Source organism: Gastrolobium bilobum, unplaced genomic scaffold (genome assembly GCF_033153095.1).
Source record: "Gastrolobium bilobum isolate Gb01-03AN ecotype WA unplaced genomic scaffold, APGP_CSIRO_Gbil_v1 utg10809, whole genome shotgun sequence".
In the NCBI taxonomy this organism is placed as follows: Eukaryota; Viridiplantae; Streptophyta; class Magnoliopsida; order Fabales; family Fabaceae; genus Gastrolobium; species Gastrolobium bilobum.
The window spans coordinates 5065-69163 of NW_026897030.1; the positions used below are offsets into that span (position 1 = coordinate 5065).

Below are 64099 nucleotides of genomic sequence, written 5' to 3' on the forward strand. Positions count from 1 at the left end.
GGTGTTTCCTGAAGAGATTCCTGAGTTTCCGCCACAGCGGGAGATAGAGTTCTCCATTGATTTGTTTCCTGGTGTGGGGCCGATCTCTTTAGCTCCATATCGGATTTCGCCACCGGAGTTAGCTGAGCTTAAGAAGCATATTGAGGATCTTTCAGCGAAAGATTTCATCCGGCCGAGTGTGTCTCCTTGGGGAGCACCGGTCATCTTTGTGAAGAAGAAGGACGGGACAATGCGGTTGTGCACCGACTACAGGCAGTTGAACAAGGTGACGATCAAGAACAAGTATCCCCTTCCTCGGATTGATGATCTGTTGGATCAGCTCAGGGGTGCTTGTGTGTATTCCAAGATTGATCTCCGGTCCGGATACCATCAGATTCGGGTGAAGCCGGAGGATGTCCCTAAGACCGCGTTTCGTTCGAGATACGGTCACTTTGAGTATTTGGTGATTCCTTTTGGACTCACAAATGCGCCGGCAGTGTTCATGGATTACATGAACAGGATTTTCCAGCCGTATCTGGATCAGTTTGTGATCGTCTTTATTGATGACATTCTGATTTACTCCAAGACTGAGGAGGAGCATGCGGAGCATCTGAGGATTATTCTGCAAGTGCTGAAAGAGAAAAAGCTTTATGCTAAGCCTTCTAAGTGTGAGTTTTGGCTCAGATCAGTCAAGTTCCTTGGTCATGTGATTTCAGCGGATGGAGTTGCAGTGGATCCCAACAAGATTGAGGTCGTGCTGGATTGGGAAAGGCCCAAGACAGTTATGGAAGTGAGGAGCTTCTTAGGGTTCATCAAGGGTTTTTCCAAGATGGTTCTCCCTTGACTCGCCTTACCCGAAAGGAGACTCCATTTGTGTGGACTCACGAGTGTGAGGATTGCTTTCAGGAGTTGAAGGAGAGATTGACTATTTCACCTGTGTTGGTCCTTCCCGATCCTGAGGAGCAGTTTGAGCTTTACTGTGATGCCTCCGGAAAGGGGCTGGGCTGTGTGTTGATGCAGTCTGGTAGAGCTGTTGCTTTTGCTTCGAGGCAGTTGAAGCCTCATGAGGAGAACTACCTGACTCATGATTTGGAGTTGGCTGCGATTGTGCTTGCTTTCAAGATTGGGAGGCATTACCTGTTCGGTATGCAGTTTGCGGTGTTCAGTGACCACAAGAGCTTGAAGTATCTGTTTGATCAGAAGGAACTGAACATGAGGCAGAGGAGATGGATGGAGTTTCTGAAGGACTACGACTTTGAGTTGAAGTACCATCCTGGCAAGGCCAATGTGGTAGCTGATGCTTTGAGTCGGAAATCCGTGAGTCTATCCAGTTTGGCAATGGGTGACTTCGACCTCATAGAGAAGTTTCGAGATCTGAAGGTGACAACTTTGTTTGGGGGTGCACTTCTCGAGATGGAGACTGTGAGAGTCAGGAATGAGCTTATGAGAAGATCCAAGAGGCGCAAGTGCACAAAGAGTGTCTCGACTACGTGAAGAACCAAGACAGTGTGTCTTGGAATGAGGATGGACTTCTGTTGTTTCAGAAGCGTGTGGTGATTCCTGGAGGTCCTATGATCGAAGAGGTTATGGCGGAGGCCCATAAGGGACAGTTTACTGTTCACCCTGGTGCTACAAAGATGTACCAAGACTTGAAGAGGAATTTCTAGTGGCCAGGAATGAAGAAGGACATAGCTGTGTATGTGTCCAAGTGTTTGATTTGTCAGAAAGTGAAGATTGAACACCAGAAGCCGTCTGGTAAACTTCAACCTCTTGAGATTCCAGAATGGAAATGGGAGAGCATTTCCATGGACTTCGTTGTGGGTTTGCCGAAGACTCAGGTTGGCTGTGACTCTATATGGGTCATTGTGGACAGACTGACGAAGTTTGCCCATTTTCTTCCAGTGAAGGTGAGCTTCACTACAGAGCAGTTGGCCAAGATTTAAGTTCGCGAGATCGTGAGGCTTCACGGGGTGCCCGAGAGTATCATCAGTGATAGGGACCCGAAGTTCACATCTCGGTTCTGGGAGACACTGCATGGAGCTTTTGGTACTCAGTTGAGATTGAGTACAACCTATCACCCTCAGACTGATGGACAGACTGAGCGGACTATCCAGACCTTGGAGAACATGTTGCGAGATTTCTCGTTGGAGCAGGGCTCGGCATGGGATAGGTACCTTCCGTTGGTGGAGTTTTCGTATAACAACAGTTTCCATGCTAGCCTGGGCATGGCACCCTACGAGGCGCTCTACGGTAGGAGGTGTCGTACACCTACCTGCTGGTCTGAGGTTGGAGATCGTGAGTTGTTTGGTTTGGACTTTGTCCAAGATACCACCCTGCAGATCCAAATGATCAGGGAAAAGCTGAAGCAGGCGCAGAATCGCCAGAAGAGCTACTACGATGTCAAGCATCGTCCACTGGAGTTCAGTGAGGGTGAGCACGTGTTTGTGAGACTTTCACCAGTCACCGGTGTTGGACAGGAACTCGGAGCGAGGAAGCTGAGCCCGCGATTTATTGGGCCCTATCAGATTCTTGGTAGAGTAGGACCTGTTGCCTACCGGCTTGCCTTGCCTCCGAACCTAGCCAACATCCACGACGTGTTTCACGTGTCTCAACTTTGCATGTATGTAGCGGATCCTTCGCACGTGGTGCAACCAGATGATGTGGAGGTTCGGGAGAACTTAAAGACTCACATCGGACCACTCAAGATTCTCGATCGTGGCGAGAAGCAGCTGATGAGCAAGATCATTTCGATGGTCAAAGTGCAATGGTCAGGAAGAACTCCTGAAGAGTGTACCTGGGAGTGAGAGGACGAGCTTCTCCGGCAGTATCCCGACTTCCGAGACAGGTATATTCTGATTTTGAGGTCAAAATCCTAAAAAGGTGAGGTGGATGTAAGAGCCTGCACCGTTAATTAAGGAAGTTAATTAATTAATTATGTGAAATTAAGAAATAATTCCATAATTGACCCTAATAATTATTATGAGGCTTTAATAATTATAATAAGTGATTAAGAATGCTGAAAGTCGCTTTTCGGAAGAAAAATGCAGATACCGATTCTGCTAGTCGGTATAAATGTGTACCGAAAAAGTATCCCGGAGAATTATAATAAGTGCACGATAATTACTAGAATAATATGTAGGACTTTTAAAACGAGTTTCAAGTCAAAATAATAAGAACTGGTGCCAGAAACTGGTAATGGCTATGAAAAGCGCGTACCAGAAAGGTGCTCCGAAAATTATAAGAAAAATATGATAATTCTTGTAAAATTGAGTAGGTTAAGAATCCAAAGTTTGGGATTAAAATGTTAAGCGTAGCAATTAAAGTTAATACTGGGTGTTAATTGGTTAAGTGACTATATAAGCTTAGTGCACATGATCCTAGGTCTTTAATTGCTGCCTCTACGTAAGTCTCCCTCTGAATATTGAGCCACCTTGCTGACTTGGTGCTTCCTTGCCTTCTCTTCACCATTTGGAGGCCAAGTTGTCACATTTTCACTTGATTCTTCTCCTCTTTCACCTTGTAAACACTTGAGTGAGTGTCTTGTGGGGGTGAGGTTCAGTTTTGCTGAGTTAAGGTACTGTTTGGGGAGGATTTTTTGGGCTGAGTTCCTTGTTTGAGGTTGTTGGAGCTTTGTCTTGCTGGTGGGAGCTCCAAGTGGTCACCTTTGTGAAGAAAAGACCCACCTTGTTGTGCATTTTCGTGCACCCTTGAAGTCAGTACCTTGGAGCTGTTGTGTGAGCTCCAAGAGAAGCCCTTTGCCTCTGTTTTGAACCTTGGTGAGTTGTACCAACCTTGGTCTTGAGTTTTGTTGCTTAAAGATGAAGTCTTGGCATGTTTAATGAATTAAACAAGTAACCAACTGTCATATGAACCTCAATGAACCTTAATATGCATGTTTAAGCTTCTGAAAGTGTTAAAAATGAAACCTTGGAAGGATATATTTGCGAAATACAAAAACTGCATTCTGTCGCGAAATATCCCGATATTTGCCGTGGAATATCCGGATATTGGTATCCGGATATGGGGATCTGGATATCCGGATATTGATATCCGGATATTTCCAGAGTGATATCCAGATATTGGATATTCGAATATTGCCTGTTAGATATCCGGATATTGCATATCCGGATATTCTGGGTTTACGAGGAACAGTAGCGTATTGTTCATCCAGAACTGATCTATGGGTTTGTGGACCCTAGTTTGAGGAAGTTGAACTTCTGTAATTAATTAATGTAAGTCAGAATCCTGTGATTAAGGGCTTATGACTTGTGTGAAGCCTTGAGACGTAAAACGTAATGGAAAGTCGTTGTCTTAATATTGTATGCTTGCGGTGCATGTTTGTTGATGTATTATTGGTCCATAACAGATTGTGAATCTGCTGTGTTTGGACTTTGAGCTGTGGACTCTTGGCTTTGGGTGTTAGCTTGCAAGGTAAGCTTTCATGTCCTCGGTTTAGCCATGTTGTGGTTCCACCATGTCCCATGGGGGTATGGTTATATGCATGCTGTGTTACATGCTTTGAATATTTGAAATGCTGTTGAGCTTTATGTGTAATGGCTTTTAATATGCATGTGTTGTTCCATCTTGACGGTAAGCCTGAGTGTGTGGCGTCATACAAGACGGTGATCCGGGGTGGATGCAAGTAGCATCTTGCACTATGTGAGGGTAATAGACGTATTCCTGCACTTCTCTGGCCAGTAGAATAATATTGACACACATGACATGATTATCTGCTGCATTGCACTATTTTTGGAAATGATATTGTTAAACTGCTTTTGAACTTATATTGCACATGTAAGTGAGCTTGGGGTGGAAGATCCTTGAGGACTCACTGTTTTACTGAGGTTTCTTGTTTAGAGATCTCACCCCACGTTTGGGGAATGCCTATTTCAGGTTCAGGTAGTATGGGGACTGATGCCTCAGGCGGTAGGAGGCCGGAGCTTAGCTGATTATGTTATTACTGCTTTATGCTAGCATGACTGTGTTAGATGCTGTTTATGTTTTCCGCATTGAGATTCTGCTTTTTATGTTGAGACTGATGTTGGGCTTTGTTGCCTTATTTGGGAGAGCATGAGATGTTGTCCATGTCACTGTATTGTTAGTACTTTATTTGGAGTTGTATAAACTGTTAGATGGTCCGGTCTACGTTGTTGTAGTTCCGTGACTAGAGACCCATATTTATATTAATTATGTTATGAGGTATTTCAGTTAGCTGTTTTATTGCAATTACATACAAGCAATGTTTTATTAATTGATTAATAAGCAAGTTGGTAATGATAATGACTTCATAATTGAAAAGAAAAAAGATATTCCGCACTTTTAATTAAGCGCAGCTTAATACGATAGTATGATAACATTACCGGATATATACCGGATAAAATAAAGAAGTAAGTATATAATAATTGACATTGATTGAATATAATTTACGGGAGAGGTTATATTTATTACCTTTTTATTATTATTAGTTACTACTAAAGCTTAACTGTTGATTTACGTCAATCTAATGGTTATAATTTATTGGGTCACACTTATTAATTAATTATTAATTATAATAAATTATAACCGTTAAATTGACAAAAATTAACGGTTAAAATCTGGTAGTAATAAATAGTAAGAAAAAAAGGTAATAAGTATAACCTCTCCCTTATTATAATTGATAGCATATTTATCTAACGGATCTAAAAGATCTAATTTTTTATCTATATGATTATGAATCATTAGATACAAGTGAATCAAGTCAATCTTACCCTTATTTTGAAATCACTATAAATTTAAAAATATTAATATGATTTTTTTAATTTCCTTTTTTATTTCTTATTTGGCAAAAAAAATCGAGTCAATTAAAAAAAAAGAAAAATCACTAGTAAAATTATTAGTACTAATAATAAATTAGTATTTTTAAATTTTTGAGAATTCAAAAGACTACGCCAAACAATTGAGAATCATTTAAGATTCATATTTTATTTGATTTAATAAATATAATAGGGCCTGTGTTGCCCAGATATGGTCGCTTATTTACTCTTTATTTACAAACATACAAACAAAAACAAAAACAAAAATAACATAAACTACTTTCTAGAAACAAGATCCTGAATGAAGCATTCCATGTTTTTCTCAGAAGATCCATTAGGGCTCAATGCGTTTTCCAATTTCATCTTGATCCCCCTTATCGCAGCCTTCAATTGTTCCCCTAATTTTCCATCCATCATCAAACGGCTGATATTTTCCAAGACCTCTTCTTTAGTGATCACTGTCTGATCACTCAAATTAATCCCAACCCTCCAATCATCCACAAGTAATTTCCGATTAGTGAACTGGTCCGTCAACAGAGGAAAACACACAAACGGAACCTCATACCAAATCCCTTCTAAAATAGAGTTCCATCCACAATGAGTCAAGAACCCTTTAATCGCAGGGTGAGTCAACACCTGAGTCTGACAACACCAAGGTATCACAATCCCACGGTCAGAAATTTCCTCCCTAAATCCACTGGGCAATGGATCAACATCATCAGAACTCACAACATCGGGCCGAAGCACCCAAACAAAACTCACTTTACTAAGCAAAAGCCCATTTGCAATTTCCACAAGGTCCCTTTTAGTGATGTGGGCATAGCTACCGAAAGATGCGTACAAGACCGAGCCATGAGGCTTGGAATCCAGCCAATGGGTGCAATCTGACTCGGACCACAAGCTCGTGGCCACGGTCCCCTTATTGAACCCATATGGGAAAAGGGGTCCAATAGCATAGAATGGTTTTTGGACTTGGAGTGCAGCTATGACTTGGGGCTCAAGCTCTTGCACTGTGTTGCATAGCACAAAATTTGCACCTCTAACGTCGTTGAAGGCTTTGGATATTATTTGGTGACACACTGTGGTTGTATCCGTTTGTTGAAGATATGAAGTTGTGTCCTTTGGATCAATTGCTTTCACTCCAGGTATGTAATCAATGGGGTCTTTCCTGTTATCTGGATAGAAAAAAAAGAAAAATGTTATTAGGATGACATCATATTATGACTCTTAATTTTATCTATCTGTCTATGTATATATGTAATGGGTAAAACAAGATTTATGTTACTGAAAAACTTAAACATTTTCTGTTGACACATAAAATTGATGGACTCACATGTTTTTTTTCTTAAAAAGAAAAAGAAAAAGAAAGCACAAAGTTCAATCTATCAGCAGGACATGTTTTTGGTTTTCCTGTAACAGGTGCATATTTTCTTATGTCGTAGGATAGTAGGAGAAAAAAAAGTAGAGATAAGTTAAATGTGGGTCCCATATTTTAAATTAAAAAAGAAAAGAAAAATTAATTGGCACGAAAAACGAATTTGTGTAAGAAAAAGTTCTTATCTCATGTAGAAGATGATAATGATTTCTCATAAAGAAATTTATTCACTTTAATTATGTTAAACTTAGAATTATGTTAACTCTAACGATTAGCTGTCTTTTGTCGATAAGAAACGCATATCAAACGCAAGTGTAAATTATATAATGTGAATACTACACTGATGTGACTTTTGACATAAAAAAAAGATTGAAAAGACTGATCAATTCTACAGGGTTTTTGGAAAATTGGAATCATTCAACATGTCAATTTTTTATGATACTTCGAAATTTTGTACATAACCATTGCGTATACGAAGTTATCAACAAAGTTGTGCCGCAAGAAGAGAATCAAATTGTAGGAAATAAGCTGATAAAGAGGATGGTGGTGGAATCATTTTCACTTTAATTTTTTTTCTTCTTTGTAATTTCGATATACATTTTTTAAATATTATTTTAAGACTATATTTTTTATTAAATATTATCCACTGAATGATATAAAAAATTATTATTTAATCTCTAACTTTTATTATTTAATTTATTATTTTTTCAAAAATAACAACTTTTATTTATATATAAATATATATATATATATATATATATATATATTTATATATATATATATATAGGGATAAGTTATAGTTACAACTTTTTTTTTACAACTTCTTACAACCATATATCATAACCGTTGATTTCTGTCAATCAACGGTTATAATTTTCGTAAATTAAATTCATTAATTAATTATTAATTCATAATAAATGACAACTGTTAATTGACAGAAATCAACGGTTATGATATATGGTTATAAGAGATTGTAAAAATAAAAAGTTGTAAGTATAACCTTCCTTATATATATATATATATATATATATGTGTGTTTTTATCATCTAAATCATTGATGAGTGGGGCTCACAAAGAAACAAGTAACCATTTTCGCTTTATTTTGTTTGTTGTCTTTATTTGGTAAATTATAGTTGTGTGATGTTGACCGGTTTAGCTAGCTTGACTAAAAAAATTTAAGCTTCGATTTTATTTTATTTTTGGGACACGAATATTTTTTTAGTTTGGTCCGGTTAGGCTTTTTAATTGATATTTGTATTTCGAACAAGTGTAAAATATTTCTGACTTGTTCAACTTTCGATTTGAGTTATACAGTCATGCTTTCGATATTAAAATAATATACATAAATAACTACTAACCAAGATTAATATAATTACTAAGAGATAAATGGATTTTTTTTTGGTGAAATAGGTAATTGGAATTTTTATCGTTCATAAATAGTTTATTTCTAGTAGGAACTGAAAATTCTTCTTTTCTTGTACACATGATATTTATGAGTAAATTATTAGTTAATGCATAAATACTGTGGATTCTGTTGTAACACAAGATTTTAGGGTTATGAGTTATGACATTAGTACGTAGGTTGCAAGGGAAATAACAGTTGAGGTGATAAATGTAAGTTTTACATGAAGTTCTACAATTAATTTTATATTATATTTCTTGACACATCTCGCCAACTAAAAGATTTTTTTGTACTTGAAGTGTGAATGTCTATTTCACACTAGGCTATATTAATTTCATTAGAATGTTGAGATCTCATGGTCAGAGTGATCCTAATACCATGAAAAGTAAACATCTCACCAAACAACTTAAGATTTTACATAAAAGCTTATTAATAATTTTATATTATATTTCTTTAACCATTCAGGCGTAGGAGATGGATTATAACTCATGGATGGCAATTCATGTGTTATAAATAGCATGCATGTATATTAATATATTATATGAATTTTATTTCTCTTATGTCTCCTAAGAGAGATTTTATTTCTTACTCTCACTTTGATTGTTGTGTTCTATTTTCTTCTCTCTTTTTAAAAAAAAAATAAAGTAGGTCTCACCATTTGTTGTGAGAGTAGGATAGAAGATTTATCTTATGTCACATAAGACAAATAAAACTCATATTATATATATAAATGCAAGAGATGTTTTGAATTACCATGACAAGCGTAATGGCCGTTCTTTCTGAGAAGATCCATGTGATAGTAAAGAGTAAAAACCAAAGCAGGTTCTGTCCAAAACGATACGTACGGAAGGCCAAACTTCATGGCTATAGCAGATGGCCAAACAAAGAAGGTGTCAGCAATCAAACAAGTAACGGGTGGAACCGAATGCTTCACAATATTTGTCACAAGCTCTTCCACATGAACCGACATGTCATGCAACAAAGATTCCATAAACTCGTCATGGTTGAGGGTCCTGTCGTATTCCACCGGAAGGCCGTCGGACACCGTCGTGTAGCGGATGTCAAGATCGGAGTCCTTGACGGCGGCGAAGATGTCATCGTTGTTGTTGTTGTTGGTGGTGGTGGTGGATAGGGAAGCTTTGGAAGTGTGGTGGTGGATGGAGTGTGTATTGACGAAGGTTATGGTGAAGCCTCGTGATGCGAGGTTTATGGCCAAATCCACCGCAGGGATAACGTGACCTTGCAGTGGATAAGCAAAGAGTATGGCGTGAGGTTTTTGGTGCTTTGCCATGGACATGGTATTTCTAGCTATTGTGGAAGATGCCCTCATGGTTTATATTATGATCACATTATATAAAACAAAATCTTAATCATTCTGTTGAGATATATAATCCCACATTGATTGGATGAGCAATTAATATGGCCTTTATAAGACTTTGAGCACTCTCACCTCTTGAGCTAGCTTTTGGAGTGGTGTATCTCAAGGTTGTTTACATGGTATCAGAGCACAAATTCAATCATCACCGTCCCCCACTTTAAAGTGGAATTAAAATAAAAAAAAGCACAAAAAGGTAGACAAAAAATTGGGCCTATGCAATTCCACGCTTCTAGCCCAAAGGACTCTTGCGTGAGAGGGCGTGTTGAGATATATAGTCTCACATTGATTGTATGGGCAACTAATGTGACCGTTATAAGGCCTTAGGCACTCTCATCTTTTGAGCTAGCTTTTGGGGTGGTGTATCTCAAGGTTCTTTACACATTCATTAACATATTGACCACATTTTTATTTGTAAAACATAAAAAATAAAATAAAATTAGTGTTTCTGATGTCACAGAAAATCATTTTATCTTCAATGTGTCTATATTTTTTTTTCTCTTCTTTTCATATGATGTCACATGGACCTACGTATTTTTATATATTTGTATAGAAGATAAAATTATCATTTTAATTGCTAATTATTGATTGACATATTTTCCACCTCTATAGAAGAATTTAGAAGACTTGAGAAACGAAAAAATGTCATGTTCATGTACATAACCGTGTGGCTTAGCTACCCCTGCATTAATAATAGGTGTCATGTTTGTAGAAGATGAGTAGAATAGCTATCCTTGTATTGACTCGGTTAAGCGGTGAAAAAGCTAGCGATGGATGAAAGCAAACAAAACGATGCTGAAGCTATATAAATAGCGGGTTTAAGTTTTATTATGTTGCTGCAATGTAAAACATTTTTGCAGCACACACAATCAAAGGTGGGATCTACAGTTAATTAAAAAAATGAAAAAAAAAAATAGAGTGATGTGATATTTTTTTTTGTGTGCTGCAAAATTTTTTTATTTGCTGTCACGTAACAAAACTTTAAACCATAAATAACTGTTATATATTATGTGTTTGTATGAGTAAATAAAAAGAAGAAAAGAAAGAGTGTGTGAAAGGGAAAAGTGCCGTAGCACTTTAAAGAGAGAGAGAAACTTTTAAAAAAGTGAGTTTAAGAAAGAAAAAAATACTGAAAAACTTGTAAGGATATTTTAATAAATTTTATTTACGAAAATTTTAATTGTTGATTGACGAAAATTAATAATTAAAATATTGATTATAAGAGATTGTAAACGAAAATATGTTGTAAATATAACCTTCTCATTTTATATTTTATAAGGGTTTTATAAGAGTTATGTTGTAGGAAAAGTGATGATGTAATGTTATAGAGATTCGTTTTGTGTGCTGTAATTTTCTTTTTTTCTTTTTCCTTCAGAAGTATGGACCCCACAAAATGTTATGTGTGTAAAAAAATTTGTTGTGTCATGTTAAATGACAAATGTAAACCTTATTTTATAAAGGGGAAAATATTCATTTATACTGTGTATTTCCAGAAATACATAATATAATTTGTAAGAATTTATAAAAAAAATTTATAAATATAATTCTCTTTTTTATAAAGTTGTTGTTTCGTTTTTTTTTTTTTTGTGTGCGCTTTGTTTATTATATTTCCAACAAAATAATGCCATGTAAGGATGTAACGCATAGTTTACTAATAACATTGACACATCACAGCTAGGCATTGTTTTTCCCGGCCGTCAATACCTTTACCTACTACTAGGACCAGTAATTAAGATTTTAGTGGCTATGACTGTTTTTATTTCACATCAGCGGACTTTACTGAATGTACCTGGACTATGAAGTCAATGAAAAATGGTATCTGTGGACTGACTCATTTTCAGGATATATAATATGCGTTCAGAAAATGACATGTTCATTATCAGCTAAATAAGTGATGTAACATAATCGTATCGTAAGATATTAATTAATGGGGATTGTTTTTCTCATTTAACACGAGAGAGCAACAATCTCTTACACACATATAGAAAAAAGAGGAGAGAAAATAAAATTAAAAGAGAAAATTTAAATTGGATCTCACATTTAATTTGTATCTAGTGTATGAAATAATTATTTTAAGTAAAATGAGATAATTATTTCTCTTAATTAATTCTATTTATACAATAAAAACATAAAATTATTAAATTTACGAATACGATAAGTGGATTCTAATCAATGGAATAAGAATTGGACAGTGAGACCATCAAGCATGCGGATCAACAATTATTTAAAATTTGGTAGGGAGAGATTTAGTGTAATTTAATCCTGCCCAACTCTAATGGGAAAAAAAACTGGTCTGTGAGAATTCCGAAAGAAAATTATGTTACAGATGTATTAGAATTTACTTATATATAAGGATATATGAATAAGTAATTTCTCTTATTTTTATCATAAATATTATATACGGATTTAATATTATTTATATTATAAAAAATAATTTTATCTCGTATACATATATAAAAGTGTATGGGGCCATGTGGATTCATATGAAAAGAATAGTGAGATAGAAAAATAAAGGCCCAATAAATTTTTGTGTGTATGTTGAAGATAAATTTATCTCTTATAACATAAGAAACATTACTCACATAATATATTCAACATAAATGTGGTGAATCACTAAGATGTTGAAGAATTATTCCATCAAGCCACCTAACAGGAAATAAATCTGGTTTAATTTCTCTATTTTTATTATTGTAAATTTCAAATATGGAATGCTCTTACTTTATATATATATATATATATATAGAAATATTTCTCAAGCTGCTTGAGAAATATTTATATATATAGAAATATCTCTGTCTATATATATATAGAGTGAGAGAAATATTTCTCAAGCTGCTTGAGATATATTTATCTCCGGTTATCCTAAAACTATGTCATTTTATTTATTTATTTTCTTATATTAATTTATTCACCTTTGAATAGTTATAATTACCATTTTTCTCTCTTCCTTTATTATCATTGATCCATCTTTGTACGATTATGATTTAGTGGTCGAAGATAAAGTTATCTCAAGCAGCTTGAGAAATGATAAGCTCATATATATATATATATATATATATATATATATATATATATATATACATATATGGGTAAAGTGTGTGTCATTTTAAAGGATGTAAGATTGTGTGATTTTAAGAGAGAGAAAGAGATAGATAAAGGAGGAGAGAGAGTTGACAAAAAATAAAGGTGTGGGTCCCACATCTTTGTGAGAGTGAAATGATATAAGTTGTGTCATTTAAAAGGATAAACATTTTCCCTGTATATATATATATATAGGGGCAGGATATTCTTACACCGGTGTAAGAGTTAAAAGTCTTACACTCAATCTTGACCATTGATCCACTTGTATCCAATGGTTCACATTACTAAAAAAATTAGAGCCCTTAGATATAAGTGGGATCAACAAATAAGATTGAGAGTGTAACTTACACTGGTGTAAAATGATCCTGACCCATATATATATATATATATATATATATATATATATATATATATATGGATAGGATCAACTTACATCGGTGTAAGAATAATAAATCTTACACCAAATCTTAACCATTGATTTGCGTGCATCTAACGGTTGAGATTTATTGAGAATTAAAAATTAATTAACGAGTGAGACCTAATAAATCTTAACCATTAGATGCAGAAAATCAACGGTTAAGATTTGGTGTAAGACTAATTATTCTTACACCGGTGTAAGATGATCCTGCCCATATATATATATATATATATATATATATATATATATATATATATATATATATATATATGAATAAATATTTCTACAACCACTTTAGATAAGGTTATCTACACCTATCCCCAAAAACTACGGCGTTTTGATTAATGAAGGGTGTTTCTGTAATTTCAGGTGAATTATGAAGGGTATTTTCGTAATTTTGTTTATTTATTTTTATCATATTCTTTTTACTCAAACAAAGGGATTTAATTTTTTCCCCTTTAGATGCTTTATGAATTAGAATTGTCAAGTGGACCATTTGGACTGAAATTTGGTGTAAGAGCTAGACCGGTCTTTCAAATCAAATGGATCAATTCTTTGTATCAATTTAGGGCTGGACCAGGGGTGGCTTCTGCCCATTGAGATATTGAATAATGAAGGATATTCCTAAAGATTACTTTATTTTGAAATAGAATGCATCAACTTTTAATTTGAATGAAAAAGTATACATGAAAGAAGAATTCAGGGTATGTTTTTATGTTAGATTCAAGAGTTCTTTCATGGTACTCAAAGAAGCTTTAATTATTACTTTGTCAACGATAGAAACTGAGTTCATTGCTGTAATTTCATATGCGTGTCAAGCTATTTGGTTGAGTAAGACTCTTGAAGAACTTCACTTCAAGCAAGAAGGAGCATCTTCAATTTATTGTGACAATAATTCTGCAATTAAATTGTCAAAGAATCCAATTTTACATGGGAGAAGCAAGCAATAGATGTGAAGTATCATTTCTTAAGGGATCTTGCAAAAGATGGTATAATTGATCTTATTTTTAGCAGAAGTGAAGATCAAGTTACTGATTTATTTTATTATACGGGCTAAAACAAGCTCCTCGTGCTTGGTATAGTCGTATTAAGGCTTATTTTATGAGGGAAGGTTTTATAAAATGTCCATATGAGTATGCTCTTTTTATAAAAAAAAAAAAATTAAAGAGAAAAGTTACTTATTGTTTGCTTATACGTGGATAATCTTATTTTTACTAGAAATGATAGTGTCGTGTTTGACAAATTTAAGAAGTTTGTTGCGACTTCGGCAAGTGCACCGGTCGTAAAAGTAATAAAAGTGTACTGAGTACGAGATCGTTCCCACAGGAATTGATTTTCAAGCACTAATTCGCTAACAACGATTTAATTGGACAACCAAGATTGAGATTAAGAGAATTTAAATTAAAAACAAACAATAACATGTAAATTCAGAATTAAAAAAAAAACAATTAAAGAGATGATTTGTTTTGACAATCAAGAATACGTGTAGTTAGGATTTCGAATTTCCCCAATTTCCTCTTTATGCTATGAATTAAATAGTCAAGAGTCTACTCTTAATATAATGTCAATCAATTCTTTCTAAGTTAATTAAGGCTCAATTCTTTGTTACCCTAATTCTTTGTGATCTTAAAAGAATCCTAGTTCCCCAGTTGTTCATCAAGAAAACATGCATTAAAATTAAAAATTCAAAGATTGCACAACTGCCCTATGTCTATCCCTAGATCACAAGGATTATGATGAATTTATCAAATCAAGGTTCATGCACCAACATCCCTATTGTCATACAATTCTCCTAAATCAATCTATAAGGAGAAAACTCATAGAAAGCATTAAAAATAGATAAATTCATTCAACTATAGAAACAGAAGAATTCGGAGACAATTTAATTCATAGAACAAAGATTCAATTGGGTTTCATCTTCCCCTAACTACATAAAAAATATAGCCTAGCATATTGAAATTAATAACAATGGAAAACAAATAAGAATCCTCAAACTCCATTGACGACAGCTTGTTGAATCTTCAGAGTTCCCAGCGTCTTTGTGAGTTCCACCCTATAAGAACCTGCTCCGCCAAATTAGGAATTTAAATAATTTAATTATGCGTTTAGGAAATAACTCCATAATTGACTTTGGATAAATATAGAAAGATTAGAATAATTACCGAGAAGGTTAAATAATGCTTAAATTGCTTTTCTGATGAAAAGTGCAGATATTGGTTCTGCTTCACGGTATAAATGCGTACCGGTGAAGTATTCCAAAAAATTATAAAAAAATATAAATATTCCTAGAAAAATATCTAGGTCAAGGATATCAATTTTGGGGTAAAAATAATGAGTACTGATGTCAGAACTAATACCGGCTACATATAAAGCGCGTACCGGTGAAGTGTCTCGAAAAATTAGCGTAAAAATATGATAATTCCTAGAAAAATAACTAGTAAAACTATTAGAACTAATACTGTTAGTTTAAGTGGGTACAATTATAAATAAGGAAGAGGGCACAAAACCCTTGACTTTCTAACACTCAGATTGCCACTCTTCCAAAACTCTTCATGGCTGCTGTAAGAACCCACACCGTTAATTAAGGTATTTAATTAATTAATTATGTGAAAATAGGAAATGATTCCATAATTGACCCTAATAATTATTAAGAGGCTTTAGTGATTATGGTAAGTGATTAAGAATGCTGAAAGTCGCTTTTCGGAAGAAAAGTGCAGATACCAGTTCTGCTAGTCAGTATAAATGCGTACCGAAAAAGTATCTCGGAAAATTAATGTAAGTGCATGATAATTACGAGAATAATATGTAGGACTTGTAAAACGAGTTTCAAGTCCAAATAATGAGAACTGGTGCTAGAAATCAGTGCTGGCTTTGAAAAGCATGTACCAGAAAGGTGCTCAGAAAAATATAATAAAAATATGTTAATTCTTGGAAAAATGTGTAGTTTCATATTCCAAAGTTTGGGATTAAAATTCTAAGCGTAGCAATTAAAGCTAATACTGCATGTTTAAGTGTGAGTTGGCTATTTATACACTTACTAAGGGCACATTGCCCTAGATACCAGATTTTCCTTCGTGAGAGAGGCTGACCAGCTGCTTGAGCACTGTTCCATTGGTCTCCTTCACCTTCTCTTGAGCCAAGTTGGGACCTTTGGCATTGATCCTTCTCTTTTCTTCTTGTAAACCCTTGGTCGGGGTGAGGGTGAGCTTTGTGAGGGTTGTGACCAGCTTTTTTCTGAGTTTGGAGGCTGTCTTGGAGTATCTTGAGGGCTGTCTTGTTGACTAGAGTGTTGAGGGGCTTTGTTCTTGCCTTGTCATTGCTCCAAGGAGCAATCTTTATAAAGAAAAGAGTCATCTTGTGATACATTTTCGTGCATCATCTTTGAGTCATACTTGAGGGGCTGTGTTGAGCTCCAAGAGCATCTTCATCCTCTGTTTTTGAGTCATCTTGGAAGCTTGATGCATGTTAAGGCTAAAAGATGATAACTTGTTGTTGGGTAATGCTTAATGCACCTAGAAATGCATGTTTAAGTGTTTAAAATCGGTAAAAACCCAATCTTTGAAGGATATCTTCACGAAATGCAGTTGCTGCATTCTGTCGTGAAATATCCGGATATCTGCCCGTGGAATATCCGGATATTGGATATCCGGATATGATATCCGGATATGTGATATCCGGATATGGGGTTTGAGATATTTGGATATTGGATATCCGGATATGGACAGTGAGATATCTGGATATTGCATATCCGGATATGGCCCCGAGGAATATCCAGATATTCTGGGATTTCGTAGAACAGTAGCTGTGTTGTGTGTACAGTAGGCTATTGGGGGTTTGTGGACCCTAGATTGATGAAGTTAAACTTCTGTAATTAGTGGACTAAGCCAGAATCATGTGATTAAGGGCTTGTGGCTTTGTTAGAAGCTTTAAGACATAAAACGTAATGAAAAAGCGTTGTCTTTAATTTGTATGCATGTGGTACATGTTTATTGATTTATATTTGGTCCATATCAGATTGTGATCTGCTGTGATTGGACTTTGAGCTTGTGGCATTGGATAGCTAGCTTAGAGGTAAGCTTTCGTGTCCTCGGTTTAGCCATGTTGTGGTTCCATCATGTCCCATGGGGATATGGTATATGCATGTTGTGTTACATGCTTTTGATGTTTTGGAAATGCTATTGAGCTATTGTATGTTAGTGCCTTGTTGATATGCATGGAGGTGTTCCACCTATACGGTAAGCCTGAGTATGTAGAACATACAAGAGGGTGAGGCTGTGGGTGAGGTACAAGCGGTGTTCCTTGTACTACATGTAGGGAATAGATGTATTCCTACATTTCTCTGGCCAGTAGATAGTGATTACACACATGCCATAGATATCTATTGCACTACATAGTTTTGGAACTTATATTGATTAAATGCTTTTAGAACTTATATTGCACATGTAAGTGAGCTTGGGGTGGAAGATCTTTGAGGACCCCTTGTCTTACTGAGATTTCTTGTTTAGAGATCTCACCCCACGTTTGGGGAATGCTTATTTCCGGATCCGGTAATGTTGAGACCTCAGGCGGCAGGAGGCCAGAGCTGAGTTAGATTTGTTGTTTTATGTTGACCTGTTGGATGCTGGATTTGCATGCTGTTTATTTCTTATAGCTTCAGATCATGCTTATGAAGATTTATGTTTATCTTGTTGAGACTATGTTTATTTGGTGAGCATGGGGATTGTCCATGACACATAGTATTGCTATGTCTTGTTATGTCTTGAGTCTTCTGGAGTTGTAATTTACATACAGGCGATATTTTATGAAATTAAGTAAGTAGTCAAGTTTGTAATTGATAATGACGTCATAATTGAAAAGAAAAAGAATATTCCGCATTTTTAATTAAACACCGCTTAATACGATGTAATGTTAATATTCCGAGTATACACGGGGTGTTACATTTTATGGTATCAGAGCAACGGTTCAAGGAAAAAGCCTGTATGTATTGCAATGATTAGGATGTTTGGTTGTGTCTGTTTTGTGTGTTTTCTCCGTCGAGTATTATTATGATAATGCATATGTGATCACATTGCGTGGGCCTGATCAACTCATAAATTGTGTAACTTGTGCAGAGTCATGGTAAAATCCGGGAGAAATCACGAGACTTCGGAGGATTGGCCCGATCCTGTCCTGACTGCATTGGCTGAGATGCAGGCGGCCTGCCAAGCCGACCAGGAGGCCATGAGAATGGGAAACCAGGCCATGCTGGACGCCGTCAGAGAGGCGAACAGGAAGGCCACTGAGGACATGTTGGAGGCCAACCGTCTGGCGAACATGACGATGTTTAGAGTCATGTTGGAGGAGATGTGGAATGGTCCTACTGTTGGCCATGTTCCTCCGCCACCACCTCCACCGCCACCACCACCACCTCCACCCAGTCTGCAGGATGACTCTCAGATAGATGGGTGATGGTAGTCACCTTACGGGGGCTATACAGACCGTTCCTATTTTTGTTGAGGATCGAGATGAGATCGATCGCCGGCTGAATGCTTTCCGTAAGCATAAGCCACCTGCCTTTGATGGATCCTTTGATCCTGTTGCTGCGGCGCGTTGGCTATAGGCGTTGGACAAGATATTTCGGGTCATGCAGTGCACAGATCCGCAGAAGTTGATGTTCGCTACTTACATGCTGGAGGGCGATGCCCATGAGTGGTGGACAAACCTTTCTCATGTCCACGAGATGCAGGGTCATGTGATAACGTGGCCTTTGTTCGAGGATTTCTTCTTGGGTCAGTACTTTTCATATGACGCTCAGGAGAGGCAGCAGGGAGAGTTTGACAGATTGGTTCAGGGCTCGTTGTCTGTGGACGAGTACCTGGCCAAGTTCAACCAGTTGGTGAAGTTTGCACACTTCAGGATGGCGAGGCCTACTCCTACATTTCTGGCTGCTAAGTTCCGCAGGGGACTTAGTGAGGATATTGCTGGTTACCTAGCTGGTTCTGCTTCTAGAGAATTTGGGACACTGGTTCAGCAGTGTCGTGACATTGAGGATTACTACAACTCGAGTCAGGCCAAGAAGGCCAAGGTTGCTGAGGCGACGAAGGTTGCAGCTGATAGTTCCACTTCTTGGCGAGATAGGAAGTTTGGGAACAAGGGCAAGGGTTAATAGTTGGCAGCTCGGCAGGCGCCGAGTCAGTTCAAGAGGACTTCTGCTCAGGGGAGTGCAGCGAGACCTCCTGCTCCCAAGTGTTCGGGATGCGAGAAGACTCATTTTGGGTCGTGCTCTACCGGCCAGTTGATTTGCTTTCAGTGTGGCAAGGAGGGCCATTTCTCCAGAGACGGTCCGTTGGCGACGGCAAGGGCTACTGCAGTGCAGGCAGTGCCACTTCAGATGGTTCCCCTTCCACCTACTTCGGCACCGGCAGTGCCACCATCTTCTGGGAGAGTTTATACTCTGGATCGTCAGCAGTCGGATCGAGCTCCGAACCTTGTCAGAGGTACTGTTACGATTGGTAAATCAGCTGTTGATGTTTTTTTTGACTCTGGGGCTACTCATTCTTTTGTTGCTACCCCAATTGCTGTGGGGCTTGAGTTGCCCATGTCTGTGCTTTCTCCACCACTGCGGGTGACTACCGCCACCGGAGAAAGATGTGATGCTACCACTGTTCATCGCGATGTAGCGTTTCAGTGGGATGGCCGTGAGTTCTCGGTAGATCTGATAGGGTTGCCGATGGCCAACTTGGAGGTTATTCTGGGCATGGATTGGCTGTCCAGAAATTGTGTGATGATTGACTGTTGTGCCAAGCGTGTAGTGTTGTCTCTGTGTGATTCCACAGCCAGTTTCTCGCCGTACATTTCGTTGTTGCAGGCTAGGAGAGCCTTGAGAGCAAGGGCATTTGGTTATGTCATGTTGGGAGGTTTGGTGAGTGGTACACAGGAGGATATCACTGGCATTCTTGTGGTGAGGGAGTTCCTCGAGGTGTTTCCTGAGTTTCTGCCACAGAGGGAGATAGAGTTCTCCATAGATCTGTTGTCTGGTGTGGGGCCGATTTCTTTAGCTCCATACCGGATGTCGCCACCGGAGTTGGCAGAGCTGAAGAAGCATATTGAGGATCTTTCAGCGAAAGATTTCATTAGACCGAGTATGTCTCCTTGGGGAGCACCGGTTATCTTTGTGAAGAAGAAGGACGGGACAATGCGATTGTGCACCGACTACAGGCAGCTGAACAAGGTGACAATCAAGAACAAGTATCCCCTTCCTCGGATTGATGATCTGTTGGATCAGCTCAGGGGTGCTTGCGTGTATTCCAAGATTGATCTCCGGTCCGGATACCATCAGATTCGGGTGAAGCCGGAGGATGTCCCGAAGACCGCATTTCGATCGAGATACGGTCATTTTGAGTACTTGGTGATTTCGTTCGGTCTCACCAATGCACCTGCTGTGTTCATGGATTACATGAACAGGATTTTCCAACCGTACCTGGATCAGTTTGTGATCGTCTTCATTGACGATATTTTGATTTACTCCAAGACGGAGGAGGAGCATGTGGAGCATTTGAGAACTGTTCCGCAAGTGCTGAAGGAGAAGAAGTTGTATGTGAAGCCTTCCAAATGTGAGTTTTGGCTCAAGTCTCTGAAGTTTCTTGGGCATGTCATTTCTGCTGAGGGAGTTGCAGTGGATCCGAACAAGATTGAGGCCGTGCTGGATTGGGAGAGACCCAAGACAGTTACGGAAGTGAGGAGCTTTCTGGGTTTGGCAGGTTACTATCGGAGGTTCATCAAGGGATTCTCCACCATGGTTTTGCCATTGACTCGCCTTACTCGGAAGGAGACTCCTTTTATGTGGACTCACGAGTGTGAGGTCTGTTTTCAGGAGTTGAAGGAGAGACTGACTACTGCACCTGTGTTGGTCCTTCCTGATCCTGCGCTTGAGATTGAGCTTTACACCGACGCCTCCGGGAAAGGGTTGGGTTGTGTGTTGATGCAGTTGGGCAAAGTGATTGCCTATGCTTCGAGGCAGTTGAAACCTCATGAGGAGAACTACCCTACTCATGACTTGGAGTTGGCTGCTATTGTGTTTGCTTTCAAGATTTGGAGGCATTATCTTTTTGGTTTGAGGTTTGTGGTGTTCAGTGACCACAAGAGTTTGAAGTACCTGTTCGACCAGAAGGAGTTGAACATGAGGCAGAGGAGATGGATGGAGTTCATAAAGGACTACGACTTCGAGCTAAGGTATCATCCTGGCAAGGCCAACGTGGTAGCTGATGCTTTGAGTCGGAAATCTAGTAGCTCATCCTGGCAAGGCCAAGCGATTTATTCCTTGATAAGAAAAAAAAACGTGAATGGTGATTGGATTGATGATAAAATAGAATCCTGGGTCTCGAACAGCGATTCGATTGATGATAAAGAAAGAGAATTCTTGGTTCAGTTCTCTACCTTAACGACAGAAAAAAGGATTGATCAAATTCTATTGATTTGAAGGATATCTTCACGAAATGCAGTTGCTGCATTCTGTCGTGGAATATCCGGATATTGGATATCCGGATATGTGATATCCGGATATGGGGTTTGGGATATCTGGATATTGGATATCCGGATATTGGAATCTGTATATCCGGATATGGACAGTGTGCATATCCGGATATGGCCCCGAGGAATATCCGGATATTCTGGGATTTCGTAGACCAGTAGCTGTGCTGTGTGTACAGTAGGCTATTGGGGGTTTGTGGACCCTAGATTGATGAAGTTAAACTTCTGTAATTAGTGGACTAAGCCATAATCATGTGATTAAGGGCTTGTGGCTTTGTTAGAAGCTTTAAGACATAAAACGTAATGAAAAAGCGTTGTCTTTAATTTGTATGCATGTGGTACATGTTTATTGATTTATATTTGGTCCATATCAGATTGTGATCTGCTGTGATTGGACTTTGAGCTTGTGGCATTGGATAGCTAGCTTAGAGAATAGACGTATTCCTTGTACTACATGTAAGCGGTGTTCAAGCGGTGTTCCTTGTACTACATGTAGGTGAAGTGCAAGCGGTGTTCCTTGTACTACATGTAGGGAATAGACGTATTCCTACATTTCTCTGGCCAGTAGATAGTGATTACACATATGCCATAGATATCTGTTGAACTGCATAGTTTTGGAACTTATATTGATTAAATGCTTTTAGAACTTATATTGCACATGTAAGTGAGCTTGGGGTGGAAGATCCTTGAGGACCCCTTGTCTTACTGAGATTTCTTGTTTAGAGATCTCACCCCACGTTTGGGGAATGCTTATTTCAGGATCCGGTAATGTTGAGACCTCAGGCGGCAGGAGGCCGGAGTTGAGTTAAATTTGTTGTTTTATGCTGACCTGTTGGATGCTGGATTTGCATGTTGTTTATTGCTTATAGCTTCAGATCATGCTTATGAAGATTTATGTTTATCTTGTTAAGACTATGTTTATTTGGTGAGCATGGGGATTGTCCATGACACATAGTATTGTTATGTCTTGTTATGTCTTGAGTCTTCTGGAGTTGTAATAATGTATCAGGATATTGTCCGGATTACGAGATGTAATGCTGTGATTCAGATACACACTTTATTTATGTATTGAGGTATTTCAGTAGATGTCTTATTGCAATTTACATACCGGTGATATTTTATGAAATTGAGTAAGTAATCAAGTTGGTAATTGATAATGACGTCATAATTGAAAAGAAAAAGAATATTCCGCATTTTTAATTAAGCACCGCTTAATACGATGTAATGTTAATATTCCGAGTATACACGGGGTGTTACAGCTGCCCACTCAAGAACTCCATGGAAGTCCATTTCTTTTTCATTAAACTTGACCAAGAACCATGCTTTCTTCATCCTTCTTCCATGGTACAACCTTGAATCATTGAAAACTTGTGCTTAGTGAGAGAAAGATACACTCTTTGATCCATGAGGTTGCTGTCTTTTGAGAGTGAGGGACTGCCATAGTTGTGAGTTTGTGTTTGAGTCATTTACACACACAATGGTGTATTAAGGTGTTATCTTTATGGAGAAAGAACCTACCTTTGGGAGTTGATTTTCGTGCACCTTCTTTTGTGTAGTTTAGGTGTGGTCAAAAGTCATCCAAGGATCCCTCTTTTTCTGATTTTAGAAGCCTTAAGGTAAACTCATACCATTTCCTTTGTAAATTCATTAAAGAGTAAATACATTTTTTGGTCCTTAGCAAATTTCACGTTGCCCGCTTTAGTCCCTAGCAAATAAAAAGGTTATTCGTGATCCCTAAGAAATTCAAAATGGACACATTTAGTTGAAATCGTGGTCCCTCATAAATTCAAAAAAATCCACATTAGTCCCTCAAAAAGACTAAAATGGGTCCACTTTGAATTTCTTATGGACCACGAATAGCCTTTTTATTCTCTAGGGACTAAAGCAGGCATCATAAAATTTGTTGAGGACCGAAAAAGGTATTTACTCTTCATTATAATGGCTTGTTTTGAGTAATAAAAAAGAGAAACTTTAGTGATTTGTGTTGGGGATTATTAATCTAAGTGTAATAAAATTAATTGAACTTCTGTACGTGGGTATATCGAAGTTAGAACCTTTGGGATGCCATTGAAGCACTTCCAAAATAGAAAAAAAAAATGCAATTTTTCTGCATTCTGTCACGGAGGAATCGATTCCCTGAAACTGGGAATAGATTCCCACCTGGAAAAAAATGACAATAATGCACTAGTTTAGTAAAATCGTGATATCTCGAGCTACAGAGCTCCAAATTTAGTGAGGTTTAGACCTATGTGAATCTATCACATAGGGATACAATCCTACAAAATTCCAGATCCATCGGACAACTGGATTGATCGCGGCTTGAGTTTTAAGTTGCTGACTTGTTGTGGTAAAATCCGTTACCTTGCGAAAAAAATATCCAGAGTTATACAAATTCGATTGATACATAAAATATGTCGTTGGAAAGCTTGCGATGTCTAGTTTAACATATTAAAATATGAGAATTTTTGGTAAAGAGTTGCAACTGTAGTTTTAAAAATGGTAAAGACAATTTGTGCTTGGGGACTTTGGGAGAAGCTTTCGTGTCCTCGGTTTTATCAATTGATGGTTCCACCGTACCTCAAGGAGGGATGATTTGTATGCATGATGTATTTTTTCTGAAAATATATCTGTTTATATGATGAATATTGGATATGTTGTTGAGCTGGATTATGTTATAGTGCATTTGTCATATGTATATGTATGTGAGTTATTCAACACGAGACGGTAATCCCTAAGCATGTCGAGCCACATGCAAGATGGTAACTCCGTGTGTGAGATAGATGGTGGACTCCTTGTACTGTGGATTGTAGATGTCGTAATCTCTACCTTTTATTCTCTGGCTAGTAGAATGCATACACACATGACATGGACATATGTGGCATTGCACATTCATTTGATATATTGCATGGCATGCTCATTTTATATACTGCATTGTTTATTGCTATAAATGGCCCGGTATAGCCATTTATAATTTATAAATATTATTAGTTTGTTTCTTTATATACTGCTTGCACTGTTTTAGAAATACCTGTAAGTGAGCTTGGGTTGGAGGATCCCTTGAGAACCCCTTGTCTTACTGAGATTTATGTTAGAAATCTCACCCTTTTTTGGGGCACATTTTCAGGAGGTGACGTTCGTGAGACGGACAGTGATAGAGGCAAGAGGCCAACATAGAGAATTCATTATTGTTATAAGGTATGCATATTATGATTATTCATTCTTCCACGATGAGACTTTATTATGACTAGACTTGATGGATTATGTTGTTATTTGTGGTGAATATAGGGGTTGTCTATGCCACTATTAAATAATTTGTTTATTTGTTGACTTGAGTATTTGTATTGTAGCTGTAATATTTTAAAATAATAATAATAATACAAATTAATTAGAGGAGACATGGTTGTATGCTAAATTCATTTGATGGTCTATTTATATATCTGAAATAACTAGTTTAATCTATTTAAAATGAATAAAAATATATAACATAACAAAATTGCAACAGTACAAATTAACATGATCACTAACAATCATCGTATAAAAAGAAACCAACTTCCCGACATTTTTTAAATTATAATTAATATTGCTCGAAGAGGTTAATACCGCTTGTGTAATATTTTAAAATAATAATAATAATGATAATAGTTAAAGAGAGAGATAGAGAAGAAATTAAATTAGATTACTACATTTCATGCATCTACTGAAATAAACGTCCGTGGAAAGAAATTGGAAAATTGAAGCTCATTTATAATACAGTGTTTTTATCGTAAACCATATCATTCTAGATAGGCAACGTGTGATAAAGATAAGATTGTCAAGATTTTTTTTGTTATATGCAATGATTACCTTATTAAAGTTTAGTTAGATTTAAATGAAATTTTAGTTAGTATAGTTACAACCCAATTAGATGCAATGATTAAACTAGTCAAAATGGTCAATACACTTGCCTATATATATATATATATATATATATATATATATATATATGCACATATGTATCAGAAGAGAAAAAGAACGCAAAAGTAAAGAAAAGTACACAATAAGAAAGGAAAGGAATGACGAGAAAGAAAGGGAGAGGAGAAGAGATAGGAAGGTAATGTTGAAAGATAAAAACTTTCTCTCATTGCTCTTCTTTTTACTATTTCTTTTAAAGATTTTTTATAGTACCGTTACTTCGCCAATTTCTTTTCTTAAAATTCTTTTTTACTTGATGTTATTTCTACCTTTAGCTTTATTTAAAAAAAACAAGTTGATTATTGATTGACGAATTATTTGGTACCAAATAAATATTAAGAGAATGTGTAAATTTTAACTGTATGTTACTGCTGTGAACTGACCCACAAAAGTTTGGGATCAGATAGTTAGGGTAAGGGACGCCTTATCTTTGCTTGAGCTCCGCCATACAGGACTTTTCACATGCAGAGAATTAATTAATTAATTCTAATAAGTTATAACCGTTAAATTGACGAAAATTAACAGTTAAAATTTGGTAGTAATAAGTAGTAAGAAAAAAGGTAGTAAGTATAACCTCTCTCGAAAATTATATTCTGTCAATTATTATAATTAATAGCATATTTATCTAACTAACGGATCAGAAAGATCAAATTTTTTATTCGTATGAAACATTAGATACAAGTGAATCAAGGCAATCCTACCCTTATTTTGAAATCACTATAAATTTAAAAATATTAATATGACTCTTTTTTACTTTTCTTTTTTATTTCTTATTTGGCAAAAAAAATTGAGTCAATTGAAAAAAAGAGAGGAGAAATCACTAGTAAAATTATCAGTACTAATAATAAATTAATATTTTTAAATTGTTGAGAATTCAAAAGATTACGCCAAACAATTGAGAATCATTTATGATTCATATATTATTTGAGTTAATAAATATAATAGGGCTTGTGCGGCCCAGATATGGTCGCTTATTTAATCTTCTTTAACAAACATACAAATAAAAAAACAAAAACAACATAAACTACTTTCTAGTAACAAGATCCTGAATGAAGCATTCCATATTTTTCTCAGAAGATCCATTAGGGCTCAATGCGTTTTCCAATTTCATCTTGATCCCCCTTATCGCAGCCTTCAATTGTTCCCTTAATTTTCCATCCATCATCAAACGGTTGATATTTTTCAAGACCTCTTCTTTAGTGATCACCGTCCGTTCACTCAAATTAATCCCAACCTTCCAATCATCCACAAGTAATTTCCGATTAGTGAACTGGTCCGTCAACAGAGGAAAACACACAAACGGAACCTCATACCAAATCCCTTCTAAAATAGAGTTCCATCCACAATGAGTCAAGAACCCTTTAACCGCAGGGTGAGTCAACACCTGAGTCTGACAACACCAAGGTATCACAATCCCACGGTCAGAAATTTCCTCCCTAAATCCAACAGGCAATGGATCAACATCATCAGAACTCACAACATCGGGCCGAAGCACCCAAACAAAACTCACTTTACAAAGCAAAAGCCCATTTGCAATTTCCACAAGGTCCCTTTTAGTGATGTGGGCATAGCTACCGAAAGATGCATACAAGACCGAGCCATGAGGCTTGGAATCGAGCCAGTGGGTGCAATCTGACTCGGACCACAAGCTCGTGGCCACAGTGCCCTTATTGAACCCATACGGGAAAAGGGGTCCAATAGCATAGAATGGTTTTTGGACTTGGAGTGCAGCTATGACTTGGGGCTCAAGCTCTTGCACTGTGTTGCATAGCACAAAATCTGCACCTCTAACGTCGTTGAAGGCTTTGGATATTATTTGGTGACACACTGTGGTTGTATCCGTTTGTTGAAGATATGAAGTTGTGTCCTTTGGATCAATTGCTTTCACTCCAGGTATGTAATCAATGGGGTCTTTCCTGTTATCTGGATAGAAAAAAAAGAAAAATGTTGTCAGGATGACATCATATTATGACTCTTAATTTTATCTATTTATCTATCTATTTATGTATATATGTAATTTATACTAATATAAAGAAATGTATTCACTTTAATTATGTTGAACTTTAGAATTATGTTAACTCTTTAACGATTAGCTGTCTTTTGTAGATAACAAACGCATATCAAACGCAAGTGCATATTAAACAAGGTTTACAGTGGTCAAAATGCCTAATGGACTTTTTGACTATTGTAGCCTTTATTTAATAATTAATTACCAAATTGATCTTGATTATAAATTATTTCAAAAATTTAACCTCTTCAGAAAACATAATATTAATTTGCCCCTGTTTAACCGTTAACCATCAAGCCTACCCGAGTAGCCCCCTCCCTATCTGGATATTTTTTGAAAAATTTTCCCTACCCAGATAGTCAAGGAAATACCCGGGTATATTTTAAAATTCTAGAAAAATATTTGAATTATTTACGCACATAGAGAGGGAGCTACCAGGTAAATAATCATAGCCTTTTTACTATCATCTGTGGAAAATTCCCAAACTTCACTCCTCAATATAGAATTCCAATTGATGATATCATGTCTTGTTTTGCAAGAGACCACTAAGGGTTTCTGCAGCTAAAGGTAATCTCGTACACCTCTTAACAATCTCTCTGCCAATATTTTCAAGAGTTGAATCACCATTAGATTCTGGGAAACGTGCATTCTTTGCAAACACTGACCAACCATGCTCATCAGACAACTCATGCAGATGGTAAGGTGGAAAAGTTTGGAGAGTCGAAGCAACCTTTTCGCTACGTGTTGTTACAAAAATTTTACTTCCCGTAATTCCGCATTGAAAAGGTGCTTTAAGACTATTCCAACCATGATGATCAATATTCCTGTTATGGACCTGACAAAGGCCTACATTCTAGAAGGCTCAAATAGGGCTAACAACAAAGAGGGAATTAAGGAAACATTCTTTAATTATGCTAATCCTACTACGGCAGCAATGGATCAACAAACGTACCCCAATGCGTCTAAGAGGCCCAAAAGTCCACTTCTGCCAGGTAACCCATCTATAATTAAGGGGTTAAATCAATAAGGTACACACACTCTAAACCCTCTCTCTTAACTTGTCACTGTGCACACACTCCACGCTCAAAACAATAAAGAATTTCTTTCGTGTCAACTTTTCCATCAAATCAAGTTGAAGTAGATTTAAATTCTTCATGTTGCAAGGACTACGAGTAAGTTCCTCTGTTATAGTCTTTGTAATATTAAGAATATCAGATTCTTCAGACACACAAACCCATGCTTTCAAATCAAACCCCTTCATCAAATTCTCATCACTGAACACCCATTGGGCTAAAGTGGTCTTTCCAACCCCACCCATGCCCACAACAGGGATCACAGATACTTTCTCTTCACTACTGTCATTTAATATTTTGATTATGGTTTCTTGGTTGTTTTCCCTTCCATGCATATTCCCTTTCACTAGAGATGTTGATGGAGTTCTCCATAACAAGTTCTCACTGAGAATCTCTTTCAGACCAAGAATATCTTTGTATTTTAAGATATTTTCTAGCCTGCTAGTGATATTTTCAATCTCATTTACCAGCTTCCTATCTCGCAAATTGAGAAATATTGAAATATATTGAAGGGGACTTATCAGAAAAGCTATGATTATTTACTGGTAGCCCATTCTCTGCCAGGTAAATAATTAAAATATTTTTTTAGAATTTTGAAATATATCTGGGTATCCCCTTGACAACTCGGGTAGACAAAAATTTTCAAAAAATATTCGGATAGGAAGGGAGCTACTCGGGTAGACTTGATGATCAACGATCAAACAGAGACAGATTGATGTTATATTTTTTGGTGAGATTAAATTTTTTAAATAATTTATAATCGAGATCAATTTGATAATTAATTATTAAATAAGGGTCATAGTGATCAAATGAATACTACACTGATGTGACTTTTGACATAAAAAGAAGAAGATTGAAAAGACTGATCAATTCTGCATGGTTTTTGGAATCATCCAACATGTCAATTTTTTTATGATACTTCGAAATTTTGTACATAACCATTGCGTATACGAAGGTTTCAACAAAGTTGTGCGGCAAGAAGAGAATCAAATTGTAGAAAATAAGCTGATAAAGAGAATGGTAGTGTAATCATTTTCATTTTAATTTTCTTCTTTGTAATTTCGATATACTTTTTTTTTAATATTATTTTAAGACTATATTTTTTTATTAAATATTATCCACTGAATGATATAAAAAGTTATTATTTAATCTCTAACTTTTATTATTTAATTTATTATTTTTTCAAAGATAACAAATATATATATATATATATATATATATATATATATATATATATAAGTGTAAAAAAAAATCTTATATCTAATTTAATTATTAATCTCACCCACATCAATGAGTGACTTAATTAATAAATAAAATCTGGTTATAAATATAATTAAAATTGAATATAATGCTTACTTTTTATATTTATGTGTATATGTATGTATATAAGTTATGTTGTACTGACACCGACGCGGGACACGGAATACGACATGACACGACACTCCAACACGTTAATATTAAAAAATATTAAATTTTGACACGTTAGGACACATTTTGATATTACATAAAATTTTCAATTTATGTAGTGTATATTATATTTAATATTCAATAATTTTAAAAAAATAAAACTAAACTTATAACCCCCATCAATTTTTTTTGACGTGTTAATGCTTTCATTGTACATAAGTACCAGATCCATTCCCCTTCTTCTTATCATCTAAATCATTGATGAGTGGGGCTCACAAAGAAACAAGTAACCATTTTCACTTTATTGTTTTTGTTGTCTTTGACTCTTTATTCGGTAAATTATAGTTGTGTGATGTTGACCGGTTTAGCTAGCTTGACTAAAAAAATTTAAGCTTCGATTTTTTTTTTGGTACACGAATATTTTTTTAGTTTGGTCCGGTTAGGATTTTTAATTGATATTTGTATTTCGAGCAAGTGTAAAATATTTCTGACTTGTTCAACTTTCGATTTGAGTTATACAGTCATGCTTTAGATATTAAAATAATGGGTTATATAATTCTCATTTAACATGAGAATTTGAATTTTCCTACACACCCTTTGATTTCTGTGCCAACGTGGGTCCTACATATAATTTTTTCTAACATATGGGTCCCGCATACTTTTTGTCTCTACAACATGAGAAATATAAAACCCTAAAATAATATACATAAATAACTACTAACCAAGATTAATATAATTACTAAGAGATAAATGGATTTTTTTTTTTGGTTAAATAGGTAATTGGAATTTTTATCGTTCATATATAGTTTATTTTTATTAGAGAATACTATTAGAAAAGTAAAATATTTCTAGTAGGAACTGAAAATTCTTATTTTCTTGTACACATGATATTTATGAGTAAATTATTAGTTAATGCATAAATGCTGTGGATTCTGTTGTAACTCAAGATTTTAGGGTTATGATATTAGTACTTAGGTTGCAAGGCAAATAACAGTTGAGGTGATCCTGATATATAGTCATCACCTAAAAATTTAAGTTTTTACATGAAGTTCGATCATTAATTTTATCTTATATTTTTTGACACATCTCACCGGCCACTTAAAAGTCCTTTGAACTTGAGATGTAAATATTGTACATGTTCACTCCGCCTTAGGTTATTTTAATTTCATTAGAGCGTTGAGACCTCATGGTCACAGTAACTCTAATACCATGTGAAGTAAATATCTTACCAAACAACTTAAGATTTTACATAAAAGTCCAATAATAATTTATATTATATTTTCCTAACAATTCTGGTGTAGGAGATGGATTATGACTCATGCAAGGCAATTCATGTGTTATAAATAGCAATTATGCAAGAGAGGTTTTGAATTACCATGACAAGCGTAATGGCCGTTCTTTCTGAGAAGATCCATGTGATAGTAAAGAGTAAAAACCAAAGCAGGTTCTGTCCAAAACGATACGTACGGAAGGCCAAACTTCATGGCTATAGCAGATGGCCAAACAAAGAAGGTGTCAGCAATCAAACAAGTAACGGGTGGAACCGAATGCTTCACAATATTTGTCACAAGCTCTTCCACATGAACCGACATGTCATGCAACAAAGATTCCATAAACTCGTCATGGTTGAGGGATCTGTCGTATTCCACCGGAAGGCCGTCGGACACCGTCGTGTAGCGGATGTCAAGATCGGAGTCCTTGACGGCGGCGAAGATGTCATCGTTGTTGTTGTTGTTGGTGGTGGTGGTGGAGGATAGGGAAGCTTTGGAAGTGTGGTGGTGGATGGAGTGTGTATTGACGAAGGTTATGGTGAAGCCTCGTGATGCGAGGTTTATGGCCAAATCCACCGCAGGGATAACATGACCTTGCAGTGGAAAGGCAAAGAGTATGGCGTGAGGATTTTGGTGCTTTGCCATGGACATGGTATTTCTAGCTATTGTGGAAGATGCCTTCATGGTTTATATTATGATCACATTATATAAAACAAAATCTTAATCATTCGTTATCATATTGACCACAATTTTAATTTGTAAAACATAAAAAATTATATCATTTTAATTACTAACTATTGATTGACATATTAAAATAATGCCATGTGCATATAGTTCACTAATATTGACACATCAGTGTCATCACAGCTAGGCATTGTTTTTCTCGGTCGTCAATTTTACCTACTACTAGGACCAGTTGATTAGGGTTTTAGTGGCTATGACTGTTTTTATTTCACATCAGCGGACCTGTCTTTACTGAATGTACCTGGACTATGAAGTCAATGAAAAATGGTATCTGTGGACTCAGTTTCAGGATATATAATATGCGTTCAGAAAAATGCCATGTTCATTATCAGCTAATTAAATAAGTGATGTAACATAATTGTATCGTAAGATATTTATTAATTCTATTTATACAATAAAAACATAAAATTATTAAATTTACGAATACGACAAGTGGATTCTAATTAATGGAATAAGAACTGGACAGTGAGACCATGGAGCATGCGGATCAACAATTATTTAAAATTTGGTAGGGAGAAATTTAGTGTAATTTAATCCTGCCCAACTCTAATGGGGAAAAAAAAACTGGTTAGTGAGAATTCCGAAAGAAAATTATGTGACAGATCTATTAGAATTTACTTATTTATAAGGATATATGAATAAGTGATTTCTCTTATTTTTATAATATATATTATATACGAATTTAATATTTTTTATGTTATAAAAGATAATTTTATCTCTTATACACATATAAAAGTGTGTGGGACCATATGAACCCATATGAGAAGAAGAGTGAGATAGAAAAAATAAGGACCCCATAAATTTTTTTTTTCGTGTTGGAGATACATTTTTCTCTTACAACATAAAAAATATTAATCCCATAATATATATATATTCAACGTCATAAATGTGGCGAATCACTAAGATGTTGAAGAATTATTCCATCAAGCCACCTACCAGGAAATAAATCTGGTTTAATTTCTCTATTTTATTATTATAAATTTCAAAAAAGGTATGCTGTTAATATATATATATATAATTCTAAACCTATTTATGAATTACAATTAATTTTAATTAATCGCCCAGATGCAAAGGGATTTAATTTTTTTTTTTACCCTTTAGGGGGATGTTTGATAGGATGCAAAAAAAAAAAAAAAAAAAAATTGCCCTGGAAAGTGGGGAAGGGAAAAAAGGTTAGCCATATTTGGTAGGAGAGAGAGTTAAATTAGTTGTTGAAAACTTTTGAATTCATCAAATTTTTATCCACATGCAAACCGCCCGGAAGTTGACCTCTCATAATTATGAGCCCTAGTTAATGAGATTCAGTCCAAACCTGCAAATTTCGTGCAGCTTTTACAGAGAAGCTCAAAATTTAAAGAAAAGATGGGAATGCATACCGGAGAGGGTGTGATAGTTTGAAGAAGGTGACCGTACGTGTGGACCATTGCCATAAAAAACATGGTGACCGTGTGGACCATTACCATCACATAATATCACAGCTTCTGACATGATATCCTACAGAAATAAAGATCCACACCAGAATGTAAATTTCTAAGATGAACATTGTAGAGGGGCCGTAAATCAGCATTACCTGTATTAGTAATTACTATCCTTAGCATGGAACAAACTTTACGTGTGGTTGCTTTCTCAAATCATTAGCCTTTTTTTTTTATTACTGACAAACAAGAGAACTTGTGTTCATCACCACGTACGTATTGAGCAACCATGATAGTTCAACGAAAATTCCATACCAACATGAATCAATGATTTTCCACTATATTTTAGTAATGGTATAGATTGTGCACATACCTCAAATATCCACATTATTCATAAGTATATTCTCCTCTTAATAAAACAAAAAACAAAAACAATATAAAAGTATTTTAAACATGAGTACTTGGAACAAAATATTTATAAGGTGGATGTGAAGACTTTCAACTCAGCGATGGACGGAGTTTATTTTAAACATGAGTATATTCTCCTTCGTTTCGATTCGGAGTTGGTGGGTAACCACAGCTCAGCTACACAAGAGTTGAATAACAAGATGGACGGCTGTCGGATAGGTGTGGCACGGGATTGGCGTTGAGAGTCAAGATTCTCCGGCAACGGTAATACAAGATCCATGAACAGAGGTGACCGACTCCAAGAAGCAAATCATGTTTCAGAGAGAGAGAAAGATAAAGACAATACATAACTTACCGTTTGACAGAACAACTTCAATTATATTCATGCCTAGTTTTGTAACTTTGTTAACGTTCTGGACGTTATTTTACTATCAATCAAATATAATATCAGTAAATTTAATTCAATTTTTCTAGAAAAATTGTACCTTACCAAACACATTTTTTTAACTTATCGGGCAACAAATTTTTCCTACCATGTTCCTGACAAATTTTTGTTCCCGATTAAAAAAAATATCTCCTATACCAAACGCTGGCCGAATGCTTTATGAATTAGAATTGTCAAGTGGACCATTTGGACTGAAATCTGGTGTAAGAGCTGGACCGGTCTTTCAAATCAAATGGATCAATTCTTTGTATCAATTTAGGGCTGGACCAGCGCTGGCTTCTACCCATTGAGATATTGAATAATGAAGGACATTCCTAAAGATTACTTTATTTTGAAATAGAATGCATCAACTTTTAATATGAATGAAAAAGTATACATGATAGAAGAATTCGGAGTATGTTTTTATATTAGATTAGAGGTGGCATGCAATATAGGTTGAGCCCGGCGAATCAACCCGCCAAAACAGGGCAGGCTGGGTTGAGGTTTTCAACCCATCAACCTACTTCAACCCGCCCTGTTTAGAAGTGGGTCAAAATGGGTTCAATTTTATCTTAGGTAGTATTTCATTTGTCGTTAAATTTTTGTGATATCCAATTTTTTAATCTTAGTACATCCTAGAAAAAATAAAGAATAAAAATTTTATTTATGACAAATATTATCTATATATGGAGACAAATGAGTTTCTAAAGAGTGTTCGACAAATATTAGTATACATTTAAAATTGAGACTGAAAAAAATTAAGAGAAGTGTGAAATAAAATAAAATAATATTAAAAAAAATTCATAATATATAATTTATTTTTGAATTTTAATTAACTTTTTTTTTAATTGGCGGGTTGATGGCTTGACCCGCCAACCTACCATAAAACGGGATGTGTTCATTTTTCCAACCCATATTTAATGGCGAGCCAACCCGCCCCGCCCCATTTTTGGCGGGTCGGGACAGGCCAACCCAAATTGCCACCCATATGTTAGATTTAGGAGTTGTTTCATGGTACTCAAAGAAGCAGTCAATTGTTACTTTGTCAACAGCACAAACTGAGTTCATTGCTGCAATTTCATGTGCGTAAGCTATTTGGTTGAGGAAGACTCTTGAAGAACTTCACTTCAAGCAAGAAGGAGCATCTTCAATTTATTATGACAATAATTCTGTAATTAAATTGTCAAAGAATCCAATTTTACATGAGAGAAGCAATCATATAGATGTGAAGTATCATTTCTTAAAGGATCTTACAAAAGATGGTATAATTGATATTATTTTTAGCAGAAGTGAAGAACAAGTTGCTGATTTGTTTTATTATACGGGCTAAAACAAGCTCCATGTGCTTAGTATAGTCGTATTGAGGCTTATTTTATGAGGGAAGGTTTTATAAAATGTCCATACGAGCATACTCTTTTTATAAAAAAAAGTGATGGAGAAAAGTTACGTATTGTTTGCTTATATGTGGATGATCTTATTTTTACTGGAAATGATAGTGCCATGTTTGACAAATTTAAAAAGTCTATGATTGATGAATTTGATATGTCTGATTTTAGGATGATGCATTATTTTTGAGGTATTGAGGTGTTTCAATAAGTTATAGGAATTTTTATTTCGCAAAAGAAATATGTCCAAGAGATTTTAGACAGGTTTCAAATGAAGAATTATAATTCTCTGAGTACACCAATTGAGTTTGGTTTGAGAATGAAACAAACCCTAACCATGGTGTTAAGGGAATGAAAGAGAAGAGAGAGAGAGAATTGTTAGCAACTTTGGCAAGTGCACCGGTCTTATAAGTAATATAATGTACTGAGTACAGAATCGTTCCCATGAGGATTATAATTCAATCACTATTTCACTACTTCGACTTAAGTTGGACAATCAATTGTAGATTTGTAACAAGATTTGATTTGAAATTTAAAATATTAAAACTAATTAAAAGAAAGAATAAAAACAAGAATTTAAAGATTTGAATTTACTTGACAGAAAAGAACGTAGATAGGGTTTCGATTTCCCTCAACTTCTCTATTATGTCTGAGTTCACTCTTTATATTAATCGTCCTTAATATCAATTCAATCGATTCTTTTGATTTAATTAGGATTCAATCCATTGACATCCTAAATCTTTATAATCTTGCAAGATCCCTGTTCCCCGGTTATTTCCCAAGAAAATAAGCATTAAGTTCAAGAATCATAAGATTGCTCAAAACCCTATGTCTATTCCTAGAATCATAAGGATTACGATGAAATTGTCAGATAAGGATCATGCACCAACATTCCTATTGTCATACACTTACCTAGGATCAATCTATAAGATTCAAGCTCATAAAAAACATTAAGAAAAGATAATTTCATTCATGATAAAAAGGAAAACCAACCTAAAGAATTATTCAAAACATAATACATAAACTAAGTTTCATATAACCCTAACTACTATAAAAATTAGCCGGACATGGTGAAATCAAGAAAGAAAAAAATTAAGAAATCTCTCCCGAATTTCATATTAGAATGGTGGATTCTTCAATAATTCTAGAGCAGACTTGATTCTGATCCGTCTCTGACTCCCTCGAACATGAACTGGTGATCCCTCTGCTTCCCCTCTGCTCTCAATTGCCAAGGATTATCAAAGAATGTCAAAAAGTTTCAAAAAGTGATTAATTCTGCCCCAAATTGTGTTTTTGTGGGCAAAGAACTCGTGCCCTAGGTGGATACTTGAATGGGCCTAAGTTGGGCGCTCGAGCGCGCTATTGAGCGCTTAAGCCTCCTTAAGATATCCATGCAGATTTACGTAGCACGCTTAAACGCGGTGATAGGCGCTTAAGCGCGCTCTTCGAATAAGAATTTCTTTCTTGTAGTGCGCTTAAGCCCTGAGATGGAGGCTTAAGCGCTCTTAGGCAGTGTCAATTTGTATTTTTCCATATTGAAAGCTTAAGCCTCCTCTTCAAGAAACATTATTTTCTGTATTTTCTTCAATTGAGATCTTCATATCTTCATTTCTTGATCTCTATCTATCCAAGTGGCGTACTTGTATCCGTTTATCATCAATTACCTTCAAAATAAGCAAATATATATTATTTAATCCATAATTCACAAAGTTCATGTTTTTACCTCAATAAACCCTAGTTTTCACCTATTTAACTTGATTTTGCATGTAATTTTAGTCTATAAAACAAGATAACTAAAGGTTCATCAAGAATCCAGAAACTTCCGAAAGTGAATAAAATGCCACACTTTCAAGTGTGATCCCACATTATTTATAAAAAGCCCTCACAGCTCATAAAATGTTGGCAGTTTTTTAGGTTTATTGCTATCAACACAAAAGGACAACTGGGGATGGGCCTCAGAAATAAGGATGACAACAAATAATGGGTCCAATTGAGAAAACAAAATAACGGATCCACAATCATGTATCCGAATAATAACGCTTATATTTAAAAAGCCCATGTTTAGTAAATAAACTAACATATTCTTTTCTTTTCTTTTTCTATGAAAGCAAACAGACTCAGACAATATTGTACATACGTTGCGCCTTTATTTGAAAATAATAAAATTCATTAGATGCGCTTAAACTCAATAATTAGAGTTGTGATCTGATACTTTAGCAATTAAACAAATTGAATTATTCAATTTTTCATCTATTACACGCATAATTTTGGTGTTTGGATTCTGCATCTCTAAAATTTAACTGGGGTCTTTATTTACTCTTATCACGAGTTTTGCAGTTCTAATTGGTCCAGTGGTAAACTATACTAATATTCAAAAAGTATGATCAAATAACAACACGTACCTAAAATCATATCAATTTTGTTTAAGTTTGACTTATATATAATCTAATCTTAAAAATCTTATGTTGTCAAACTTAGACAAAATTGTTATAATTTTACTTAATTGTTGTCGAATAACAGAAAAATTAAATGTAATATACTCCAATAGTAAAATAACAAAATAACTTATACGTGTATAATCTATGATACTTATAAAAAAAAAAATATGCATATACGATTTTATTTATATAGTTTGGATTAATTAACCGAAACAAATCATTTTGGCACTTTTGATTTGATATTTTCAACATCTATTTTCAACATCCCTTAAAAATATTAAAACTTCGATAAGAACATAGAATAGCATTGTCAAAACAAGTTGGTATACATCTTTCTCATTCTGCCCCTGATATGGAATCCATTCATTGAAACCTAACCAAATTACGAGTCATTTTGCGCAAGGGGATATGAATTCCGGTAATAGCTGCGTAAACACAAGTAATTATACTGACTGCAAACTTACACCTTTATATATAATAATGTAATAACGTGATTAATGATATATACAATAGCATAATTGAGCAAGATTCCCTTTATGTAGGGTCTATATATAAAGATTGTTACCTCGATCACAAGTCGCTTTGCGAAAGACATTGCGGCAAGACTTGGCAACTTCTCTCTAGCTATACAAATCGTAGTGCGAAGTAGAAACCTTTTTTTTTTTTTTTTCTTAAAAGATCCAGTTACTCTTTTTTCTTTTCTTTCTAATTAGTGTTAATATTAAATAAAGTAACGTTTATATAAACTAGGCACGTGCTTCACACAAAAGAAAACATTGATGATAGCAAATTAATAGTAATCAACCATACTAAAAGATGACACCTCATTGCGACATTTTATTTGCCTTCTTTCTATGTTTGAGATCGTCACAATCACTACTCAAACTAATCAAATAGATTGACGCTCGACCAGATTGTCGTCTAGAGAACATACAGCATCTTTGGAAACCATATTTTGTTTGTATTTGTTGTTCTAGAATCTAAACATCTTATGACTAAGGTACTATTATACGTAAGTACAAAATAAGGGACATATTATAACCTTTCCATTAAAATATATATTAACAATTAGAGTTGTACACTTGATCTGGCGACAGCTTTAATCTTAAGAGAGCATTGTTCTAATTTAATTTATATGTATGACTAATTAATTTACATATTAGACGGAAATTTTGATTTCGTTAAAAAATTTCGATGAAATTTATTTCGGTCAAAAATTTCAATGGAATAATTTCCGTCGAAAATAAAATTATTTCGCCAAAAAATGACAGCTAGAAAATACTAACTATTTAATGAATTTCGTCGAAAATTTTAACGAAATACATTTTCATCGAAAAGTTCCATCTCAATTTGCAACGAAATTTAACTAGAATTCCATCAAAATTCCGTTGAGATTTTTCGGCAAAAATTAAATGAAATTCTGTCAAAAATTGTTGTAAAGATTTTCAATAGAAAACCTGGTCTGTCGAAATTTTTGACAGAAAATCAATGAATTTTCATTGAAAACTATTGTCTCAATTTTTTACGGAATACCTAGGTCGTAAAAAAAATTTGAATTTTTTTTAAATTTTTTTTTCTCTCACTACCTCTAAATTAATACCAATTTTTGTGTTGTACTTGATAAACAAATATAATTAAAGTAAACAACATATCAAAATCAAATCTCCTTAATCAATACAATTAAATGTACAAAAGTCTATATCATGTACTAATTAAATACATCTAAACAATATTAAAAAATTCATGCAGTTGGATAAATTTATCTCTCTACATCTAAATTAATAATCATTTGAAATATATACACTCACTAAAAGATAAGAAATTGAATTTTTTTTAAAAGAAGAAAATTAATAATAAGCAATAAATAAGAAATCACAACATTATGTTAATTTGATAGACAATTATATTTGAAAGTAATTAATTTGAAAGTGTTAGAAAATATATAAAAAAAGTATAAATACGAGGTGTTTTAATGGTAACATATATCATGTATCAAATGAAAAAAATAAATACAATAAGATATATATTCTCTTACTCTAAAAAATAAAAACTTTCTTTTATTATAAAAGTCTACTCTTTTTTACTCTTTTATAAAAAAAAGTATTATAAAATCTTTTTTTTTTCAAGTACTACCTTAATTCAACCGGATTTAAGCAACCATGCAGATATTAATCGTCCCTCACTTTTCAATTTTCATATTAATTCAAGTCTAAGACGGCTTTTTTTATTTTTTTTTTTGGTAAAAAGTCTAAGACGGCTTTACCTAAATTAAGTGTAACATATATACCTGCCTCGCTCGCATACTATTTATTTAGAGAGTAGGTATATCGTATCAGATCAAATCATGACTGAAGCTAGAACCATAAAAGAAAGTCGTAGAGAGTAACGGAAATGAAGAAACTCATAAAGGATTGACATATATAGAAAAAAGTTACCGTAAGAATTATGAAAGGTAGCCTTAATAAATATGGAGATGAAGAAGACATACATGACATGACATGACATATTCACAAGAGACGTTTCATGTTAAATTAAAAGTTTATAAGCACTGCACCGGCCACATGCATGCACTAGTCTCATGTATTTTTAACTACACATACCATCTTTGTCTTTCGTGTTTGGTCCATGTTCAACTTCATCTACCATTAGCAAACTATAAATATATGTTATGTATGTTAAATTGCTCAGTCATATACATACATAGTAATGGCCAAGCTCAGAGTAAGAAGCACCATAAAAAAGAAGGTTGAAGGAAGCATTTTGAAGCTCATCAAGATTATCTTTGAGAAGCATCAAAAGAGAGTCTTAAAAGGAAGAAAGATTATATCAAGTTCATACTTTGACGATTATGAAGGAGGAGAAGACACAACCACTGTGCCAGAGGATGTGAAAGCAGGACACTTTGCTGTGGTTGCTGAAGATGGAGAGGAACTAAAGAGATTTGTGGTGCCATTGAGGTTTTTAACAAACCCAACATTCTTGAGGCTATTGGAGCAATCAGCTGAAGAGTATGGGTTTGATCAAGATGGTGCACTAACCATTCCTTGCAGCCCTAGTGAGCTTGAGATGTTATTAGCTCAGAGTTTGAGTATAAAATCTATGTAAATATTGTTTTGATTTAATAAAAAGCTTTAGAAAATGTTAATTAATTAATTACACTTAACCTCACAAAGAGAAATCTTGCTTTAAGATATTCTTGTCCAAGTTATCAGATAAAAATCAAGTCCTATTATAACTTCTTTTTTATTTTTAATGATATATGTCGGATGAGTCCATCTTTAAAGTCTGTAAGAAAATCATAAATACAAAATTTGTGTAAATATATATCATTCTTAGCTATTGTTCGTTAAGGTCAAATGCCTTGAATTCTTCCCATTTGTTTTATTTTTGAAATGTGATAGTTACACAGAATCATCACCTCACAGCATTTGCAAAATGTCTGAATGAGTAGCTGAGAATATGAATAAATTATAAGTAACAGATGAAAATATTTCTACCACATATTTCAATGTGTAACACTGCTCTTTATTTTTATTTTTTTTTAACCTTCGTCCTTAACGGAACATGAGTACTACACTTATTTTGGAGTCGGGTTTACATGTAAGAATGTGTAAACATAGGTTGATTTGATTTTATATAAATTTAGAAAACAATTTAATAGTAGTTATCATTTATATAATTTTTTAAAGGTTCAAGAGATCCCCTGTTAAAAGTCCCTCAATTTTATGCCAACATTATTTGGTTACATCAATATATTAAAAATGTTGATATATATGATTCTGAATAAATTGAGAAAAAATTAATAATGTAAAATGAAATACGCAAGATGTGACAACATCATAGTTTAAAATTGATATCAGTATCACATTTTAATTATATAGCTAATGTAGCACCCTCTTTTTAAATTATCTTTTACGAAATAAATTTGGTAGCTGATATAAACGTTTTTACCCCCCTGGAAAAAAAGTAGATAAACAGAAATTAATTCTGATTCCCACATGATTCAATAGTTAAAAAAAATTCAGAACTGGATCTATAAATTGATTGAAGAATGCTAGATTACAGTGTTCACAAATATTCATAGAAACGATGAAAACTTCCATTTTTTTATCTATCTCTATTTATCAATAAAACAATATTTTCATTGTTATAAATCTGGGAATTAAAATCAACATTCTGTTATAAAATAAAGGAAAGGAGATGGAAGAGAGATATAGAGACAAAGAGTAGATTAGATAAAGAGGCTAGACATTCAGGTATCATACATATGTATATATATAAGGATACAAGCATGAATGCGGAATAATTACACTTCAAGTCACCATTAGTGTGATGGTTACAACATACAATAACTGTCATCAGTTACACTTTTACTCACCATTAATATAGGGGTTAATTAAAAGCCATAAGAAACCAAATACTCATCACTTAAATATTTTACAACACATTCATCTTATTAGTATAGTAAGATTTTTTATTTTCAGCTTTTAATTCAAATACCATTTACTTTTTTATTCATTTTTTTGAATATTTTCTGTTCTTTATTGCTATAATTTTAACACCATACATTTTTATTCAAATAATTATTTTTTAATAATATTAACGATTAGTAATAATTTTTTTAGCAGATGAATTGCAACGTCTCCAAGCTTTAATGCAAATCCGTGAAGTTATCTGGGATGGCTCTTGTTTTTTTCCCTATGATATTACCCTTGCTTTCAAAATGTTGACCACTTGCATCTTTCCAAGACTGATTTTCAATATAAGCACAAATCTATAGACTATAGCTCTCCGTGGCCGTCTATATTCTAGTGGCTTTGGGATGTTAAAAAATTGCCGACATCTGCCAATTCGTGGGTTACAAATTGTCTTCGTAAAATTCAATCGGGATAGAGACTTTTGTTTTATTTAATTTCTCTCTACACGCTGTAAACAAATCAAATGTTAACTACGAAAAAAAAAATAAAAAATCAAATGTTATTTATGATTGGTCGTTCTTACATCGCTTTTCAATTGAGATTCTTTTGAAATATTATTTTTGTTGCTTAGGCTGACATTGCACATGTTATTCCATCCAAAATCCTTTTTTTGGGGGGGCGATAGAATATATTAAAAAAAAAACTCCTAGAATCCGGATGTTATTGTTTCATGAATAATGTAATTTAGTAAGTTACAAATGGTGTAGAAACAATGATCCATGCCATGCTATGCCTCAAGATTTTGTGATGTTATTACGGAGCATTCAATTAAGAAATGCAATACATGAATAAGATGGGAAGCGCTAGCTATTTCTTTCATGTACCAATAAACAAAAAACCTCATACGAGTTTCCATTTCTTTGATGTCCTGCTACAAAGATTACACAAATTCTTCACTTGCTTCTTTCGACTGGATTCTTATTTTTTCTTTTTTGCGCACTCATTTTGAACAAATACCACTCTGCCAAGCCAACCACTCAAGGTCTATGCCTGTGTCACTCGCTTATTTGCCTAACAATTTAGGGTGATCCATCGACTACAATCTCTCTTAAAAAATGGGGTGTACGCGTAATTTTACCCTTCAACACAAAAAACAAGGAATCAATAAGGTCATAGAGAAGGAAAGTTAGGTTTACTGACGATGAACTAATAGGAAGAGTGCAATCAGGAAACTAATAGTAATTACTAATATCATAGATATAATACTCTGGGTACAACATTTATAAGAATAAGCTTCGTTCGTAGATTCAAATAGGGATCACATCTACCTCAAGGTGATATCCCATTATCCATCATGCTGGTCAACAACCAAGCAATTAAATGATAAGCACAACAAATAATAATTAAAAAAAAAAAATATTACCAGAGTCTAACGGGGTTGAAAGACATCTCGGGGGTGAAAGACATCTCGGCTCAAACAAAAATCATAACAAGCTTCTATGCACCGATTCTGCCATCGAACTCAACAATCATCACCGTTGAGAGAAATCCAGCTCAAACGGTAGCACCTACCTATATATTATTGTAAGTACTAGATCCTTATATAGTGATTGATATATCGGACAACAGCCAATTCCCATTATCTGTTTCAGTCAGATAAACCCGCCTTCGACTTGAGATGCGCCTTGAATTCCATAATGTCACCTTCCCATCTGGTCACAGCTTGATCAGCACAAACCCATATCTCATGGGCCACCTGATTTATGAGCCTAAAATCATGGCTAACAAGCACCAAACCACCGTCCCATTCATTCAATGCCTCAGCCAATGAGTCAATAGTCTCAATATCCAAATGATTAGTTGGCTCATCCAAAAGTAGCAATTGAGGTTGCCTCCACGCTAACCAAGCAAATATCACACGGCTCCTCTGCCCATCAGACAAGTTCTTCATAGGCATCACCTGGGCTTTACCTGACAGCCCAAACTTCCCAACAGCTGCCCTCATCTTCTCTTCTTCAATACCAGGGTATTCTCTCATCATATACTGGAGAGCAGACACTTCCATGTCTAGCTTTTCAGCCAGATGCTGGTGATATTGTGCAATTCGAAGATGATTATGACGTCGGACCATGCCATCAGTAGGCATCAATTCACCTGTCATTAGCTTCAGTAATGTACTCTTCCCAGCACCATTTGGTCCAACTAATGCAATCCTAGAGTCTAAATCAACCCCAAAGTCAAGGCTCTTGTAGATAAGATTATCAGGAGTGTAACCAAATGCCACCTCAACAAACTGGAGTACAGGAGGGGGAAGTTTTCCCACATCAGTAAAACGGAATACCAAAACTTTGTCTCTGACCACCTTCTCCGCAAGTCCACCTCGTTCCATTTTTGCCAGTGTTTTCTCTTTACTCTGTGCTTGGCGAGCTAGCTTTGCTGAACCATGGCCAAACCGGGCAATATATTCCTTCATTGAGGCAATCTGCTCCTGCTCCCACTTGTACTGCTTCATCTGGTTCTCCTCCAACTCAGAACGTGTCTGAACATATTGATCATAGTTACCAGTGTACAGCTTCAGTATTTTGTTTTGCATGTGGATAATATTTGTGCAGACACCATTAAGGAAGTCCTGAGAATGTGAAACCACCACCAGAATACGGTCAAACTTCTTCAAACTCTCCTCCAGCCACACACAAGCCTCCAAATCTGCAAGCATATAAAAAAAATTGATATATGTCCAAATTATTCCAGGAAAAAAAAAAGTGAGGAGACGTGCACAGGAATTTTCAAAAAAAATTATTATTATAATAATAAAAGAACAAAATGCAGATGTCAACTAAAACATACAAAACAACAAATGGAATTCAATTGAAAGTATGACAAGTAACACGACAAATTCCCTGAGTAAATATTGCATCAGTTGCAGGAGAAGAAACGCGCACAACAAACAAGAAAATGATAAATAATGCACATAACAAACACGAGGGGGGGGGGGGGGGGGTTGAGATATTTACCATAAAATGATATTACAAGACAGCATAAGGCATATATACAAGGGCAGGGAAGACATTGACTCAGTTGCACTAGAAGAATCGAGCACAACATAAAACAAAATGATAAGTAGTGCGCGTAACAGACACAAGGGAGGGTTGATACTTTCCATAACATGATATAACAAGACAAAGCATAAGGTACATATAACAAGAAGATCAAAATGATTGGGTCTGGTTTTAACAATCACATATCAAACATGTTCATATGAAGCATCTAATACAATCTGGAAGTAACCCCCACCCCCAAGGGAAATTTCCAGAGTTCTACCCAATGGTTAAAAAGGATTCAATAATGATCATTGCTTTTATTTGAAACATAAACAACTATACAAAGCATCAACAGAACCTTCAATCAATATCAAGTGATCCAACAAAGATAACAATCGCAACCAATTTAGCGCATAAAACATGACAAGGTGATAAAAACTATTCAGACAAATAAGAGGGATTCTTTTCAAGGCATAGAGGATACCAAGGTGATTGGTTGGTTCATCAAGTAGAAGAATGGTTGGATTCATAAACAGAGCTCGTGCTAATGCTATTCTCATTCTCCAGCCACCAGAAAAATCACGTGTCTTCTTTGCCTGCATCTGCTTGTCGAAACCAAGACCATGTAAGATTTCAGCAGCACGCTTTTCTGCAGTTGCTGCATCTAGGGCTTCTAGTCGTTCATATATAAGATCAAGGGATTGACCACCTCCATCATCCTGGAACCAAAATTACTCAAAAGTTAGCAAGACATCCAAAAACATAAAACAAAAGGAGTAAAAAATCATATGCTTAATTACTTAAACAAACCTGGGCTGCCAAAGCTTCAACTTCCTTCTCCAATCTCAATCTTTCCTCATCACAGCTTACGACTGCCTCTAATGCAGACATGTCAGAGGCTTCAATTTCCCTGCTAAGGTGATAAATATCCATGTGGTCAGGAATTGGAAGTTCACGGCAACCTATTGCCGTGAGCAGAGTAGATTTTCCACAGCCATTTAACCCAAGTAAACCATAACGTCTGAAAAAAAAAAATCAAAGCAACATATCAGTAAAATTCCAGGCGTAATTTAAAGTATCCTGTTTGGGCCAATTGAGTACGGACAACAAACCTTCCATAATTTAGCTCCAATTCTGAATCAACTATGAGATCATGTCCATGGAAGGTAACTGAAAGAGACTCTATCTGTAATAAAAACACAAGCAAATGCATCAATACAAACACCATTTTCGGCATTATTAGTTATAATTTATATGGCAGAAATGTCCTTTTACAACACAATATTACGATATTACCCACCTCCAAAGAATCTGTAATAGATGAGTATTTGGTTACATTCACACAGGAGAACCAAGTTATTGAGCTTGGCAACATGGTAGAATGCCCATGCTACAGACCCAGATGCTCGGCTAGGAACTCAAATACGTGCACCCATGCTAGCAACAATAAGCTAGAAGTAAGACTCATAAAACCGGGGAATTTCTACCACATTTTAGAAAACTTGTACATTATCAAGCTTGAGAAAATCTGGATTAATGATTCCTGAAAGATCTAGACAGATTATCCCCTACTTTCTTATCAAATCAGGGACCCACCTGATTTACGTACACAAGCAAGCCAGTAGTTTCAACTGAAAAACCAAAGCAGAAACTGAAATTCTCTTAAAAGGGCAAAAGGGAAAATCATAAATCCAAATATTATGCTGTTTGGCAACATATTTTCAGTACTTAACACTCCATTTTAAAATAAATCTAGCTCGAACTAAACATATTTACATCTTTTAATAATATATTAACGGAACAAGCAGCACAAAAAAATGGCTGATGGGCTGTTTCCTAGTTGCTGAGAGAAATGCTACTGAATGTTTTATGTCCCAGTTTTCAATCTCTAACACGAAAAACGAGACCGAAAAAACGGTAGAGATAAAAATAAGAAGTCCACACTCTTTAGGTATGCATGACATAGATTCATTCCATGGAAAAACTGATATCAGGTTAATCTACCCTCTTATACTCCTATTTTCAGGTTAATTGTTTCCTTTTGCTGAACACGAAAAGAGAAATACAAATCAGGAATAAGATCAAAAAATTAATGGATGAGTTAGTACTGTTACTGACCCGAATATCTCTGGAAAGAGGATGGGAGCAGAGGACGCCGGTGCAGGTCCGATCCGAAATCTGAATATCGGAGATTCCATCGGCGACCTTATCGACGCTCTTATCGACGGCTTTGGAAGAAGCTGAAGCCTTGCCTCCTCTCTTAGCGGCGGCGGCGGCCTTCTTCTGTGCAGCCTTCTTCTTGCTTGCGTCGGAAACCATCTTCAATCGGAAAGGAGAGAAGGAGATAGATCGATCTACTCTTGGTCCCTCGTAGCTACGGTTTCTTCGTAGAAGAATTGAATCGAAGATGAACCCGAAGGAGGACTTAGGGTTCGAGGTTTGAGTTTGAAGGAGGTAGATGGTAATTGCTTCAGTTTGGTGTTATATATATAGAAAGAGTGTGTGTGTGTGTGTGTGTGTGTTGTGTGTTGTGTGTTGTGGGCTTCGGTTACGTATTGGACTGAGACGGTGAAAAAGGTTAAGTCAACAATAATTTTGTGGTGGCCTCACTACACGACAATGTTTGGTGGGGTGAGGTGTCTCTGATTTTTTATAGCACGAGTAGATATTTGAACTTGGGCCTATGCTCAACTTCTTGTTGGGCCTACAACTATGGCAAAGGCCTATACTTAATGGACTTGAGCAAGGATTTGCCCAAAGACAGTAACAGTTTTCTAGTTCATCATAAATGGCCAAGATGTTTATCATAAATTTCTATGATTTTGGAAAAGATCTAGTTTCTGTTGTATATTTCCTTCTTTAGTCCATTTTCTTATGAAAATATTCCAAACTTTCCTTTCAAATTTTTTTTTTTTAAAAAAAAATTTGATTTCTATGCTTGATTTTCCATCTACTGTTAGATAATTTAAGAAAGACTAAGTACTTAATTTTGACCTGTAAAAATTAAATAAGTAAAAGTAAATTTCTGGCCCAATTTTTAAAATAATTATGAAGGCCTAAAGTAGTTCTTTGTCATGGTCAAATAAATTCCTGATTCAATATACTTTTTTATGGCCTGTTTGGAGCTTATCTCTTGTTTGGTGGGTGAATAGGATATGATTAGCTTATTTTATTGTCTCATTTTATCTTATCCAATACATGATTTCTTATCATATAGGGAGAGTTGGGTTAGGATTCAACAGGATAGGATACCAATATTGGATACCCAATATATCACCACGTTACCCAATATATCTCTACGCTACTCAATATATTTGTATTTATTGCATTATATTTTGTTTTTTTTTTCTCCTTTCTCCTTCTACATAATCTTATCAGATTGCTAATCAGGTGCTTATCAAACAGAGGACATGATATCGGCTTATGAGCCCCATATCATATCCTACCCTTATCAACACCATATTATATCCTACTTTTATCCTATCTTGTCCACCAAACGAGCCCGTAGTCACTTATTATAAAACTCACAGTTTTTCAGTCTCCTATACTTCTATATAAAGAGTTGATTCTCATTTACTCCAACAATCCAAAAAATCATATACTCAGACTTAATAACTAGTAAAGAGTTTGTATGTTTAGTTAAATTTTTTCTCACGAGACAACTCTTGATTGTTTTACAAAATTTGACTTAATTGCTCGTGAGGTTGATGCACTAAACTTCATTGCCTTTGTAGTTAAATTTTTTATTTTAATTGTTTACTATTTCATACTTTTGTAGTTCATTTTTTTATTTTTTATTTTACTTTACATATTAATAAATTAGGATTTTGTTAACTATGTTATGTGCTTGTTTTTTTAAAAAAAAAACTCCAAAACTCCAAAATGGATAAAAATAAATACCAAAAATATAATATATATATATATATATATATATTTATCTTTAAATTATTAGGTTACTTTGGTTTTATTTATTTAACTGATTCTCTTTATTTATTTTAACTAATTAAATTAACCAACTCATACTTATCTTCTAAAAAATATATGGCTTTAATTATTTTTGGAATAAACAAGAGCACAAATTAAGTCAAACTAAAAACTTTCATAATTTTTGCCTTTGATTTTATTTTAATTTTACTAATTTGTAAATATGTTAGTTCATTTTTATTTTTATTTATTTTCTAATCTCTTTTTAAATATTAAGATATAGCCTTGTTATTGTTATTCTTTAATTTGTGGGCTAAATCAATTAATTTGCACAACTAATTTCATGGTAATTGAAGAAGAAAGTAAGAACCAATTCAACTCAAAAACTTAAGTTGTTGGATAGACTACATTAATGATTTTATATTTTTTTAACACACTCCTTCACATGAGAGTCCATTGGACTTGAAGGGTGAATAATGCTCAGACTCGTCACAATATTTAATTAATTATGAATTAATTAAATGGGGAGTAGTGAGAATCAAACATGTGACACTAGATTTGATACCTTCACCAATTCAACTTAAAAGGTTAAATGGTTGGATAAACCTATATTAATGGTTTTATATTTCAAAAAGAACCTGTGTAGAAAGTACTATGGAATTACGTTTCTATCTTTCTATATGCATAATTAACTCACAAACACAATTGATTTTTTTTTTTTGCAAACTGGAATTAATACTAGTTTATGAGTTTTCTAACTTTTTTCCTATCCATGCTAACTCACAACTTGGGCTATTATCTCTTGCACATGGCATCTTCTTGGTTATTTTTGAATACCTCTTTCGTATGGTAGCCACCGAAGTCACAAAAAATGAAACCAAACGACTTGCTATGAGTTTAAAGATACAAATGAACCTCTACTTTGGCATATGTGGATCCCGACACCCAAAGTTTCAATAAAAAATGAATCTTTGTAATAAGATTTCGTTTTAAAAAAAAAAATATTTGCCTGTTTAGTTAATCATAATTATGAAGACTTTCCATTTATTTAGTATAGAAGCAAATTTAAAAACTTTTGTAGGGGCCATCTTCATAATTGTGTTTGCTTTGTATCTTCTAACTTCGAAGAAAAAAATCATGTATGCCCTACAAATTCAATGACCTAAACCGATATGTATGCAAGGACTTCGTTTGCCATGGCCCATAATATGATGTAAAACAAAAGGTAACACTCAATTTTCGAAATTGCTCGTTCGATACCCATTCAATTTAATAGATAGCACAGCTTTTCCTCCCAATTGAACCCACAATTAATCGCATATCCTTTTTCAATTATTTAAAGACTAATTATAACTAACCACCTTTGAGATTCTATGTTTGTTAAATAATATAATAAAACTTTTGACTAATGATTCTTGTCGGTAATTGTCATATTCAGCCATCAATTGTGTTTCTTCAATAATCAATTATTCAATAGGAAGAGTTGAAGAATAAGAAGATAATTTGTCACAGTGCTTTTGCTTTATACACAAAAGGAGGGAATGTAGAGCAGAAAGTTTGACAGAGTGATTGTTTCATTTGCATATAACATCACAATGAACATTGTTTGCCAACGAGGCATCAACTAGCTTAACAAATCCTTGTAAACCCCCCAACCATTCCTTCTCAAAATTTAAGACTGAAAAGGAATAATTTTAAGGTCCAATAGTATTAGCCAATATGAAGCGGTGGCATTATGTTAGTTAGTAGTAAACTGTGAAACACGGACTCGTTTTTTTGTTGAATTGTGCGTGTCGGACACGTGTCTGATATGGACACGCTCCGACATGCTCCGATACGCGGTTAATATTTTGGGACACGTGGTCAATTATCCGACACGCGGTCAACTTTTTCCGACACGTGGTCAACGCTCGGACACGTTTTTTTTTTTTAGTCTTAATTTTATTTTATTAACTAAAAATAAAAAAAATCATTTATAAATCAATTTTTTCTGTTATGAAATTTGACATGAAAATTAACAAGATACAAAAAATTATTTTTGTTTATATCTATGTTATGAAATTTGAATATTTGATTGGTTATATAACTTATTATGGACTGTTATATCTATTAAATATAAATTATATTATATATATTAAAAAAATTATTTAATATCAAAACGTGTCCCAACATGTCGAAATATGTCATTTTTTAAAATTAACATGTCGTGTCGTGTCGTGCCGTGTCCTGTGTCAGTGTCCGTGCATCATAAGTAGTAAAGTTAGTTTTCTGCTATAGTTAGAAGTTATTTTTCTATTATTTTTCATATCAGATTTCCTTTGTTATATAAGGTTCTGTAATGTACTATTCTCAATAATTCAATGATAGTATTCAATTCTCAAGAATCTATGATGGTATCAGAGCTCAATTAGAGCTCTGGTATTCTGCAAATTTATTTCTCTTCTTTTTTCTTTCTCTTCTTTATCTTATCACTGTAAACACGGCCAACCCAAATCCAATTCTTCCAGAATTCATAATCAATCCTTCCAATCAATACTACCTACATCCAAATGAAAACCCATCACTGGTATTAGTATCTTCTCCTCTTAATGGGAGAAACTATCACATCTGGGTTCGAGGAATGAAAATGGCATTAAAGTTTAAAAATAAGCTGGCGATTGTTAATGGCAGCTTGACGATACCTGATGAGGAAGATCCATTGTTTTTAGCATGGGACAGATGCAACACAATGGTTCTTTCTTGATTCATAAGTCAATTGATGATTCAAATAGCCCAATTTGTATTATGGATGGATAAGGCTATTGATGTTTGGAATAATCTCAAAGAAAGATTTTCTCAGAATGATATATTCAGAATCTCTGACTTGCAAGATGATGTTGCCAAGTTCAACAAGGAGATCAAACAGTATCAGAATACTTCACACATCTCAAAACTATAGGGGATGAGCTTGAGAGCTTACAACCAATTCCAGCATATGTCTATAGGGCATTTAATTAAGGGAAGGAGATTAGAGAACATGATTATGTCATCAGATTCCTCAAGGGACTAAACAAGCAATTTGATCATGTTAAAACACATGTAATGCTACTGGAACCACTCCCAAATATTAACAAAACCTTTTCTTTGATAGTGCAGCAATAAAGGAGACTGAATCTTGGAGTTAATTCAAACGAACTAGTTGAAAATCAAGTTGTCATCAATATGGCTAAACAACAAAAACATTTATTCCGTTATCGTGGTGAACGATTCAATGGTGAAAGATTCAATGGAGGACGTGGACGTGGAAACAAATTCTTTGTCCGTTGCAAACACACAAATCATACAGTGGATACCTACTATATTAAGCATGGTTTTCCACCAGGATATCGCTCAGCTAAAGGATCACATGTTGCTAATATGGTAAATCAAGAATCTCAAGATGTAAATACAAGTATCATTGAAAATCAAGATCAGTCTTCAGATATAAAGATCACAAGAAATCAGTATCAAGAATTGATGGATCTACCTAAAAGATCCAAGGAAGGAGAACATTATGGCCACATGGTACAAGCCTCCGCACTTAACGCGAAAATTAAACCAGGTAACATGATCAAAGGATGGGTTCTAGATTCAGGTGCAACAAATCATATAACTTGTTCTTTGTCTAACCTTTCATCTGCCCATAAAATTGAACCTATACCAATTTCTTTCCCAAATGGTACATGAATTTGTGCTAATCAACCAAGTTCTGTACATATATCACCAAATCTTGTTTTACATAATGTCCTTTATGTGCCTATCTTTCATGTAAACTTTATCTCAATTACAAAGCTAATTCGTGATTGTAATTGTGATGTTACATTTCATGAATTAACATATTCTATTTTTCAGAAATCATCCAAGAAGATGATTGGTTCAACTAGGCTATTCAATGGTTTATATGTGCTTCAAGATAATGGAAATTCTGCTAAGGACAGTTCGTGCAACAATCTGAAAACTGATGAATCAAAACTATGGCACTATAGACTTGCTCATCCCTCACATTCTGTAATAAAAACCTTAGCTTCAACATTTCCCTTTGTTTCTTGTAATGATATATCTCCTTGTGATATCTGCCATCTTTCAAAACAGAAAAGACTCCCATATAATTCCAGTTATACTCAAACCAATAAATCATTTGATTTGATACATGTTGATATCTGGGGACCTTTCTCTATTGTTTCTATTCATGGGCATCGTTATTTTTTTACCATTGTAGATGACTATAGAAGATTTACATGGTGGCTTTAATGAAAAATAAAGGAGAGACTCGACAGTTTCTGCAACATTTTGTTCAAATGGTTCAAAACCAATTTCACACTTCTATTAAAACAGTAAGAAATGACAATGGTAAAGAGTTTATCATGAATGAATTTTTCTGTAATAAGAGCATTATACATCAAAGATCATGTGTAGAATGCCCTCAACAAAATGGAAGGGTGAAAAGGAAACACCAGCATATTTTAAACACTGCCCGCTTTCTATTTTTCCAAGCCCAATTGCCCACTAGCCTATGGTGTTATGCTATTACTCATGTTGTACATCTCATAAACAAAATGCCTACACCCACCATAAACAACAAAACCCCATATGATCTTCTTTACAATCAACCTCCTATACTAATTGATCTTAAAGTATTTGATGTTTAGCCTATGCTACTACCTTACCAAGTCTTAGAAACAAATTTTCTCCTAGAGCACAAAAATGTATTTTCCTTGGATACAAAGCCAATACTAAAGGTTATCTGTTATTTGACATAAATACCATAACCATTTTCATCTCCCGTAATGTGATATTATATGAAACTCATTTCCCACTCAAAAATGATATTCCAAATCTTTCACCACCTAATGTCCAAACATCTGAAAAATTATATAACCCTCCTACCTATCCTCATTTACCAATTTCTAGAATACAAAAAAATCAAACCTCAACCAACACTGATACAAAAATTGACTCAACCAATAATCAAATGCAATCTGCAACCAGCATACAATCCTCACCTGTTCTTCACAGATTGTAACATCTCGTGTGAACCCGGTGTATTAAACATACATATGGCAGTGGCTCAACTAATTAAATGAGGAAGCTAACTTTTTCTTTTCAGTTATAACATCATTATTATTAACCAAGTTGATTACTTAATCCTTTTACAAAATAATGTCTCTATGTAAATTGCAATAAAGAACTAACTGAATAACCTCATATATAGATGTGTATCTAATCACGGAACTACAACACGTAGTCCGGACAATAATCCTGATACATTATACAGCTCAAGTTTAAATAAACATAGTCAAGTCAATGTGGCATGGACAACCCCTATGCTCACCAAATAAGGCAACAAAGCCCAACATAGTCTCAGCTCAAATAACAATATAATGGACTAAAACATAATCACTAAACATGCATATCAGTAGTCAACATGCACAATTCAACTCATCTCCGGCTTCCTGCCGCCCGAGGTCTCAAGTCTCGAGGTACTTGAACCTGAAAATGTGCCCCAAACGTAGGGTGAGATCTCTAAAAAAAATCTCAGTAAGACAAGGGGTCCTCAAGGATCTCTCCATCCCAAGCTCACTTACATGTGCAATATAAGTTCAAAAGCAATATAACAGTATAAGTTCCAAAATATGTGCAATGCATCATATAATCATGTCATGTGTGTCAGAATCCTACTGGCCAGAGAATAAACATGCAGGATTTACATACGTCTACAACCTACAGTACAAGGAACACCGTTTGTACCTCACCCACAGAATCACTATCTTGTATGACGCTACATACTCAGGCTTACCGTCTAGGTGGAACACCACATACATATCATAAGGCACTTGCACTTAACAGCTCAATAGCATTTCCATAAACATTATTTTATGAAAACACATCATGCATATAAACCATCCCTCAATGAGGTATGCTGGAACCAACAATGGGCAAAACCGAGGACACGAAAGCTTACCTCTTAAGCTAACGATCCTAAGTCAAAGGTCCACACCAGCCCAAGGTCCACAAACAACTCAATCACAATCTGTTTAGACCAACAATCATATCAACATTCATAATCTAATAGTTCATGACATAACAACAATGTTTCCTTTTTCGTTTCATGCCATTAGGCTTCTCTCAAAGCCATAAGCCTTAATCTAAGTGATTCTGACTTAGTTCGATAACTACAAAGGTTCACATTAACCAATCATGGGTCCATAAACCCAATATACAATTTTGTATGAACAGAACAGTGCACCACTCGCACTTTCCAAGAATATCTGGATATTTGTCGGGGGCATATCCGGATATCCATATCCGGATATTCATATCCGGATTCGCGACAGAATGCAGTTTCTGCATTTCGCGAGATATCCCTTCCAAGGTTCCTTTTTTAACACTCATACACGTTAAAGCATGCATTTTTACACTCCTTTAGGTCAGTGTTCATGTTGGTTACTTAACATAATCATTTTTACATGCCAAGACTCAACTTTTATCAAAGAAACTCATGACCAAAGGTTCAAGGACATACCCTAAAGCTCAAAACAGAAAAGATGGGTGCTCTTGGAGCTCTCTATGCAGCTCCCATGGTTCTGACTTCAAGGACCACGAAAATGAGCATCAAGGTTAGTCTTTTACTTCACAAGGTAGCTCCTTGAAGCTCCAAATGCCAAGACAATGGCTCCCACAACTCACACCAAGAAATCAGCCCCCAACCCTCACTCAAAAATGACACTCAACATAGAAATGCACCTCCAACTTCTCAAGATTTGGATACACTCATACATGGAGTTTTTGTGGATAAACCAAGAGGAAAGGTGGCCTCTTGGAGGTTCAATGGAGAGGGAAGAAGATGGCAATGAGGCTGATCAGAGTTTCAGAAAATGGAAGCACGTAGGAGACACAATATGACCTAGGGTTATGTGTCAATTGCTATTTATAGTCTCATTAAGTTTTAATCACCCTATATTAGCACTAATAACTATGTTAATCATTTTAATCCCAAACTTTAGATTCTGGACCTAGCTATTTTTCTAAAATTTGTCATATTTTTATTATAATTTTCGCAGCACTTTGCCGGTACGCGCTTTTACGTAGCCGGTATCAATCCTGCTTCCAGTTCTCATTATTTCGACCCCAAAACTTGACATACCAGTCCTAAATATTATTCTAGGAATATTCACATACTTATTATAATTTTCTGGGATACTTATCGGTACGCACTTATACCGTGGAGCAGAATCGGTATCTGCATTTTTCGTCAGAAAACGACTTTCAACATTTTAATCACTTATCATAATTATTTAAGCCCCCTCATAATTATTCAAGGTCAATTATGGAATTTATCTCTTAAATCATAATTAATCTAATTAAATTCCTAATTTAACGGTGCAGGTTCTTATATTCACCCCACCTTTTAAGAATTTTGTCCGCAAAATTAGAAACATACCTGTCCCGAAACTCGGGGTACTGTCGGAGAAGCTCGTCCTCTCGCTCCCACGTACACTCCTCAGGAGTTCTTCCTTCCCATTGCACCTTGACCATGTGAATGACTTGTTAGTATATGGATGTCCTAGAGACAATCTTTTGATTAGATTAGGACATATGTGGACCTTTTTATATTGTCGCAAATAAATAAAAACACTCTTTATCCTGTTTCATATTTTGTCTCAATATTATTGTTAATATTTTATATGAGTAACTGGATAAACCCCTTGGAATAAAATAGGTATCTCTTGAGTATCTGTGATGAGATCACAATAATGAGGATTCAAGGATACTGAACGTTTATTCCTAATTTTATGTTCCTAGTCTAGAGACACTGAGAATGGGGATCAGTGATCTCGGGTAAGACTAGCACGACTTATCTACTTGTATACGGATACAAGGTAAAAGACCTCATGTGCTACAGATATGGAGATGTCTTAGCTAAAGTCGTGGGTGGACCTATAAAGGTATAGCTCGCACTGAATAGACCCACAAAGAGACTCTATGAGGAAATCTCACAGATAGTGTCATTAAAGTTGTCTCTTTATATTTGGGTATGTCTTTTCTTAGACCAGAAGATATTACCTAGACTGTGTTCTAGAAGGCATGCTTTGATTGTATACCTCATCTGCCTGAAACATGGAGACTCATAGGTACACTATTGGGCATGTCTTGAAAGAGCACAGGGCTAGGGTGATAAGCTGAAGGAATTCGTCAAATCTCTGTGAGAGAGTAGGTTATCTGTAAACCGGAGAAATCGGGATGACATTTACAGGGACTCGGGAATCTATGCATAGTAAAAGAGATCATGAGATGATCTGCCTTTAAAGTCAGTAAATTGAAGATTCTCTATTTCGAATAAAGCTTACCCTAAACCGCAAGGGTTGATACGTTTCCTTACCCTAAGTTAAATGGGAAGGTAACTGAGACGAAAGGAAATATATACGGAAACCAAATATGTGTAATAGGATGATCAAGTCATTAGTCTAACTAGCTCTGGAGCAACAAAGCATTGCTAGTGCTCTGTGTTGTCATTAAATGAGTCGTGGGCTTGTTGGCCCCGAGCCGATTTATGTCAATGACTATGTTGGACCTATGGGTCACACACTAACACCTTATTGTCATGATGATCTAGCATTAAAGATATTGGGCCTAATAATGGTTGTTAGCCCAAGAAGAAGTTTGGAAGCCCACCTAAAGGGAAAAGGGCACGTGGATCATGTAATGGGCTTGGATGGTCCAAGACATTACTAATTAATTTAATTGGTTAAATTAATTATAAAATATTTAAATTTTGAATTTTGAATTTGAATTTTGAATTTGAATTTGAATTTTGAAATTTGAATTTGAATTTGAATTTTGAATTTGAATTTAGAATTTAAATGTTTGAACGTTTGAATTTAAATGTTTGAATTCGAATTTAAATTGGCTGTGAAAAGTTGTTTCATAACAAAAGGATAAGATGAGATCTTGTTGGAACAAATCCCTTGTATCAAGAGTAGATCTTTGGAGATCATCCAAGACTGAATGGGGCGCCACCTTTGGTTGGATATGAGTGTCATCTTGTCAATCAAAAAAGTTTCAATCAGATTTGGTTGTTGAGAGAATCAGTGAGCTAGTTGGTTCAAACTTGAATGCAACTGCTTAACGTATCTGGACCCCTTGTGGGGATGAATGGTGCACATAGATAGGATGGTCATATGATGACCATTAAGTCAGAATCTTGACTAGATAAAGACCTAGTCTCATGAGGATTCAAAGAGGAGGTTATTAGGAATTTTGAATTGCAACAACTCCACCTTTATCTCCTCTTGTTGTGCGCCACTTTTAATGTGATTTGAAGTGAAAAATCTGGATGAATTCTCTCATTCCCTCACTCTCTTGTGCGCCAACTTGGGTAGGTTCTCCTTGGGGTTTTCACAAAAACTCCTAGCCAATTCTACTCCAATCCATGCCCCACTCTTGTGAAGTTTTCATGTTGAAGACTTCACTCTTCTAAACACCTTTACCTAGCCTCCTCCCTCACACATTGGACGCCTAGCAAGCTTGGTGTGGTGGTCAATTGGTGGCTTTCAAGAAAGTGTTCTTGCATCTTGACGTCGGTGGTGTGGATCAATGTTAGAGGGTTTGAACCCTTCAAACCTGACAGTGATCTCCTTGCTGTTTGAATCACAAACAAAGGTAACATCATGATGTCTTAAAGCATGAGTCTTGAATGCATGTGTAGTTCCGTTTGAAAAATTTTGTTTTTTCCTCTCACATGCTTCGGCCTTCAAGGCCATTTTACTTTCAAGTGGTATCAGAGCCCGGTTGCTTTACCATCGGCAAGTGATGGTACCTTGTTTGTGAAAATTATTTTTCACGGTCAAAAGGTCTTTAAAGTTGTTAAAGATTAATTCTTTGCATGTGGATTGTCTTTTTATGAACATGTTTAATATGATTATGGTGTTCATATATCTACATGCACTCATGGTTTTGTTTGTTTTGATTCTTTGTGAAAGTTTACAAAAGAAACATCTTTTAGAAAGGAATATGATTTGGCCATGATGTGAATATTCAAATGCATTATTTTCTGCATGATTTTTATTTTTAAAAATGCATGAAGGGTTCATGGCATATCTCGACAATATGAATAAAATTAGGATTCTTGATTTTGTTCATTTTGATCTTGATGATTTTGTGTTTTTGTTAGATGAATTGTTCATAAACATAGCATAAAATTTTTAATAAACTTTTTTGTACATGATGATGTATGGTTAGGCCATATGAGTTATGGTTGAATGAATGGTTTGATTTTTGTGTTCTTTGAGAAAGATTTGACAAATTAGAAGTGCTAGAAACACAACCTTTAATGGATATCTTCGCGAAATGCAGAATCTGCATTCTGTCGCGAAATATCCGGATATGATATCCAGATATGGGGTCTTGTGATATCCGAATATGGATATCCAGATATGGGGTCTTGTGATATCCGGATATGATATCCGGATATGAATATCCGGATATATCCCCGACATATATTCGGATATTCTGGGTTTGCGTGAACAGTAATGGTACTGTTAATACAGAATGGTGTTATGAGTTTGTGGACCCTAGATTGATGAAGTGGGACTTCTGTAATAACTTATCTAAGTCAGAATCAAGTGATTAAGGGCTTGTGGCTTTGTGAGAAGCCTTAAGACATGAAACGTAAAAGAGAAGCATTGTCTTTATGTATATGCTTATGAGCTATGGTTGTTGATATGATTGCTGGTCCAAAACAGATTGTGATTCTGCCGTGTTTGCACTAAAGCTTGTGTGGACTCTTGGCTTGGATAGCTAGCTTGCAAGGTAAGCTTTCGTGTCCTCGGTTTAGCCATTGTGTGCTTTATGTGCAATGACTTATAATATGTATGTGTTGTTCCACTTCGATGGTAAGCCCGAGTATGTGGCATCATACAAGACGGTGACACTGTGGGTGGGTGCAAGTGGCGTCTTGCACTAGTGTGGGTAATAGACGTATTCCTGCATTTTTCTGGCCAGTAGATTAGTTATAACACACATGACATGATTATCTACTGCATTGCACAGATTTTGGAACTGATATTAAATTACTGCTTTTAGAACTTATATTGCACATGTAAGTGAGCTTGGGGTGAAAGATCCTTGAGGACCCCTTGTCTTACTGAGATTTCTATTTAGAGATCTCACCTACCTTTGGGGCACATATTTCAGGTTCAGGTAATGCGGGGGTTGAGACCTCTAGCGACAGGAGGCCAGAGCTTAGCTGATGTTTATGTTGTTTTGCTGCTTATGTTGGATGCTGGATTATGCCTGTTGCTATTATGCTTTTAGTTTCATGTTATGTTATTGAATTGAGACTTTGTTGGGCCTTGTTGCCTTATTTGGTGAGCATGAGGATTGTCTATGCCACATTTGTTTATGTATCGTTGTTTAGATTGGAGTTGTATAAACTATCAGGGTTGTCCGACTTACGTGTTGTAGTGTCGTGACTAGAGACTCAATTAATGATTTTATTTATGATATGAGGTTATTCAGTATAGATATCTGTCTTTTGCATTTACATACAGGCAATGTTCTTGAAAGAATTAAGTAATTCAACTTGGTAATATTAATGATGTCATAATTGAAAGTAAAAAGTTATTCCGCATTTTAATTAAGCGTAGCTTAATACGATGACATGTTAACAAACCGGGTATACACGAGGTGTTATAGACCAAGAAACAAACAACAGTTTCAAGATCTTCTTCAGAAGTAGAATACAGAGCTTTGGCAAATTTAGCTTATGAGCTTCAGTGGCTATCATTTCTCCTTCGTGATTTACAGCTTCCGCTCAACAAATCCATTCCTGTGTTTTGTGATAGTCAATCAGCCATCTATCTTGCTCACAACCCCACTTTTCATGAAAGAAGTAAACACATTGATATAGATTGCCAGGTTGTTCGAGAGAGAATTCAAGATGGTCTTATTCATCTTCTTCCTATCCGTTCAACATTACAAATAGCAGACTTACTTACAAAGGCACTACCTATTACTCAGTTCTAGATTCTGATTTTCAAGTTGGGTTTACGGGACATCCTACTTCCAACTTGAAGGGGGGTATTAGCTAATATGAAGTGGTGGCAACTTAATATTAGTTATGTTAGTTAGTAGTAAAGTTAGTTATCTGTTATAGTTAGAAGTTATTTTTCTGTTATTTTTCATATCAGATTTCCTTTGTTATATAAGGTTCTGTAATGTATTATTCTCAATAATTCAATGATAGTATTCAATTCTCAAGAGTATATGAATTTAATAGGAAGAATGGAAGAATGAGAAGATAATTTTTCACAGTGCTTTTGCTTTATACACAAAAGGAGAGACTGTAGAGGAGAAAGTTTGACAGAGTAATTGTTTCATTTGCATATAACATCACAATGAACATTGTTTGCCAACGAGGCATCAACTAGCTTAACAAATCCTTGTAAACCCCCCAACCATTCCTTCTCAGAATTTAAGACTGAAAAGGAATATTTTTAAGGTCCAATAGTGTAATGCCAGACCCTTTACGTGTGTGGACCTCCTTTGGGATGAATAATGAATTCAACTCTGAATAAAGCTCACTTTATTTATTTCATTGATGTGCGGACAATTTAAGGCACTACCCTCCTGTCTGTGATGCACTTTACCTTCAAGCTACCCATCATTGGGAGCAGTGTGTGCATTATTTGTTGAATAATTCACACATTGATAAAATTTATTGTTAGTAACAAATAAAAACTTAGCAAGAATCGCAAATAATGATTGACTTCATTGAACCCGCATAATTGATTGTACATAACTACAAGGAATGAGCGGCCACCAAAGAAGAGAGACGTGAAAGAACCCTTTGGCAATTGGTATACTTTGAACTTATGATAAATATCTTTAAGGCAAAGATTATCTTTACAAACTATATTATATTTGACCGGTAAGACATTCTTGAGCAGAGTATTATTGATCAGACATAGTCTAGTTTGTAAAAAAAAAAAATTGTTAATATAACCCTACTCTATCTTTAATTATATATTGGGCGAAAAAATGACCGTATTTCCATTTCAATATTTCCTTTTTATTGTTTTTTGTTTTTACCCCCTATCTGAAGCCCACCTTTTGATATGCATTGCTTGATTATCCTCACATGGCTTCAAGCTCATGCAATGGTCACGTCTTAGAGCTAGACTAATGGAAAAGCCAAAAAAAATTAAAAAAAAGCTCCTTTAACCATGTGGATGGAATCTTAAAAATGCATAACCTTTCAATTCTGTGAATATACAAAAAAGCGTACTTATTTGTGAATACACTTTATTTAAACACTTAATAAAAGAAAAAGGCCAAAAAGTCTTGCATCGTTTGATTAGGATGACCTCTTGCAACTTGCAAGGTTGATTTAGTGGGCAGAATATTCTTGTATTATTCTAAAGAATTATCTTCGTCAGTTCTCTCTCATAATATAGAAAAGGAAAAGGGGGAGAGGAGTGCAATTGCTGGGGCTACTTTTTTTATTTTAGTCCTCAATAAATTATTATGGATAAATACACTTTTGAAATCATAGATTAAAGGACTGAAGTAGCAGGTTTGAACAGAAAACCTCTCTGCATGGTTTGTGAACAAAACTAACATTAGTAGTGAGTAAATAAGAATTAGTAGCTTACTGGTTTGAACCTTTTTTTTTTTTTTTTAATCTTTACTCATCCAAAAACGTTTTTTAGCTAAATAAGAATAAGTGAGTAAATAATATATTAAATGATAAATTTAGTTTTAAAAACACTATTTGAAAGTGTTCTTGTTGCACAGAATTAATTGTTGGCTTTTCCCAATTCCCATCCTTTGTGAAGGTTCTTGTTTCTTTGCCAAAAGGCAGACAAAAATCATGGGGGGTTTGACTGCATGCATAATGTCCTCAGTGGTCATGCATTGCATCATCATCGCCATATTCCATGCATAAAACACAATGCATTGTCATCATGATCCTTCACGTTCGTACATAGGGTCCTGTACCACATGCTATAATGACTCAGTTATTACATGGCGCTATAACAGTATAACTCGTAACGTCCTCCCGTTAGTCATTTATGATAATCCTTATACAGAAACAGTACTTTATAGTAATTAATAGACAATTACAACATAACAGTGATAATTAATAATGATTTTTTTTACTTAAACCGATTCATATGTGTAGATACCCTTAAACTGATTCATAGAAGTGTGATACATACATATATATATATATATATATATATA

At 35.0% G+C, this 64099-nt stretch overlaps 4 protein-coding genes across 5 annotated transcripts; 1 reads left to right on the forward strand and 3 right to left on the reverse strand.

Annotated features, from left to right (window-relative positions):
- Window positions 1-5942: 5942 nt before the first annotated feature.
- Window positions 5943-9850, reverse strand: LOC133303541 (UDP-glycosyltransferase 86A2-like). Its single transcript, XM_061503459.1, has 2 exons — window positions 9302-9850; window positions 5943-6946 (listed from the first exon to the last, which is right to left on the reverse strand). The coding sequence occupies exons 1-2, from the start codon at window positions 9843-9845 to the stop codon at window positions 6048-6050; spliced, it is 1443 nt and encodes a 480-aa protein (XP_061359443.1). The 5' UTR covers window positions 9846-9850; the 3' UTR covers window positions 5943-6047.
- Window positions 9851-26768: 16918 nt separating this feature from the next.
- LOC133303538 (UDP-glycosyltransferase 86A2-like) lies at window positions 26769-32297 on the reverse strand. Its single transcript, XM_061503457.1, has 2 exons — window positions 31745-32297; window positions 26769-27804 (listed from the first exon to the last, which is right to left on the reverse strand). The coding sequence occupies exons 1-2, from the start codon at window positions 32289-32291 to the stop codon at window positions 26906-26908; spliced, it is 1446 nt and encodes a 481-aa protein (XP_061359441.1). The 5' UTR covers window positions 32292-32297; the 3' UTR covers window positions 26769-26905.
- Window positions 32298-41160: 8863 nt separating this feature from the next.
- Window positions 41161-41559, forward strand: LOC133303528 (protein SMALL AUXIN UP-REGULATED RNA 51-like). Its single transcript, XM_061503445.1, has one exon. It carries the CDS (start codon window positions 41161-41163, stop codon window positions 41557-41559), a length of 399 nt encoding a protein of 132 aa, XP_061359429.1.
- A 2546-nt stretch (window positions 41560-44105) lies between these two features.
- On the reverse strand, window positions 44106-48374 carry LOC133303527 (ABC transporter F family member 1). 2 transcript variants are annotated; one of them, XM_061503444.1, is made up of 6 exons: window positions 48032-48161; window positions 47214-47350; window positions 47026-47099; window positions 46724-46934; window positions 46398-46632; window positions 44106-45578 (listed from the first exon to the last, which is right to left on the reverse strand). In XM_061503444.1, the coding sequence occupies exons 2-6, from the start codon at window positions 47286-47288 to the stop codon at window positions 44521-44523; spliced, it is 1653 nt and encodes a 550-aa protein (XP_061359428.1). In that variant the 5' UTR covers window positions 47289-47350; window positions 48032-48161; the 3' UTR covers window positions 44106-44520. The 2 variants fall into 2 exon arrangements, with proteins under 2 accessions (XP_061359428.1, XP_061359426.1); XM_061503442.1 differs by lacking the exon at window positions 47214-47350 and having other exon boundaries at window positions 48032-48374.
- Window positions 48375-64099: the final 15725 nt, after the last annotated feature.

Excerpts from the sequence above, each read along its gene's own strand:
- LOC133303538 (XM_061503457.1), bottom strand. The coding sequence starts at position 32,291 with ATGTCCATGGCAAAGCACCAAAATCCTCACGCCATACTCTTTGCCTTT. Across the intron at positions 27,805-31,744 it reads CGGCCATTACGCTTGTCATG|ATAACAGGAAAGACCCCATT; the intron begins GTAATTCAAAAC and ends TTTTCTATCCAG.
- LOC133303528 (XM_061503445.1), top strand. The coding sequence starts at position 41,161 with ATGGCCAAGCTCAGAGTAAGAAGCACCATAAAAAAGAAGGTTGAAGGA.
- LOC133303527 (XM_061503442.1), bottom strand. The coding sequence starts at position 48,232 with ATGGTTTCCGACGCAAGCAAGAAGAAGGCTGCACAGAAGAAGGCCGCC. Across the intron at positions 47,100-48,031 it reads CTCTTTCCAGAGATATTCGG|ATAGAGTCTCTTTCAGTTAC; the intron begins GTCAGTAACAGT and ends TTTTTATTACAG. Across the intron at positions 45,579-46,397 it reads TGAACCAACCAATCACCTTG|ATTTGGAGGCTTGTGTGTGG; the intron begins GTATCCTCTATG and ends ATATGCTTGCAG.
- LOC133303541 (XM_061503459.1), bottom strand. The coding sequence starts at position 9,845 with ATGTCCATGGCAAAGCACCAAAAACCTCACGCCATACTCTTTGCTTAT. Across the intron at positions 6,947-9,301 it reads CGGCCATTACGCTTGTCATG|ATAACAGGAAAGACCCCATT; the intron begins GTAATTCAAAAC and ends TTTTCTATCCAG.